This window comes from Oculina patagonica, chromosome 9 (genome assembly GCF_052425735.1).
Source record: "Oculina patagonica isolate OP01 chromosome 9, crgOcupat, whole genome shotgun sequence".
NCBI lineage: Eukaryota > Metazoa > Cnidaria > Anthozoa > Scleractinia > Oculinidae > Oculina > Oculina patagonica.
Window position 1 is genome coordinate 16,656,457 of NC_135766.1, and position 60,948 is coordinate 16,717,404.

The window sequence follows — 60,948 nt, forward strand, 5'->3', positions numbered from 1 at the left end:
CTTAAAAACCTAAATAAAAAAGATTAAAAACCCCAATACACATTTCGCCCCTGTCTATCTTAAATAAAAATCTATGTTAAAAACACTACGAACACAAATTATATGCTAAGCACAGTCGATTGCTTGATATACGAGGAGCTGTTCATAGAGGACACCAAGCCTTCTCTCAACACCCACCCACTGATTCGCGCCAAACTGTTTTCCTTGGCGCTTTCGTACCTTTAATTAGAATTCCTAATTTTTGTACTGTTTGTTTACCTTGGGAATTATACCGATAGAACAAGTATTTTTGCATTGTTTATTCTTGTTTTAAGTTTTACTTCTGGCCTAAAGTAGTGCTGAATTAAACGTCGTCGTCCGCTTTTTTTTGCATTGTATTCATATAAAAATTCAATTTAAACTATCTCTACTGGCATCAAAAAGATATCTATGATACGGATCAAGTTTGCGTTTTACTTACAGTTCTCTAAGTTCTGTAAAACGACCGAAAATCCCTGCTGGTAAGTACTGTAATTGTTTTTTCTCTATTTCCCTAAAATTGATATATTCGTTAAACAATATTTGTAATTCAAAGTCATAGCTATGCAGCAAGAAATAAACTTTTAATATAAAGTCTCTGTCATTAAGATTTACAACTTGAGTTATTAGTTCCTGGTCTCCTATGGATGCCTCTGGCCTACTTTGGAACCTTAAAGGGACCGTGTCACGGATTTTAGCCAAACTTAGGCATAGGAAATGACCATCAAATTTGTTTAAATATATAAGATAACCTCTTAAAACACTGAAGGAATATTTAAATCACACACCAAATGCAAAAAAAGGTACGGATGGCAAAAAGTGTCGAAGATTGAAACGGATTGCGATGTGGGCTTTTGACATATGGTCCGGCGGAACAGTTTTCAAACTTAATCTTGTCTGCTTGTAACTTTAATTTATGACGCCCGGGAGACACATTTAGCTGCAAGGAAGCTATGGTTTTGTCATTTAGTATCAAAGAATTAATTTCTCTGCAAACATTTAGTTTCACAGCGAATGTTTGGCAAAATTTAATAACATAAGATTAACTTAGTCGTGACATAGTCCCTTTAACTGTAAAACTCTAATTTAGGGTTTATTTTAAACAGTTCATCGTCAACTTGTCATAAGAATGGAGATCCTCTTTTACCATTCTTTTCACATCGAGATACTTACAATAATGTAATAGATGCCGGTAATGCTTGTAGAATCGATGTCAGATTTTTCTTTCTGCAAACGATCTTATCTGGATCAAACCAAGTGAAGATACAGCGACATTGATCTGGGCATGCTGATAAAAAGGCAAAAAGCAAACAATATGAACGATTCACGCTCAAAATAGAGCGCTTTTCAGTTGAGTGTCGAAAATAATTCGCGTTTGCATTGGTTTTGCATTACTACGCTCAGTGATTGGTTAAAAAATACCGCGCCACTTTCTCAACCAATCAAAAGTGAAACCAAAACCAATCGTGACTCGCTCGCGCACGTTTTCCCGCGCTTCGTGTCGGCTACATGTATTTGCTTCGAATTTTGATTGGTTTACTGGGTTGCTGTGTTCTTTGTGATTGGCCAGAGTGATTACTTTGGTTTTGGTTTTACGACACTCAATTGTATGCTAGTCCGAACGTGACAAAATATCATGTGGGATAATGTTTTATTTTAAGATATATTTTTATACATCATCCTTTTTATATTTATGTCAAGTTGTCATTTATTTATGTCAAAAAAACATTCTCTTATGTCATTGTGTTTTTTGCTATATCAAATGATGTTTTCATTAAAACAAATAATCACTGTTTCATTGATAACGTGGTTAATCTTGATGTCAAGTTGTCACACATTTTTACACATCGAGAACGGTTCTTACATGACATAAGTAAGGTTGTCGCACATTTTTATATATCAAGAAAGGAGAGATACTCTCTTGATCAGCAAATATCGCGGTCAGGCAGGAGTCTGGGTATGACCAGTTGAGCACAAACAAAATGGCGGCCAATAATCGGTTCGTATGTAGGTTGTTTAACCCTTTGACGATTTCCCCAACTGAAGTCCATTAGCCCCCAACTCGAAGTCGATTCAGGGCCGTAACCAGACCTTTCCATGGACGTGGCAAGATTTTGCGTAGTGGATTCTAAGAGCATGCCCTCCAAAAATTTAGAAATCTACAAGCTATGAATCTCTTTCAGAGAAAAATCAATCTTGTTCAACTGGGGATTATTTTAAATATATTTTGTTTTTAAGTTTGGGTTAAGATTTAGACGACGCGTGAGTGCCTCGTCTTGCCTCTTGCTAGTTACGGCCCTGTGATTAGCCCCCAGTTTGTCTTCAAAACTATGGAAATCACCCCTCGTTCACTTTTCGAGTATCTATCGAAATCGAACTTCATCGAATGTTAACAAGGCTTTGAGTATTCAATTCAAACAATAAATACCAAGAACGAACCTCATCGAATGATTACAAACAAGTAGCCTACTTTCTGTCGAGTTGAGTTGAGAGTGTGAATAGATAACAAATCTAGAAGCGAAACTCAATTTAACTGCTTTCACAAATATTGCGAGGTTTTGTGTATTCAATCAAATACCGAAACCGAACCTTATTGAATGTTTACAACCAAGTAGCCTACCCTTGGTGGAGTTGATGTGAGTGTAAATAGATAAGATAACTATAAGCGAAAACTAGAAGCGAATCTTTGAACAGGAAACCTAGAACGAAACTTTGAACAGAAAACTAGAAGCGAAACTTTAAAACGAAAGATAGAATCGATTTGCTAGTATTCGATAGTTTACTAAGTTTGTAGACAAATTTTATTCGGGGGCTAATCGACTTCGGGTTGGGGGCTAAAAAACTTCAGTTGGGGGGTAATCGACCCGGGGCTTAATGTCTTGGGGGCTTAATATAAACGACCTACATGTATATTTGAACCGATTACTGGCCGCCATTTTGTTTGTGCTCAACTGGTCATACCCAGACTCCTGCCTGACCGCGATATTTGCTGATCAAGAGACGATATCTCCTTTCTTGATATATAAAAATCTGCGACAACTTGACATGAAAAAATTACTTACGTCTTGTAAGAAACGTTGCGCAACTTGACATCAAGATTACTGGAGGATCACGTTATGTATGAAACAGTGATTATTTGTTTTAATGAAAACATCATTTGATATAGCAAAAAACACAATGATAAAGGAGAATGTTTTTTGACATAAATAAATGACAACTTGACATAAATATAAAAAGGATGATGTATAGAAATATATCTTAAAATAAAATATTATCCCACTTGATATTTTGTCACGTTCGGACTGGCATACAATTGAAAACTGCTATATATTTAATTTGCATGTCTTTAATGGCAAACACAATGAGAAGAAATAATAGACTAGGGGCTGTGAAAGCCGTCGAATGATGTATTATGCTGTCAATAACGATGATATATTCCCCAGTTTGACTGTTATCGATAAGAACGTGGCAGCCGTTCATCATCATAATTTTAGCTGAATTTTCACCTCCCTGTTTGAATTTTCTACCTTCATGTTATGAAAGTATTTTGAACTCCAGTTTCCCTCATAAAATGTTCCACTTGCCTTTCTCTAGAATGCAACTTTGGTGTAGTACTCAGTTAATCCCTACGTTCTACTCTTTTTTCGTTTTTATTCTATAGACATCTGTTGTTTTGCATTTTCATCGTCACTCACAGTTTCCATGTATATTTTAGTGTTGATTCCTTTATTTCTAGATTTTCTTAACGTTTTTAGATCTTAGCTTTTATGGCCGCGGCATATTTTAATGATTGTTGTCAAATTTCCCTATTTATGTTCATTATCAGGCAGGTAATCTCTTGATATGCCTATCTATATATTAACAAAATCAATGTCGGAAAAAATCCCAGTCCCAGATGCCTGGGAGCAGATGTTTGGTAATCGATGTTTCCTTTGTAGCAAAAATTCGACTCGCTATACTGTGGCTGCCTCGGTAGCTCAGTGGTTAGAGCACTTTCCATGAGATAGGGGTGTCGTGGGCTCGAATCCCGCTCGGAGCTTTTGATTTTTTCCGACATTTTGTTCTGTTTATATATAGATAGGCATATCAATGTTTACCTTTCTGACGATGAATATATGTTCGAAATATGGCGTGTCACGTACCTTTCCTAGTTATCATTTCCCACCTTTGTTATCACTTCGGTACTTGTACTTAAAAACTTAAGCGAGCTTTAAGAATTACTGGCATGTAAATGGCAATCAAATGAAAGCATAAAGAAAAATGATCTGTATTTGAATTTTGAAACTCACGGATATGTAACGTCAGATATGTAGGTACAGTTATCTTTGTCCCTTGAACCATTGCAGCTGTAAACAAACAAACAAACAAACGAATTGAGGTAAACATCGGTTGAAACTCAGCAGAAACCCATAAAGGTCGAAACGTGTAACTCCCTATGATTTGCATTGTACAAAGCGTTTGCACATTCGTTTACACTAAGTACCATATTTGGAAAATCACGAAATGCATTTAACCAATCAAAATTACTATATTTGGATTAAATTCAGAGCGCGTGCTAGCTCGCGCTCGATGGCCTAATCTTGTTTTTGAACAAGCTTGGTTGAATAAAGTTACATTTTGTCAAATTCCCTTGTTTCATCTTCTTGAAGTAGTCTGGAAAACTTCGCTTCGATACACTTAATGTATTTCTTTAGTTTCTGTAAGAAATTTACGGCGTTTAGGTAGAAATTCAAGCAACTTACCGCAAAACCAAAAATTATGTTGCTGGTCATTAAGTGTATAAAGCATTCGCGTACAAATTTGTCGTGTTTCCAAATATGGTACTTAGCAAAATGAATATTCAAACGCTGTGCGCGCGCGTTACACGTTTCAAACCTTATGGGTTTCTGAACTCAGTCAATATACCAAGTAAAAGTACGTACCTAGCAATAGGATGACAATGCGGGGAACTGCCCAGGATATCATTGATATATCTGTAGTCACTCTGTAATTGTTGAGAGATGTTACTTTGTTAATAAAATATACAAATACTTTTCCTCTTCATTATTGAAGTGTGGTCACGTTTCTTTAGGTTTTCACTTTGTTATTAAAATTACATTTCTAAAAGAATATTAAACATAGAGTTTAAAACTACAATTTCTAAATTGGGTAAAAAACGAATGTAAAGAAAATATCATTGTTACTGTAGAAACAAAATCCAAATCGTTATTGGCGTCTTCCAAGGATACTGGTTATGGTAGAATTAGCTCGAATCTTTCTTCTACTATCATTATGTGTAATACCTTCTAAGGTATTACCTTTTCCCGTTGCTCCTGAAATGATCGGAAATTTCTGTTCCATTTACTATAGCCAGAATGTTGGTTCACAGACGAAGGTCAACGAACGCTAAATTTACCCAATGAATCGATTCAAATTTATCCAAAATTGCTGCCGAGTGTAAATAGGGGACGTTTCTTCTTAAACATCGAGGGTTTTTCCCTTGAACTTTTTTCAAGGCTTTCTCTGTTTTTGGACGCAGGATCTCTGCGTTTTTGCCAAAATGGAATTATTAAAAGGAACAGCTTCTTCCCGTTCCGTTTACGTGACAAAAAACTACATTGTTTCATTTGTACTCTTTTCTTTGTGTTGAATTGCGGTATCTTTAAAAGCTCAAATAGTTTTAAGTCATTTTTTTGGCCTTCAGTTTTTTTCAAATGCTGACCTGAAATTACCGTGTACTACTGAAGTCGGTGTAAAAAATGATAACGATATTTTTTAAAATTTTCAGACTATTTTTACATAACCTCAAAAATGGCTTCCATATGCATCCAGTTAGCGTACGAAATAATTTTGGACAATTTTGGCTTTTGACGTTCATGCCTGGTTCTTGACGTTTTGATAAAGACAATCCACGTATATACGAATGAAAGCATAAAAAGTCTTAGAGAAAACATGAAAAAACAAAACCTTACCTAATACTATGTTACAACTTTGACCTGATATTATGTGGCAGTCTATGTTTTGTTAGATTGCTTAGAATTATATAAGCATAGTTGTTAAGCAGCTTGCAACAGCTGCCATAATATAATCTATTGATGTTTAAAGTCGTGTTGGTAGCGAGGCAATTTGGGGAAACTGGAACAATGTGCGCTGCGATCGCCAGCAGTGATCACATGGAAACCATCTTTCAAGTTTTTATCTTTAAATTTTATTATGGAAAAAAAAAAACTAAAAAAATATCTTTCCATCATAAAAAATTTCTGTCGTCTTACATGTTTTGCTGAAACACTAAAAATCGCAAATAGGAAATAGTTTAGTAATTCTCACTTCCTATCCCTCTTTTGGTTTAATTATCTTTTGTCCTAATTCTGCTATTCATGAATATTCAAATTAAAAAAAAAATCGTTGTCAAACGAAACCACAGGCTTTCAATGTTTAGCCGTATCAAACTCTGTAAAAACGTTCTAATCAAGCCTGAGCAAACACCCTTCCACGGTACAAAATTTATTATATACAAATGAAAGCCAGGGCATCCCAAATCTCCCTGGGAAAATACCTTGTGAGCTTTACTGCGAAATCGATGGTGGCGATTACATGGTCGAGCTTGGCGCGACCCTATCTCAAAGAACTGTGGTTAAACAAAAAACAGACAGAAAGAGCGAAAAATGAAATGCAAAATACGCGGATTCATTCTCAGTACACGTGGTTATTAACCGTTGACACCTTAAAACAAAGCATCCTTGAGAGATTGACCAACACATTGGAGAAAAAAAATCCGTAACATTTCACTGCAAGTTTTTTTTAATATAGTTCAAGTTTTCGCAAGTGAAAAAGGAACACAAGACGCCTCGGGTCTCACGCACACGCTCTCACTTGTAAAAATTACGGTCTTTTTTCCTTCCGTGGCTAGCTCTTGAGGCAGAATAAGCCGTTTTCTGTTTTATAAGAAAACAAATCCTGTTGTGTGTGATTCTAGACCGTGACACCATTTTTCACAGTGAAATCATCTCCACTGAGCAAAGTCTAGCAAAAGCGAGACGTTTGAAAAGCGTAATTCCACCTTAAGTAAACATTGACTTTCTCTATTTATTTTAAAAGAATGACTAAAGCTTAGTTACCTTCTCCTTGCTTGTCTAGATCTTTTGATGTCGAGTCGTATCTGCCACAAAAAACTATGTTTCACAAACAACGATAAACACCTCGCTGCTAGCTCCTGAAGTTAATTGCACTGGTCTTTTGTGTATATTCTTGTTTGAATATGAAAGCAATGTTTTCTACGTTTATGTGTTGTTAATAAAGTAGCAACACGCGATGTCGCATATCGGGTTATCGCATTTATGAAATAAAACAAAAAGAGGAGAAACAATAACAGTAATATAGCAAAGATGGTTTTTTGGAAAACGTTAACCTGTCTGGTGCAACTGTTGAATATATTTCAACTGCTTAGCCATTTAAGTTTTGTTTTACAACTATGTGTTTTGGGTATATTCGTTCAACAGCTTGCAGCAGCCGCCGTTTGACGCTTCCGTGGTTTAATAGAAAAACTAAACTACCTGGCGTGCTGTATGATTTATTGGAAGAGTTAAACGACGTTGACAGCTAAACAGTTTTACTTAAAACATTTTGGTTTTACAAGATGCCAAAAGATAGTTTAACAATCGCCAGTAGTAATAAATTAGTTTGAACATTTTGCTGATGCACTAAAATCGAAAAATTGAAAATTGGTTACGGTTAAGTTATAATGGATTTCCGTTTATTGAGGTTTTCATGTGAGCTAAATTGAAGTACTTAAGATTTAGTCTAGGACAGAGTCTGAAAGCAAAGTTTGCGAACTTCAGAGAATATAGTAAAGATTGAAGGCTAGTAGAAATCATCGAATTCATAATTTTTTTAAATTTAAACTAGCAATAGCCCAATTTCGATATATTAAAATTCAGCCTAAAACAATAGACCTCAGGACGAGGCTCCGGGGACCAAACTATAGAGTTTGTGGGGTTTATTCCCCGGAGCCTCGTAGTGATGTCTATTGTTTTAGGCTGAATTTAAAAATATCGAAATTGGGCTATTGGCTTTCCTTCTGGTAAATCTTGTACTCTCGTTTATCTCAAGATACACACGGAATCCTTTTCCTTTCAAAAATGTTCTGTTTCCAAGAAGTACCATTTTTAATTTGTAGCTGATACCATAATAAGTCTTGAGAAAATTTTAATTATTTTCCTTGGCAAGCGCCCTCAAGAAACTGTTGGTATTTATCGTATTTGTATTTTGTATTTGTCAGTCAATACTGAAAAACAGTATGGAAACGAAACTTAACCTATTAAGCTTTATATGTCACCACCCTCTGTCTCTGTTTCAAAACGAGTCTACGTGCGAAACCATTCATATGAAAATGAGTTTCACCTACAGGTCCAATTTTTGATGCAAATCAAACTCATTTTCATTTGAATGGTTTCGCACGTAGACTCGTTTTGAAACAGAGGCAAAGAGTAACTCGGAAATGACCTATTCAACACAAAGAGAAAAAAAGTTGTCAATTTTCTCTTAAATCATTTCCTCGCCTTCAGTTTCTTTCAAATTTTTACTCGGAATGACCGTGAACTACTGAAGTCTAAGTGAAACAATAACAATGTTGTTTTTTAAAGTTTTCAAACGGTATCTAAATAAGCTGCAAAATAGCTTCCTTATGCATCGGTTTGCGTATAAATTAATTTTGGACAACTTTTGCTTTTGACGTTCATGTCTGGTACTGAAGTCTCGATAAAAACACACAACTTTCTCGCATCAACATTTTATGTTAACGACTTTTAAAAGCAAAAAAGAGAGAACATAAAAATACCTTATCAAATGCTATCCTTAGGACGTTGAGCTGAAAATATTTTAGTACCCTTTTACTTGAAATGCTTAGAATCATGAACCAAGTTGATAAACACCTTGCAACAGCTGGTGTATTTATATTTAACGTTGATCTATAAGCTGAGTTTAAGTTCGCTCGTGTGTTTTTTTTTAATTTATTTATTTATTTTTTATTGCTCACACAAAGGTTACATGACTTCACACTACATTTACAAAAGTTACAATTCAAAAAGAGAACAAAACTAAATTAAACAGTTAACTTAAAAAACGGTAGCAAAGCGGACGTTACAAAAGAAGAAATAGTAGGTATTACCAAATTACAAGATTTACAGTACTAGAGTGAACAAAACTTACAGTGAACTGAAAAATAAAAAACGGTTGCAACGCAGACGTTATAAAGGAAAAAATAGGTATTACAGAATTAAAAAGACTTGCAAATACAAAAGAGAACTAAACTTACAGTAAACTAAGCAAAAAAAAAAAACAGTAGCAAAGCGGACGTTGTAAAGGAAAAAAATTACGCTTTAAATATAGTTCATTTCATAGGTAATTTTAAATAGATAACTAAAATTGCTTTTGTTTTTTACTTTCGATCTAGATTTGATTCAAATTAGTTTTCCCCATATTTTCAAAAACAAGTGCAACTTTTTTTGGGCGATATGACTTTGTTTTAAAATGTCAGTCGAGTTTGTCTTGGAGGCAGAGAAGAAAGCTTTCAAAACATAAGTTTGCCGACACATGAACTCGTCGCAAAAATGTGGTATTAAGTAAATATAAGACAAATAAGAGGAAATAAGAGGAAAATGGAACAATGGGCACACATTCAATGTTGATAAAAATCATGTGTAAAATGACTTTATAAGGAGAAAACAAACTGTGGCATATAATACTTACTCGATCGCCAGCAGTGATCACATAAAAAAAATATGTTTCTATCTTAAACACTACATGAAAAAAAAAAAACTTAAGCGATTATCTTTCTACTGTTAAAAATTTCTGTCTTCAATGCCTATTTTGCTGATTTACTAAAAATCGCAAAAAGAAAAATTTATAGTAATGCTTTCTTCCGTCGGCTTACCCATTGTTCTAACCGACAGATATTCACGAGTTAATAAAAAAAACTAGGTCTTAACCTGTTATCTGATTTTTTTTTTTTTGGATTTTCCATTTTTCCAATGGGACGCTTCCGAAGAAAGTCTGAAAATACGGGTCTTTATTACGCCATAACTTTAAAAATAATGCGAATTTCATAAAAAAAAAAACATACGAAGCATTTATCATGTGGACGTTTTTTTATCTGTTGGCACTAATTTTAATTTTAAGATCTATATGCCCTTTCAGTTTTAGGGTTTTTTTTCTATTCCGGTCACGTGACTTGTCATATATGGCCGTGATTTGAAACTCTCGAAGGACTCTTCAATAGAACAAAGTTGTGCAAAACTCCTATTCGTGGGAGGTTTGGTTTCCAAAAGGTGATGGTCAGAAATCTTTCTTAGCAACAAATTGGTAGTTAAGAAGGACCCCCTTAAATTCCGATGAAATTCCGACTAAAGTTACAGTCGAGAGGGCGATTGATTTTACCGGTATTTCTTTCATTGCGCATGCGAGCATACGCATTCTTGATTGCCATACGTCTTTTGTGACTTGGGGCGGGGAGCTCGAGGAGTGGTAGAACATGAATGCAATCCCCTAGCTGATGATTTCTTTTATTGGTGTAATCACGTGTCTACTTGACAATTACCATAAAGTCTATGTTACATGTTATTACTTTTGATAAATAAAGGGCTAAGGCCCGGCCCAAACGTCGAACTTCACATGAGTCGAACCTAATGCAAATGAGCAAGCCTATTGTTCTGGTCATCTGCATTAGGTTCGACTCATGTGAAGTTCGACGTTTTGCCCGGGTTAAGATGCCAGACGTAGCGATAGTCCACTCAATACCACAGGCACACCAGGGTAAAGATTGGCATTGTAAAAAAACATCAAATTTATTTTGCTTGGATCGCTACCAAAGTCTACCAAAGACAATCTTGCGCAAAATGCCTTACATATAGACTCTCTTTTAAATCAAAAGAGTCGTAAATCTTACAAAAGTTAACAATGATAAAGATTTCAAGAAAAAAAAGAAATCAAGTTACTGAGAACAACAGAACCCTTATCTTGGCATTCTTTTACGGGTTTTCCTTATAAAAAATTCTAATTTTGTACACCACTTTCAACCTTTTTAATTCATACATTACTACACAACTAATTTGTTAACCGTTTGTTTACGTTTCGTTACACTTCCCTTTAAAAAACGTTTTACTGGTTAGTCGAATGCGGTTCTTAAAATGCATTACACCGATATTCTTATGGTATACGCTACACTTAATGGAATATTTCCACAAAACCTTGCTTTGTTGAGATAAAAAAATCTTCTCTTATGAAATATGGCAAAATATGAATTTTTCTGTACAAGCAAGTCTCTTGACTACTGCTCCTTAGACGATTTCAACAACTATTATAGCACCTATATTAGTATCTAATTTCGTATTTACTTTATGAAGCCTCAAACATTCCAGCATTGTTCTGACTTCTCCAAGCACGTGATTTGTTCGAGATATACTCTACAGGCCTTAACTAATATTTACAAAGAGCCCCTACATCCTGGCCTTATTTAACAAAGTAAAAAAGTTCACTTCTTAAATAATTCAAGCAAGCTACCGAATATTACTAATTTACTATAACAGAATGTGAATGGTCGCAGGAACCAAGTTTCGTTGAATTACTTCAAACAATTACATGGCGCACCAAATTGCTAGTGCAGTTGTTCTGGAGATTTCAGTGTCGTGCTTCATTCCGCTACAATTTTGTACATGAATTTTCACCGCCGCCATCATCATCGTGCTCGTCGACGTCCTCGTCGTCAATATTATTCATCACTAGACAAGAACACACCTGAAAAAAAGATTTGCGCATCAATACGTAATATACATGACAATCATGAAAGTAAGCATAGAGAGGAAAAGTTCGATGCCATTACAGGGTTGCCACTCTTAGAACCCCTGACTTTTCACTGACCTCAAATCAATTTTCACTGACCTTGAATTAGGTGAACTAACAATAAGCTCAACCTTTTTGTTACATTTGCTTCAGCTACTTTTGCAGAACATCGATTGCTTTTCTTCATTTTCGATCTCTTTAAGTTTTTCACGGGATTAGAAACACATGGTATTTGACTTCACCAACAAATCCATTTTGTTTTCTTGTTTCAGCCAAAATTCCTTGACTTTTCAGCTGACTTTGACAAGAACTAAAGGCCCATTTACACGGCAGAAAAATCTTGGTACGGCCCGGATAAAATTGGTACGCGTACCAAAAACATAGCACTGATACCCTCTTTACACTTCCTTTTTTCTACCGTGCTAAACTGCGTTAAATGATGTTTTGGTGCGGGTAAAAGGCTCAACACCTTGGCCAGCGTACGCGATTCTGCCTTAGTGCACATGCTGCTATTTCATTTAAACGTGACAGAACGTGACATACGATTCGCGCATCTTTTTAGAAAGGGGTTAAGTTATATGGTTCTTATTCTAATGGCAGCAGTGATGGCTTGTAACTCCCCTATTAACGACGACGATTTATATTTTTAAAATTATTTTATTCTTCTGCATTTTTTGGATCAACTTCTGACATCAAGCTCTTCCAAGGCAGAATTTCAGCTTTCTGCTCTGGTCACTAACGAACACGAACTCAGGAGAATGCGACCAAAGAAGACTATTGCAAGTCACGCTCGTTCTTCCATGAATGTTCATAAGATTTTCTTGGCAACTATTTTTCTTAAATACGCATTTCACACACCGCCATGTCGATCGAGTGGAATTTATGCAAATGTTTTCAACGAAGTTTCATCAGAAAGGAGTTGGTTCTGCACGGCTAATCGTTTACACTACACATTTTATTCGAGCCGGGTTAGATTTTCAGGAACGCGTACCAATTTTATCCGTGCTCGGACTACCTCGCGACTAGGTCCGAGCACGGGTAAAATTTGAGTTCGGCACGGGTCAGGCAAAGTCGTTTACACGACAAAATTTATCCGTGCCGAACCATTTATTTCGGTACGCGTACCATTTTTATCTGAGCCGTGCCAGAAATTTTCTGTCCTGCAAATGGATTTTCCCTGACTTTTTGCAAACTTTCCTGACTTTTCCCTGACCTTTAAATTTTTTTACTGACTTTTCCCTGACCGTGGCAACCCTACGTTAACAAAATCTAGTTTCACTCAGTTTCCAGAACTTGAAAAAAACTTCAACGACAGCTTGCGCTTCAGACAGGCAACGAAGAAATAGTCGATTTATGACTCTTTTAGTTTCTGCTGATGGCCAGTAAGAATTCCTCCTTTACATGATGGTTAGAATATCCAAAGAACAAAATCTCAATCAATTTCAAATTAAAACCTCGCAGTCAGTTTCTTTCCTGATATCAGGCATGTTAGATGGTGGAATCTAAGTAAATAAATGAAATAAATTTCGAGACTTTGACTACTGTCCGCTTTATACAGGTTCGACTGTATATTTTTCATCGAAGTTGTCCTCGGCACTGCCGTCGTTTTAGCTCAAACTGCCTTGCCGGTTACCACTCTTCGAGTGACAGTCGCTTGTTGTCAATATCATGCCTATTTGTGCGCGTAAACAAACCTTAATTATAAAATCACCGCCAACACTGATTTGCAAGCTGCGAGATCATGGTCTCTTAGTCCTTAGGCTTTGCAGCTTCCATCCGCCCTCGTCCCGCACTATATCCTTTGCCGTTATCATCATTGATCACAAAATTTTGTTTGGCAATGACTAACCTCTCGTTTTCCTACTTGTACTTTCTTGTGTTGTCCGGTGTTGGGAACCCTGGCAAGACAAAAAAAGCTGTTGAAGAAATTTAAGCTGTTGGCGTACTTCATACTATGAATATTACTTAACTTGACTCAAAAACAGAATTGGCAACAGGGTGGACCAAAATCCCCACATTCAGTGCTAATTTAAAACAGCTAAACTACGGGACCGAGTTTCTAAGGTGTTTTCTATTTTCAAGGTGCAACCAGTCGGACCAACAGGAACTGACCGTTATAAAATGAGACGACATTTTCTGCTAAATCCGGGCCAACCGAGCGGAAAGGATTTGCATTCCTTTCCCGAGTTCCTTGCATCTTTTAGAAGCTTCTGAACTAAAGTAAGACAACTGTTTTATTTTAATGTTAAAATAGCTAATAAATGATGATGATGATGATGATGATGATGATGATCGAATAACTAACGTGCCAGTTCTAAAACTTGGTGTGAACATTCACATTTACCCTTAGAAAAAAACCTTTTCTCCTGAATAACATGTTTGCGTCTTGTAAATTAAAACCTATAATATTTTTACTTTGCTCCTTAATAGCTCACGTTTTGCTTTTCCTTTTGTCTTTATCTTGTGGTAACTGCACATGGATAAGTTCGAATCCTTGTTTAGAGTCACTTTTGTCAATGGCGAAGAGACGCTTACGAGGACAGGCTGCTAAACATTTCACTCTTCTTTCCAGATCGATTAAACTCAACAAATCACCAGACTTGACGTTAAACAACCGAAGACAATAACCTCTTGAGACAGCCTGGTAACTGATAACACATTCCTCGTCACTGACGAATTTACAATCAAGGAACCAACTGACTTTGCATAAAATATGTAGCTTTTTCCCTGAAACTGCATCAAGGACGTACACATGCACTCCGGCGTACACTTCTGCGCAAATTACGACAAACCGCTCGTCAGGAGAAAACAACCCAGGTCGAGTGGGAAGACAGAGATTAGTTTTCCAGAGTGTAGTATTGCCGTCTGACAACTCAACTGAGGAAGAGTTGACGGTTAACAGCTGACATTTCCTGTTACATGCAACCAAATATCCACCACCAACTGAAACTGTCCGCGTGATCGTTCCGCTGGTGGTATCCAGGATGACCACTTTCTTCTCATTTGTCCATTCTGCGGCGCATGCCACTTGTTCTTCCGATATGGGGAACATCTCCCGGATTCCGTTTAGGTTTGTCCAACTTCTGACGCACTTGGACAATTGAAAATTCCACAGCTCAAGAGTACTTGGTGTTGTTGTTGTCAATAAAACACCTTCTTTTACAGCTAGAAGATATTCCTCGCTCGCTGTAACCTGCCCCATGAGTTTTCCACTCAAAATGTCCCAAGCACTAACTGTTGGTGCGGCCTCATCACTGACAACATAAACGGCCTCGCCATTCAAGGAAAATACAATTTCTTGGATGCTTGTACGTGTTGCTTTTCTGTCAGTTTTCCGTAGTTCATTAGTATTCAACATGTCTATGAAACTACAGTTTGTACGAAATGGATAACTTCTCAAGACAGTTTCCTTATTCAACACAAAAACAAATGCCCGCTCCACAGACGAAAGAGGATCTCCTAACAAAAAACCAGACTCACTACGTGATTCATATTCCCAGGGCTGTGATTTCCAACACTTATCTAACGTATAGCTGGAATGTTCAGCCCTATTGATATTCAACCGAACAAAGTTTTCAGTAAATGAATATCGCCCACTGAAACAAAAAAGAGATCGACAGTCAGGTGAGAATCTTATCACTCCGCAACCTTTTAAAATAGCCGATTCTGCTACTGTTCTAAAACCATTCGTCATATCAACCAAACAAATGGAACCCGTGGAATGGGAAATTGCAAGTTGACGTCCATCTCGTGACCACGCAAAAGATAAAACATCGTCATTTCTGGTAGTACGAGTAATCTCTGCACCATTCTTCAGACTCCACAAAATAATGCATCTAGCATCGTCAAGGCAATTAGTAAGCATCGACTTCTTGTCTCCTGAAATTGAGCAAACTGTGAAACAGCAGTTGCTTTCGGGAAAAAGTGGTTTCAGGTCTCCGTCAAAATCGTAGGCATGGCTTAGCACTCCTGGTAAGACAACGTCCTCAGTAGGATGAAAAACGACTGAACGGTAACATGAAAAGACATCTTGGGATGGCGATCTTCTACATACTTTATCCAAGTAGAAATGTTTCATAACCATAGCAGGACGTACCCACACTAGCTTGCCAGTATGGAGTGACCACAGCTGAATGGTTCCGTTTCGACATTCACACACCATGAAGTCCAACTGGGGTGAAACATCAAAACAAACAACTGTAGCTGAGCATTGAAAACTGGCTAGAACAGCTCCCTGCTGCATCTGCTTGTGCACGAATTCCATATATGGTATTTCAGGATATTTGCTCTGCAACAGGTTTGATGCCATTGGAGAAAGTACTGATCCTCCCTCATTCAGCAGGATTTGGAAAAGAACGTGAGGAAGATCTGTAATTGTGTTGAAGTACTTTCTTAGCAGGAAAGTTAAGGTAGTTAACAAATCTTTAATATTATCAGACAACACTTGCGAGATTTCCTGCTTTTGAATCCATGATATGTCTTCAAACGCTGTTGAACTGGAAACACACAGCTTTGCATATACAAGCTCTATGTCTACCACATACTTCTTTAAAACCACTTCGCATGCTTCCACATCCTCTTTCAAATGTAGCATGTGCTTCACGCCATGTTTCAGGGCATAGTTTGCAGTGTCACTGAACTGCGCACTATCAACACTTTTTCGCTTAACATCATCAAGCTCATCAGCGCAAAGTTCGGAAAGCATACGATGACCTTCTTTCTCATCCACTGTGAAGTCGTGCTGGCCATAACAAGACATGTCAGTCAGCCAGTCTCTTACTGACTTGTGAAAGAAGTGAATACATTCATCTCGTACAGGCAGCAGTGCTGAAATACAAGCGACCGTCTTCTTCACTTTCCGCCGATCAGCTAAAGAACTTGTACCTGAAAGCATCATTTTAGTAACGAAATCAAGCGGCAAAGGTTCTCTTACAGCTGTGAGGGCGCTCAGGAAAATCAAAAACTGTTCTTCTTTGATCTTCAGCTCTTTACAAAGTTCTGTCTCCAGACGTTGAAAGTATGTTAGGTAAATAGATGAAATACCTGAGGGCAGAGTGTTGTCTAGCTGCTCAAGGGTGAGAACTGAAACATTCTCTTTGATGAAATTTACAAGCAAAAAAGCATATAAAATAAATCCTTCAGACTTTTTAACTAGTTCACCTATGATGACTTCTTGGTGATCTTGCTGAATCACATCGCTTAACCGCTCTTCAAATAACAGCCTCAAGTCCATTTGGTTCTCTTCATCGTTTGGCTCCAGCTGCAAAGGGTTGAAACTTTTTAGACTGTCTGCAATGTTTATTTCTGGTCGGGTTGTCACGAGAAATCGAATCCAACATGGAAGCCTTGTGAAATGATTGGCAATGATATCTAGCAACTCATTGCGTCCTTGATATTCGCTTTCATCTAACCCATCTATTACCATGAGAATGTTCCTTCCAGGGTCTTTCAACTTCCTAAGAGGTTCCTCAAACAGTACTTCAAAGAGATCCTTAACTTCCATATTGTTGAGGTCTACACCCAGATTCCTGGAGAGCGTTTTCACAAGGGCCTTCTTGAATTCTGGCAGGGAATCTGACAGCTGACAAGCTAAAGACTGAAGCATGACCTTGGCATTTCTGTAGCGCGCTTTGTCATGTTGACAGAAGTGGCTTCCTGACAATCTGCCAGCTTCTTGCATTCTTTTGCAAACAATAGCTGAGATCACAGATTTGCCCATCCCTGCATAACCACTGATCACCATTACACGATTTAAGGAGCTTCTGTCATCTAACCATTTTTCAACTCTTTCAAAGAATGACACACGCGTTCCCTCTTGATATCTTTCTGCGTGGTATTCAATGACCTTTTGGATGTTAATCTTTGTCAGATTTTGAAGAATTTCATCTTCTTTTTCCTCGTTACTTCTTCCTTTCAGGTCTTCAACTGTCTTTTTGACTTGCTGTAGTGTTTTCACTACTTCCTGAATTGCTCCATGGGCTTCGTGTTGGGTCTGGCGTGCTTCGTGTTGGGTTTTCAGAACTTCCTTAACATCCTTTTGTGTGTCTTGAAGAGTTTTATGCTCTTCTTGTTGGGTTTCACGCATTTCTCTCAGCTGTGACTTGATCTCTTCGTCACTTTTAACCCACTCGATCACAGCGCTGATATAATCTTCCCCGCAAGGCGCTGACTTTAATCTGACCACTTCTGCCGGATTCAACCCAAGAGCAACAAGAACAGCACTTATTTCATGCCATTTGACATTAAACACAGCTGTTTGAACGCCGGTTGAAGTCACGTGACCATACAGCTCATTACGATACAACTTAACGCGAGCAAGGTTAGCCTCAAGAGAGGTGTCACTTGAAGGTGGTGGTTTATGCCATCCTGAGAGGGGAGGGGAAAGACCACAAGTGTTGGTCAAAAGAAGAAACAGAAGGGTGATATCAAATGTTTTGGAATCTGGTGTGGTTCCACCAGGTGGGAACAGTAGATCCCACTGAGGTTTATGCAAAACCCTTCTCTTAAAAAGATTGTTAAGGGTCGGATAGTTTGCCTTAAGATCAGCAGCCAAGTTTGCAGGAGGATGATACCTATCAAAGACATTCCTTAGAACCGTTGTTCCACCGTCAATAAGAAGTCTGCTGAGCTTGGCTCCATTTGTTTTCTCTACAGAGCTGGCCAGGGGTGAAGGTGCAGCAGCAGCCATCTTAGTCCATAGTAAACATGAAGGAGGTTTACATGAAGTTCTTTAACAATACCTGTGTAGTAAAAGAAGATTTCATTTTTCGTTTTGTTTCTTTGTCTAACACACCCGATACAGTGATTTGTTAAATCCGTTAAGTCCATTGGGTTGAAATGCCTTCAGTTTGATATTCGTGGTTTGGCAGAGGTCGTGCGAGTGACATTTTAAATCGAAAATCACAGATTGAAACACTTGTGAACTCATTAAAAGTTATCCCGTCAGGTTTTGGCTTTATTTTAAGACAGCAGGTTTTCCTGGAAAATTAATTTTATCTTAAACTGATCGTTTGAAAGGTAATTTATCTTTCAGATTCACTGTCACAGGTAATGACTTAAAATCACAAGCAGAAATTGAGTCTTGGTCAAATTTCTATCACTGAGTACATGCAATGTACATGTACATCTATACGAATAATTTATAATTGCTGCCGATAGGCAGCTTTCATATTCTTGAAACCATTTGAGAAGTTTCGTACGTTCGTTCGTTCGTTCGTTCTATCGGATCGTGAATCAGCCAATCAGCAATCCCCTTTAAATACGAGCCAGCCAATCAGCAGTCCCCTTATAATCGATGAAATTCACATGTGCTCCGTTTTGAAGGAAAGTTTATTTAATGGCGTCTCGGACGGTGAATTCAGGACGAAGTTTATCTCTCCTTGTAAATAAGAAACACATTTTTGGAGTTCAAAATGGAAAGAACTAACCCTAGAGAACACTCGACCGCCTAAAAACAAGATACCAATGTCTTCCAAGACCTAAACAGCGATGAAGCAGAACAAAGTCAAGTTCAAATGGATGGTAAATGTCTTCAAATGTTGATTTGCTTTATAATCGTTTAGCTGATTTCTTGAAACTGGATTCAATAATTTGGAAATTTATGCTTTGTTGCTTTCCGTGAGCATCTGGGGAAAAAACATGCGTGTATTCCCGCACGCAACATTGATGCAAGGAAGTCGAAAGTCGCTTGCTTCTAAAGGCAAATGTACCGTGCTTTAATATTTAAATAAAATGTGGCCGACCTTTTAGTTTTATTTTTTATTTGTAATTCGCTTTCCGTGAGCATCTGGGGAAAAACATACGTGTATTCCCGCACGCAACATTGATGCAAGGAAGTCGAAAGTCGCTTGCTTCTAAAGGCAAATGTACCGTGCTTATTTAAATAAAATGTGGCCGACCTTTTAGTTTTATTTTGTATTTGTAATTCGTAGTTTACATTAGGAAAGTGGCGTTCTGTGAAACCTAGAAAAATTTGCATAATCGGATTGAAATTTGATACAAACTTAATACAAGTTGTTTTCATTGAGACGCGTGGGAATTTTGATTTTCAAGATACTTCATCTGCAACCTCTTGTTATCTTTCTATCAAAATATTTATGAAGTTATTTTTCTGTACATTCAAATATTCTTGAAGTGTTACTAACTATGGTTACGGCAGCACTTTACTTCTCATTGAGAACTGCTAGTTTCTACATGTATGTGTTGCGGTTTAAATTTACAGTACCGCTCAAATGTAAGTTACCACCGTCTCGCGAGAAACGAGACGCGTCTCGAGAGACGCGTCTCGTTTCTCGCAAGACGCGTCTCGTTTCTCTCGAGACGAGTCTCGTTTCTCGCGAGTGCACTGCAAGTACCAAAGTTTCGCCTACTGTTGCATTTGTTTAACTGTCAAGTGAGACTTCACCGACATTACCTTTTTGTGTGGATAAAGCAGGATAAAATTTCGCGCGTGAATCGGTGGCGGCACGCTTGTCTTTACATGTTTATAGTTTTTACTTCTTTAGTGGTTAGATAAAATTTCAAACCAGTTTGATTTTTTATTCCCCTTTTTTCAAATTATGATAATGAATATGAGGCATTGGAAAATAAAAATTAAACAGATTTGAAAAATTTTAACCAAAGATAAATCCACAGCATAATATATAGAAAGATAAGTTCTTATAGACAACTTACCTCTTTCCCCAAGAAAGTCAGTTACTGTTAGTATCATGCTCTGCATCCCCACAACTTCTGAAATCAAAGATGTCTTTAGTTATTAATTTTACACAAACGGCATCCAGTACATACTGGTTTAATTTGCCCCACTCAGCTCCAAAATAATGCTACTAAATCCTCAAAGTCCAATACCACTAAAATTTCTATCTTATCATGGGAGTAGGAGGGTGTGGGCAATTTCCCTCATTCGTAAGAAAAGACTGATAGGGCAGAAGGTGTCTCTGGCAAAATATAAATTGAAAAAACAAACAAATAGAAGATTAAACTACATGTAATATTAGTGGAAGGCATATGCACAACCCAAAAGGAACAGATTTTCCCAGAAAAAATGAGGTAAACCTACAACTTACTACTATTTTTCAAAGTTTTGTAATGCCATCATCCTTTAACTCGACCTCTTCTATTGCCACATACTGAATATGCAGGACAATTTATAACAGCAGTTTCTCGTCATTGGTCTCCAAGCAAAAGATGAGGCCATAGTAACATCAATGACAATGACAACTATCAATTTTAACAAGGCTGCTAAAATGCTGAAAATCTCTTCAAACTTACCAACATGGTGCCTTTGAGAAGAAACACTAACTTGAAGGTTATCTTCTGACTGCACAACATGTACATGTATTTGCTTTCAAATGCCGCATCTCCAGGTTAAAAAAAAGAAAGTGTTTTTATTAAGCCTCCAGCAGTGAGTAAAAATGTGTTATTCCAGAAAATATCTACACTTCCCTACGAAGGTTTTTTGTTTTAAAGGCCCCCACCCGTCCAGAAATTCCAGTAAAGCTTTATACATTCCTTCAAAACGTTTTGCCTATGAGACCCCCACAAAATCCCTCAGTAAAATACTACCAATTAATTTTGTGGCCACGGGTCATCTCCAACAAAGATCTCCTTACCCAATTATACCAGAAGAGCATGAGAACAATCATAACACGGAGGCATGGGAGCTGGATGGGTCATGTGCTAAAGATGGAATGAAAATCTATTCGAAAAAGGGCACTCAATTGGACACTTGAAGGTAGCAGACAGTGTGGACGACCAAAGAAAACTTGGAGGAGGATGGTGGAAACTGAGCTTAACACCCTTAATTACACCTGGAGAGACATCAAGAGAAATTAAAGGCATGTGACAGACAGAAGTGGAGGAGCTTTGTTCCTGTCCTTAGCACCGATGGGCGTATAGGGCAGTATTAATTCCCCACCCTGGGGGTGGTGACCTTTCATGAGGTGGAATATACTGTAGATATTTTGTGTAGCCACGCTATCCTAAACCAAAGGTTTGCAGTAAAACTAAGCCTTATGCCAAAATATTTATTAAAATATTTAGTAAAACTAAGCCTTATGCCAAAATATTTATAGAAACTAACCTGAGTTCTTGAGGACTTCGATTCTTGAAATCTGTGAACTCAAAGCAGTTTGACACACAAGAGATTCTAAAAAGACAAAATGTACATCTTAGTGTATGTCTCTTACCCAACCAAGTTACAGTGTAATAAACTCTGCACCCTTGTTGCAAGCATTAAATGATCCACACTAACATTATGTGTACCCCAGAGAATACAACGCCCTAGTGTGTATAAACCCCAAAGTAAATCTGACCCAAAGTTAATACACACTCACTGAGAACATTTCTAGACCAAATTTGCTCACACAAAGTACACAAAATCACGTTAAAATTAACCTTGTACGTTCTAAGAAACTCAATTTATTAAAATCTGAGAAGGCAGTCTGAATCATTGAAGATCCTAAAAATAATATGGAAATACATCTTGTTTTATGGGAGATGCGGTGGCCAAATGCAACCCTCCAAGTTTATATTTTTCCTTTCCTCAAGTTTGGTCGCCAGTGAAAGATTTACATCTTGCACCATATTCATGACTCATGGTGCTTTCCAAATGGTATTATTATCAATACACGTGGCCAAATTGAAAACCGCCCTATTGAAAACACGTGCTTTGCGGGCCGCAAATGACTCCTAGCGGGCCGTTAACGAGGAACGAAACATCGTTCACTTGAATTGTGTATCTCCCGTAGAGCTAATTTAGCTAAAGCAGTTGCAGGAATTTTACGCCGAAGTTCAATCGGAAAATGTAAGTTTGTAAAGTATTTTTTATCCATGAATCGTTCCCATTGCTCATTATTTTCAGAGACACTGCAGCTAGCTCCTTTAGACTACAATTACACATTAAGACATATAAAGCCTCAGTAGCATCGTGTATAATTTTCATTGCGACGAAGTACTTGTGTTATTTGAATTGAAAATCATGATGCTAACTTCATTAAACTGAAAGTGTTACCTATCTGGATGTTATTTGGCCTTGTTTATTGATAATTATAATGACAATAAAATGACTTTTTTTCGGGAATATTGTTTATTTGCTCCCTTGTAGTGTCATTTGTGGCCCTTGCACTTCGCACTTGGGCCACAAATGACACTACGCTGGCGCAAATAAACAATATTCCCTCAAAAAGTCATTTTATTCCCTTATTAAAATGGAAATTACATTTAAAAAAATTTGCTCCCTTGTAGTGTCATTTGTGGCCCTTGCGCTTCGCACTTGGGCCACAAATGACACTACGCGGGCGCAAATAAACAATATTCCCTCAAAAAGTCATTTTAATCCCTTATTAAAATGGAAATTACATTTAAAAAAATTAATTTACATCAGTGATAAAAAATTTACATTAATGATAAAAAATAAAATCTAATCTAATCTAATTCAATCTAATCTTATCTGATCTAATCTAATCTAATCTAATCTTGAGCTTAAAAACTGGATTACTGTCAAAACAGCTCAAGCATCCCTATCAAGGGTGAATTAACGAAACCATTAAATTAATAATTGAAATTTGATTTCATTCTTTGCATCAATATTCCATTCTTGAAGTGAATAAATTATTGAAACATTGACTCGATACAAAACTTAAATGTTTATTTCATGACATGTGACAGACAAGTGAGCTTTTGAAAAAGTTCCCTAATTTGCATAAAATGGACAACAAGTCATTTTCCCACTTTTTCTTCCATCAGTTAAGTATTTTTGTGCCTTTTCAGTGCACCAAAATGTCTTGCATCTCTTTTGGTAATATCATAGGGTTGAATAAATCAAAGAGGTCTATGACCTACTCGTGAATTCATGCGTTAGATATATTTGAATCGTTCCTTTGAACAGTATAGTATCGATGGAAAATATTAATTATAGTGATTAATAATATAAATCAACTTTATTTAAAGAGGGTGAACATATAACAGGTCGCTTAGGTATAAGAATTACTTTTTTCATCCCTTCAATTGCTCAGTAAACCGATGGCTCAGTGGTACTGCTCTGCGTCCTGAAGCGTGTGACCCGGGATCAATTCTCATACCCTGTGGCTAAAATTATTTTTTTCTTCTCATTTTTTTTCACGGATATTATATACATATCTGTCTTGTATAGAGTTTCGTTACTCTTTTACTGATTATCCTTTAATAAATCGTGCCGTGATTTAACCTTCCCAGTCTTTTAATAACACATACATAAAGTCACTGGTCATCGTTTCCGAATGTTCGCGATTATTATATACAAAAAGGCAAATATATTTCATCGTTTGGGAAACGATTGTTTCTCATTTACAGGGTGAAGTATTTTCTACACTTATTTCTTTGAAATAATACCTTTGTAAAGCTGTATTTTTATCCACAGCCGAGGGAAACGAAATTTAGAAAGCGCCCGTGAGCATACCTAATTTGCATAATGTTAACAACGATGGAAGGAAGGACGGATGGACGGATGGCTCAACTTCCCCACTATACTCGTTCATTATGCATTCACGAGTAAAAAGGAAGTGAAGAACAAAATGATGAGAAAACACCATGTATGTCATTTGACAGTTGACTAGTTTATGCAAATTCAGGCCAAAATTATTCCCACGTGCCTGTCACATGAAGCCAGACAACAATCCAATTAACATTATTTAGAGTTTTGAATTGAGTCGCCGTTTGAACACTGAAATATTCAATTCAAGATGAATTCATATAAATTTCTTAATTACCATTCAATCAATATTGTAACAATTAAGGTTGGTTTTAATACTTTAGACATTTCAGGCAATGTCTTATCTGTATAACAACCCTGTTATTTTGTCTGTTGCCTAATGATGTAACATCCGTGACGAAATTTTGTAACATCCGTGACGCATTTTTCTTCCTAAATAAAAGCTAAAGGGGCTATGGAAATTTTACCCATTTTCTTGTTCCCTTCAACTTATAAACAGAACACAACAAAGGGCATTATACACTGATTAAATGTCAAGTTGTAACGTAAAAATATCCATGTTTTGGCAATGTGGTCATGTAACGTCCGTGACAATATGTGCACCACCCTAATAATCTGTTTTAACTTGATCAGCTTCATAATGATCTATATCATTTGAAAGTACCTCATTATAGCAATGATTACAATGTGTTACCCAATATGCTAATGGAATGACTTTCCTTATTTCTTTTGCTGAAGGCTTAGTTGATTGGGTTCAAATTTAGTGGTAGAATATTAAGCCTATTTTGTACCCCCGTGGGTACCCCCCAGGGGAGCCATTGGATTTGTTTTTCGTCAGATTTTAAAGAAATGATCTTCTGAGAATTAATCAATGGCTTTTTTGTTTGCAAATTCTAAATTTAAAACTTTTCATAAATTTCTACTTTTGCTTGGAATTGCCCATATGTATGTGTGCGCATCCAAAAAAGGGTTTACATCATCTACGTGCAAATGCTGATGTAGTACATAGTTTATCAACCAATTGGAATGGTGCTCTGAGCAGACTTGGCTAGATGTTTCCTAGGAGGTGAGTACTAGGTAAACATCTGAGGCCCAGTTAGGGGTAAATTCCGACGGGTGACACGGCTTTCAGACGGCGGCATAAAGGAGCTGGAATGGCGACGAATGACAAGATGCTTCCGTGAAATTACGACAACGACAAAGGAATAAGCAAAAATCGACAGCGACATTGGTGCTTTTTAACCGGCTTGTACACAAACATAGCCTTTGCAGGTTTACCCTTTTATTTTCCCATCTTGCACTTTGTAAAGACCATTCTCATACATTGAACGAGTGCAATCTTATGCTCTAACCGTTCATTTTGAGGTAGAAAATTGCTTAATACATAATGTCAGATCCATCATTCAGCTCATCCTCGGTGTAAAAACCTGTGAAAACCCACTACTTTGGTGTCACAACAAACTGCTATGCTCTTCAAACTCAAAGTCAAAAACCCACTCTGTGCACCAATTTCAACTTGAGTGATCAAGGAATAGGGAATATTTTGGTGACAGAATTACGAGAATGCATTATTTTATATTTTGCACTGTGGACTCAAATAATTATTTCCGATAATATCAGTGGCTATGGACGAATTCAAAATTTCGACAGTGACATGGCGTACATATGCGAACCTTGTGAAATTGTGGTATGAGATAAAGCAATGTCCCCCCTCCCCCTTCCCCCACTCCAAATTCAACCAGATGAAGCTACATTCTCTGAGGCAAATAATGTACGGGCGATGGGAATCACGATGGTGAACAACGGCAGACTATTAAGAGGTTGGATTACCCTTGGTCAAGTAACTTTTTAGAATAAACAGATCATTTTATAGCAAAGTGATTGGGGGATGCTGTTTCGCAAAACAGGTTTCACTCAATCTTAATTAATATTTAATACAATTCATAATACCTGAAATAGGAATTTGTCGGTGAAAATCACATCTTGAATTTGAATTTCACAGCTTGTGACCTGAATAGATGGCAAAAACGCTCAGAAATGACAAAAGTTTGGTTCAAAATAAGCTTATGAAATGCACAACTGATGAATTCGAAAGCGGAAGTGATAAGTATTAACATACCAATGCTGCAATGAGTCATCAAAATCCAAAGGAAATGTAGAACGAGTACAACCTATTTTTTTTTTTCTGAACTAAAATTGCTGCAAAGTCACTTCTTTATGAGTTTTATCGAAGAGAAATATTAAACTTTTACAAAGAAACATTCGCACCTTCAGATCAAAAGATCATCCTTGGCGGAGAAGAGTGCAGGAATGTCCCAGAATACCCAGCGCGTACAATTTGGATGGCAGCCACTCGCGCGTCCTCGCGCGTGTATGACATAAATATGTGTATGTAAGCACGCGCGCACGCTGTCGAGTTTTGCTCGTCGGGTGTCACTGCCCGATAATTCTACTAAAGAGTAAAGTAAAAGGTGCAAGTCTGCTTAGGAGCCGAGTGGTCCATCAGGTCGGAGCTTATCCCTGTATCCGTAGCATGCCGAGAGCGACTAGAAGTATTTCCACTCCCCCTGGATGGGATGCTAGTCCATGGGTTACCCCCCCCCCCCCCAATTTGCCGGTACCCATTTGCACACCTCGGTGGAGAGAGGCACTATGAGAGTAAAGTGTCTTGCCAAAGAACACAATGTAGTTCCCTGACCAGGGTTTGAACCTGGACAACTCCACCCGGAGTCCAGCACACTAACCATAAGGCAATCGCGCCTCCCCACTAAAAAGTTAGCAGGGAGAATAATAAATAAAGCAGCTGAAGCAGTACTAGACAAACAAAGATGTAATAGTCTAATATGTTTAACATATTACAAGTTTGTTATCATACAGTACTGTTCAATATAAAGAGGGGCCTGAAGGGGTAAAATGGGAACTGGGATTTGGGCAAATTTTCACTGGGAAAATGAGATTTGGGTCGGCTGGGACTGCCAACAACAAAATGGGTCTGTGACTGGGATTTGGGCAAAATAAAGGCTGGAAAATAGGCCTTATTCGTGATACCCGATACACGTTAGTTCAATCATGTATTAAATGAATATCTTATTAACCAACCTTGCTTGGGCCTGAACTGCTATTAAAATGTGTAGAACAGTGACGTACAAACACACTTCGCACTTCTTTTTTTCAATATTTATTTGTTCATACACACGACACTTTTTGTCTGAACATATTAAATTAATAAATAATAAATAAATAGCATTTCTGTCTTACTATATACACATTTTAAATTTAATTTTCGTCTTCACTTGCAGCACTGTTTCCTGGACTAATTCTCGGTAATGATCGCTATTTAATTGAAATGACTGCCCAAAATAGCGTGCTGCACAAACTTAAAGGACCTGCAACATTACAAAGTGCACTTACAGCTTGCATTTTTTTAGGTTTACAGAAAAGTCAAAATCAAACTTGAAAGGAAAAAGAAACAACAAACACTTTAAAATTACTAAGCCTTATAGAAATAAATGATATGGATTGCAAGAAATTCAGTTTTTTACAAAATTAATGTAAGGTTATATGAAAATAAACCACTAAATTCCAATCATGAGACGATTTTCCAATCCATTTAAGTATAATAGCTAGTTTTTCCATTCTCGTCCCCATACCCCTTTTGGTTTCTCTTAGCCGGCAGGGCCTTGGCACGAGAAACGATGGGCTCTGGAGACACAGGATTTTCAAGTCCTATATTCTTGGACTGCCGGTCCTCATGTATGCAGTCATGATGTTTCAAAAGAATGTGTGAGAGATTCATTGCGTTTTTTACTTCCCTTCAAGAACTCTTTGTTTCAAACAGCCAATCAAAAAAATTCTAACTAATTCGAAAATCCCATGTCCACAGATCCCTTCGTTTCTCACGCCAAGGCTTCGCCGGCTAAGAGAAACGACAAAGGCCATGGGGACGAGAATGCTAATTTTCCTGACATGTTTTTACCTCAACTGCCTTGACCATTATCGTGCTGCTATAAACAATAAACCTGAACATGTTAATAGTTTTGTTTTGCCTTGACTCCATACATTACAATGCCTATTCAACTATTCAGTGCCATTAGCTGACATAATTCAAATATCAGATGAGTACAAGATGAGTACCTACTGATTTTCTTTAAAAAAACTTTTTCAATACACATGACTTACTGACAGAAAAAAAGAAAGTTCCTGATCGATCTTCCTTTTAGTTACAGGTTACATCAAAGCTAGTAAATAGACATGTTGACTACTATTATTCGAGAAAGGCGTTTTTGTAGTGTTTTTGAAGGCATGCAATAATTTGAGAACAACAACTTTGGAAAACACTACTCAATTTTTTTTCTTAAAAAAGTGTTTTGTTTTGAAGGCATGCAATAGTTTGAGGACAATAACCTTGGTAAACACTACTCAAAAAAAAATAATTAAAAGATTTTGAACAACGCATGCATCACAATATTGTGACGATTAATATTATTGGAACATTTTAATTAGGTATATATATTACTTACTTTTTAGCTAGCAACAACGCTTGTTGAGATCAGCTTGCAACAACTGCTTGTAACAGTTGGAACATTATTATGCACTTGTACTTTCAACCCAGAATTTCTTAAACCTAGAACTTTTCAAATGTTAATTCCTTAACACAAGACATCAAGTGTATAGCATTTCAAAATAAGAGTTGTCTATTCATATAATAGTTATTTCATTATTTTTAGGGCCTGATTAGGTGAGCTGGGCTGTTCGGTTTGCTGAGATGGCTTCCAGCCTGGTATACATTAATTTTTATTGAGCCACATCAGCCTGGGATGGATTAGATTTGGCTCGAACGTACATGTAGAGTTAAATTAAGCACAAATGATTTTGGTATAAAGAATTAGTTGGATCTGATGTTGATGACCTTTTCCCAGCAATTTCTTGGTGTTTTATTTTCTACATTTATGCAGCTACACGAGCTGTCTGTCTCTACATCCTATTTAAAAAGAAGAATATTGATTTTGGTGGTTGGCTTTGTCCTCGGAAAAGAAATTTTAAACTGGCCTGGTGAATGGAATTATATGGAAATTTTTCAATCCAGCAAGCTGGGATCCTGCCATCACGATACCAGGATCTCAGCTTACCAGACTAGCCTGGTTGTCATGTAATCACAAAGTTGTCTTTGGAAGTGTTTAACAGACGTGCCAAGATCTTATAGCAAAACTGAGCCAGTCTGTCTAACCAAGCCAGCCTGGCTCATGTAATCAGGCCCTGAGGTGACCAATATTGCAAAAAGTGTCACTGAGCACTTAACCTCAACCCCACCCTCACCCCCACCTTTCCCGCAAGACGCGGATACTATAACAGCAACATGACAAACTACCTTTGTGGCACTCATGCTTTAACACTTACACACATACTGGCCCACATGGAGAGGGCCATGGCCCTTTAAAACATACAAACACTGAAATTGTATAAGTTGAACCCTTTTAGTAATGAAACTGAATACACAACAAAGCTCTGTAATAAAAATGAAAATAGTATCCTGTAAGCGTTATGTCTTTCTTTGAAAGGATAACTTGTCATTCATTGTCAGTACCCTTGTTCAGCACCTGAGAAAAGGGAACGAGAAAGATAATTAATATTTAGGAAAAATACATTGCCCTGTGTGGAACATAATGCAAACTCAAGCTTTCCATATAACAACTTAGCCTTCAAGCCTGGTGGCCCACCAGACCAAAGATTATCTGGGTTTCCACTGCAAAAAGTGACCAGAAGAATTTCTACTCTTTCCTGGTTGGGATGCTAGTCCATCACAGGTTTATCCCCTAGATTAAATTTGCTGGTACCCATTTATACACATGTGTAGAGGGTGGATAAAGGAACCATAATGGTCGGTACCTTGCCCAAGAATACCATGCAGTTGGCCCAGCTAGGGCGTGAAACTGGACTCCTTAATCCAGAGTCCAGCACACTACCCATTAGGCCACCACACCTCCTACAATATGTAGAGATCCACATTATGTCTATAGGGAGGCAGTGTGCATAGGCAGTGTGCAGGGGGGGGTGAAATCTGCTGGTGTTATTTTCGGTAGCCCCGAATTCAACTCCTTGGCTACGCTTGTAAATAGCCAACTGGTCTGCCTCCTGCCAGTTGGGATTCTCAATCATGTTACGTTCATTTAAAATATTTGTTTCAGAGTTAGTTTACATTGGCCCTGAAAAGCCCCATTCGGGGAGTGGTCAATTACATATTTATATTATTTATATAATATTATTTATAAATCAATGCTGGTTAGTTTTGAATTTTTCATGTCCAAGTTAATTGCAACCAACTCTGAAAGAATACACAAGTTCTCTGAAGAGCTGCATCATCACATTCAGTAATGAATTTTTAAAGTCAATTCCCAGACGTCTCTCATGGGGTGAACAAACTGATTGTATGTGCCTAAATGTTCCATATGTCCCAGGTTCAAAGGTCAGCAAAATAATTCAGTCTTGAGAACATACAGCATTTTAATTTTCGAAGAGAAAAACACACATGTACACTTTTTAAACATGACCAACATCGAGCAACCTCATGGTCTCAAACAACACAGGTCTTACTGAGCATGCATGCAAAACTCCTGCTCACAGGGGGGCCCTAAGGGATTGCTTGTTTACAACAAAATTTCTGCAGAACACTAAAGAAACAATCTAACTGCAGACTTACTGTGATATTTTGAGCTTGGCTGGTGGATCACCCTTGCAGCCTGACACTTTCCACTTGTGATATTCATCAAGTCTCTTGTTAGACACATTTTTGTTCTCACTTCCTGGCATTTGTTTGTTATTGTTGCAGACATCCTTTGTGGTTACAGGTTCACTGGCTGTTTTCTGATGTCCACCTACATTAACTTCAACATTCTCTTTCTCAGCTGGCATAGACTCTCTCCTCTGAACAGGCATCACTCCACTGTTCACTTGCTGACCTGTAGTGCTGCCCTCAAGTCTGATATTTTCATGTAACATACTGCAATCCTTTGAAAGCCGCCGAATGTTGTTCAGCTCTTCATCAGGTAAACTAGATAAGTCTTCCCCTAAAACAATGCAAAATGTATGATAAGAAACGATTTGGAAATACATGATACAAGCCTTATTGACTCTGTCGTCAACAGGTTTATCACCTTGAGAGTCGCAGTGGACCAGCCTAGACAGCAAGCTGATAACATCATTCGGATAGTTATCCCATATAAAAATCAGGATGCTGCAGTGTCTGTCAGTCAAGCGGCAACCTAGAGATTTACGCAGCAAGGTGCGAAAGACCATCCAACCCATGTTAACCAGCCGCAAGCTTAAACAAGATCTAAGCCTGTGTGAGCCGAAGCCTAACATCGTAACCCAACAATGTGTTGTTTATTTATTTAAGTGTGACCTGTGCGACACAGGTTAGGTTGGTTACACAAAGGGCACATTCACACGCACGTTGAGGGACACCGTCAAAAGGCCTCATCCATATACAAGCATTATTCGAAAGAACATAACACTGCTATTCCGAACAATTTCATAGCACGCTTCAATGTAATTAAGAAATGCACACAAATGCAAACAAATTTGACTGCCTTGTTAATGAAATGTTGTGTATTCAAGATCTCAAACCAACACTGAATGAACAGTCCGATTCTTTTCGTGCTAAAGTATTCATGTACCTTTTTATCACTAATTATTATGTAACCTTGAAAATGGTGCAAGATGCACCGAAACGTTGGTTCTTATCATTTAATATATTTCTTGTAAAATGTATGATATTTAACATTTCCATTTGTCACAACCATGGGCCAATGAAAAAATCTGACTCAGGATTTGAACCATGACCCTAACCTCCCAGACACCAGTTGGTGGGGGGAGGGGGGGGGGGGGGGTCTAGCCACTTAGCTACAAGGATACTCTTTATGAGCTAGGCCATTTACTTTTCCTAGAGAAGGAAGTAAGAATAAAAATATTTGTTTCTTCATAGTGTCTCAATTACTAGTGTCCAGTAGCAGGCCCTTTAATTAATATACATGTAATATTTTATGATTTTAGTTTTCATAATTTTCAGTAAGATTTGATCATTTTAAGGTATCAGTGTACCCCAAATGACTATCATGCGTTGGAGCTGCTTTACTGTCTGGTAATTAATGCAAACCCCAGCAAAGTATATATTTTCTGAAAGCTTAGGAATTGTAGATTACACAGATATATTTATTTGAATTTAAAATATTAATGATTTCCAAATAGAGCGTGTTATTTACAAAAGTACCAAGGCTCATAAATCAGGTTCGTTTCCGGACAGATTTGAGCGGGAAAAAGCGATTAGCATCGCTATGTGTTCTTCACACATTTCTCTAAGAAACTGTGTCGGGGAATATTGATTACTTGTCTGGTTTGTTTTTGACATGCAGTTAAACTTTAAGAGTATAAGGAACAACTATTCTCTGCGTTAACTATTCTCTGCGTTAACTATTCTCTGCGTTAACTATTCTCTGCGAAGAAAAAAATAAAAATTCGCCGACACAGTTTTGTTGCTCAATTATCAGGCAACATTCTTGCCAAATTTCAGCGAAAATTGTTGAAACTCCATTGAAAACGAACTTAAAATGTGCACCTCTTTCTTCGAAACTTTGTTATAATACGAGATACAAAAGAAAATGTATTTTTGGAGCTTTTTTCCGGTTAATGAGATTATTTACACAAGACGTGTGAAAATGATCACGCATTGAGTGAGACAACGAATGCTCATTTTACTTTAACAGCAGTACTTGTTCAAAGTGGTGTAAAATGTTGCTCCTGGCCAAAAACAGTCTGTTGCATGATTTCATTTCTACCGCTCGCTTTATAACTTTTATAACAATTTTCGTCTCGGTGCAACAGTTTTAGAAATGTTAAATCTAATACAACGAAAATGTGGAGTTGCAAGCATCCTAAAGTAAGCTGAGGAACTGCTCGTGGTGTTGCCGCTTCAAGCGGGGAAAAATAACTCGCTATCGCTATCTACTTGGGCATCTGCCAATTATTTTGTCTTTTCCCATTTTTTGTAGCATTCTGCGTACTTGAGAAAGGAATGGAAAAATGTTTCTTAGTTCACTTCTGGAAAACTGCATTTTGCGAGCGAAAGCGACTCGTCGAACAGCGAAGAACTGCGATATAAATAACGCAACGGTAGTATCGCCGCCTTTCTTAAGACAACCTGTTGACAGCAGTAGTAATGTACTACACTCTGAGGCAAAAAATTTTTTGCCTTAGAGATTTAGTACATAACTACTATCAGCACTGGATTCCAAAAACTGAAGCCAAATCTGAAACCAAAACTGAAGCCAAATCTGAAAAACTAAATCTGAAAAACTAAATCTGAAGCCAAAGTGAAAAACCTAAACTGAAATCAAATCTCAGAATCAACCCTAGGTCAACCCAAGGTCAAAAAATGGAAACCAAACCTTGAAGCCAAATCTATAAACTAAACCTTGATTAAATGATAAAAATAATCTTTGATTATTTTTGACAATATTTAAAAAAATCTTCTTATACTCTTTTTCAAAATTTTGGATACAGTGCTTTTAAACAAGCCGAGTTTTTATGCTGTTGTTATTATCATGGTAAATCTCTTGTACTGAATATCTGTTGTGAATTATCTTCTAAAACGATTATGATTTTTGTTATTTTTGAATTCATTTTTTCTTTTTCAAGGTTGGATAATACACTGTTTAAATCATTGTAAATGTTACATATGTATTTACTTGTTTCATTTTCTTCATTTAATAATTTTGTTAATGGCTTGCAATGTCCATCTTGTTTTAGTTTTTTTTCTAAATATACTAAAGTGTCTAGATTTTCATATACCCAATCTCCGAGTTTTGATAATTCTTTTAATGTTACGATATACTTCAGTGTGTTTATTGCGTCATCAGACATATTTTTGAATGTATCTGCTTTGAAACATATTTTCTTTAAATTTTCCATGTTTATTTTCATGTTGGTCATTTATCTATATATATAGTGTATGTTTTTATTTTTATGCGTTTTTTCATGAATCTCTTATACTCTTTTTTTAAAAATCTTGCATCTTAGTGCGTTTAAAACAAACCTCGTTGACATAATGAAAATCAAAACCTAAGATTATAACCTAGGATAAACAGATGAGTTTGTCTTTAATATCCATAAGGATATGTTTCTATATAGTCGTCTGATATGTGCTTAATGGCTCGTTTGTCATATCCAAATTTATATACTTTTTCTTCATATCTGTTGACAATTTGTTTATTTTGCCTTGTAATTTTACTTTCATTTACTAATGTGAGCTCTTTTATTTCATCCTTTACAATTTTAATCATATTTGCGTGATTTAGTATCTGAGAATTTTCATGGTTTAGCCTGAAACCCTTAATAACACATTTTTGCTTATTATTACCATATATGAAACTATAATTCTTTGGTCCACCTGAAATGAATGTATTATTTATAGATTCACCGTCTAACTCATCTGTTAAATCACCTAACATGTCGCCTGTTTCTATTACCTTACTATTTTGAGATTCAATATATATGATGCTGTCAGTGTCAAAATATAACACCTGTTTATCTAAATAGTCTAGTTTTTCATATAACATTAGTCGAGCTGAGCTAGTTGTAAAGCATGCAATGTATATATTCGTATTATAGCTGTTATCAACGAACTGATTTTTGTAAGTGTAGCTCATTTGAACCATTTCTTCATTTATGAAATTCATGTTTAAATTATCTATTGTGTCGTCGAGAAGTACTTGATAAAATTCATTTATGTCAGTCACGTATTTACATTGATTCATGTTATTTCGTTGGCCAAATTTTCCCCAAAGTGAGTTTAAACACATTTTTGCAATTGCTCGTAAACCTGAATTTTCATGTAATTCACCTAATTCAATGTCTAAATTCTTTTTAACTTTATTTCTAAAAATCATCTCGTCATTGTTATTTTTAAAATTATATTTTGTTGATTCAAGTTTTAGCTTCATGAATTTTTTTATATAACCTTTGAATAGATCATCGGATGAGTTCTCAAAATGCCAAACCTCATATATTTTTATAATTTTATAGCCTTTTTCAATGGCCTTATTGACCTCATCTGTTGTCCATGTACCAATAAATGCTCGTTCATTTTCACTATGTTGGCATCTTTCTTGTTGTTTTGATTTAGCACATGATATACACAGAGGGAACATTAGCTTTTCAGCCTTTTCACATTTGATTCTCTGAGGTAGAACAGCATGGTATAATTCTCTTGGAGCTAAAATTTTACATTTTATGAATCCATACCATTTTGTATCGTATTTTTCTGGTGATATTATTTTTTTAGGATGACCAATGGGATATTTTTTGTAGAACTGAACCGTAGGATATAAGGAGCAAAAGTCAACGTATTTACCACATTCGCCTTCTTTGAATTTGTACAATAATTTGGTAGCATTTGTACGCCCCCCGTAGAAAGCATCTCTAGGGTTTAGTTGCCCAACCACTTCTCTATACCAATCATTTTTATAATATTTCTGAAAACTTTTATCCTTTTTTAATTTACATTCCCACATTTCAATAAGATTGTAACTAGCAGTTGTTATTTTGTTGTTTTTATCTTGTGTTTTATTATACAAAGTACCCATATCACTTTGATTCTTATTATTGATAACATCATGTTTGTAACAATCTGGACAACCATGCCAGAAACAACCTTGAAATTCATAAACAGTATTTGTTTCCTTACAAAAACCATCAACTTTTAATTTGTTATTGATGAGTTTTTCACCTCCTGCCAAAGCATGCTGGATCTTAATATTATTTTTCTTGCTTATGTAATCAAGCCATGCAATACTGACTGCACTATGGTTTTCTGTTTGAACAACATTATCAACCACAGCTATAGTATCTTTTGGCATGTAATTACCTCTGTAAATAGCCATGCACACCCCAGCAATTGTGATGTATTTTAATGGATCGATATTTTCTTGATTCATGAAATCGTGCCTGAATTTTAACATACATCTTCTTAATATATCAACATCTGACCTACAGTATTCAATTATTTCTTTTTTGAAATCGAAAACATAATTTTCATTAACACGCTCATTATACCATTGTAAAAATTTCTCTCTATCTTGTGTTTTCATTTGATTAAACCCATAATGTTTTTTTGCAGGCATATTACCAATATAGTTTTGATTACACAGTTTGTTAAAAAAATGTGGAAAGTAACCTTTTTTAAGCTGGCTTAAACCAAAAGTTTTAGGAAACGATGATAAGGGTTGCTGAATAAAATTTAAGCTGTCAATTATTTTGATTCTTAATTGTGGAATTTCCATCATCATAATTTTTGCACCATTGTAAATACAGTAAGGTTTAAAACCATTATCAATACACCATTTAAGAATAAAATGAGAATCGTACCCTTTGGAATTGTGAGCCAGAAGTGTGTATCCTTTATATTTTTCATTAAGAATACAATTACAAAAACTATTAATATCATTGAAGATTGATTCATTACCATTGAAATCATGACAGATAGCTAAATTGACTTCGTGTATTTCAGTGTTTTGTGTACATTCGAAATCAAAAAATAAATATTTTTCATTATACGTTTTACATGAGTAGCAATAATCTTTTTTGGGAATGTTTTTATTTAATTGGCATGGTTTTTTGCTATTTTTGATGCAATTTCCACCCATAACTTTTATCTTTTTCATGAAACATTCATGTTTGCTTTCACAATATTTATTACAATTATTACACATTTTGAAACCGCATTTATGTATTTTAATATATGGTTTTAGTATGATTTGATTGCATTTTAAACATTTTGCTACACTGCTACATACTGAATCATCACTATCTTTTTTCGATCGGTTACTAGTATGGTTTTTGAAGCAAGTATTACCATGAAAAACACGATTGCATTGATTACATGTAACGTCTTTACCATTACATTTATTTCCATCTGGAAAATATTTAAAACAAGATAGACATTTTTGGGGGCATTTGTGTTTATCACGTCTCGTATAAGCTTTTTTACAAGAATGGCAGTAATATGCTACATCTAAAAAGGCTGTCATTGATTTTATGACATCAAAATGATTCCGTGTTTTGTATAAATAAATTTTATCCGTTTTACCATTATTGGATGTATATATGATTTCATTGAACTGCTCAGAATCGATAATGTTAATCTCAATATCTAAATATGATGCAAAGCTATTTACATCTTCTAAAGAATTTCCATAATCATTAATTTCAACATTAGCATTATTATGAAGTTCTTTGGCTTGAATTTGTTGTAGTTTCCTACTTTTATTGAATCCATCTTTCAACTGAGTTGTGGTGTAATTCTCAGGGTGTAAATTAGCATAAGCTGTTACAATGGCTCTTGCTAAACATATTGTGTCATTATTTTTTATCGAGATAATACACTGTTTCCTATTCACAGTTTGTTTAGATAAATATAACCGACCTTTGCCTGCCGGTATTTTGACAGATTGAATGATTATTTTGCAATTTTCTAAATCTATTTCTTTATACTCCAACGTATTGATTACATCTGAAAGTTGATTTAACTTGAAATCAGAAACTTTTAACAATTTTGTTGAGATAGGATGATCTAATTCATCATTTGAAATTACCAATCTGAATCTATCATTACCTTTTAACTGCCTTTTCTTTATTGCCATTTCAACCATTTTTTCAAAGACACTGAAAACATCATTTTTATTATTTATGAAATTTTTACGTACATTTATTTTGAATTCATTGGTATAAGCATTGAATTTTTTATTCGCTGTATTTCCGATTTCAGTTATTTTGAATAGAGGTTGGTCATTCGATGTTGAATCAAAAATGCTGTCATCGAAATTAAATTCATTTGAGACCTTAGTTCTAGGCAATGGAACAGGCTTTTTACTTCTTGGCAATGGCACAGGGTTGTAATCGTCTCTAAATTCAAGAGGTGGTAATATTATATTGTCTTCGTAATCATCAATCATCTGTTTAACACTCTTACGAGTACGAGGAGTTGGGATTGGTTGCCTTGATTCGTATTTCCTAGGCTGGTTGGCTTTTAGTGATAAAATGAGTTTTATAAGGTCGGTTTTAGATAGCTTGTTGAGATCAGATTCGTTCATTTTACTATTAGTTGAGATATTTTTTTGTGTCATTTTTGTGTACTATATAAAATCACCAAACCTTTAAGTCCTTTATAGTAAAAATTATTTTTGAGATTTTTGGTGCGTTTAAAGATAACCAGAAATAATATATTTTTGGTCACCTCAGGCAACAGAAAACAGCAATTTATATATACTGTGCTATACAATATATAATTATATAATTTTTCTTTATATGTTATTCATCAGGTATAATATTGAACCGATTATCTTCTTGAATACCTTTAATGACAGCATTTTTAATGTGTTTTTTAGTTCTCATGTGACTCCATTTTCCTGCAAGGCAAGTGTGATATTCACAAATATCACAATACCAAGGCTTATTAAGCATGTATTTCGTTTTTGATCTAGTAATAGCTTCTAATCGGTCTTTTTCGGTTGTATAAATTTTGTTCCTTCCCATTTATTATATACTATATATATATAATTCTTTATATGTTTTTTATAATGCGTTTAAGTGATAGATATAAACAGATAATTATTTTCTTTATTAATATATATAGAATGACTGATATAACATTAAATATCAAACACCTACTAGAAGCTGATCAAAGCTCGAATGATATAGCCTTCATTAATAAAATGTATTGTATTCAGAGCATCCTTAAAACAAATATTTGTATTATTAAAATGCTATCTTCAGACCTGAATAGCAGATCTGAAATATCAAATGAAGACAAAAATCATGTACGTTTAAAGTGTATACCTGAAGACCAGAAAAGACGACGTGGAAGACCTCGTAAAAATCAACATTAAATAAATAATTATTCAGTTTACGGTTAGTTATAAATGATTAATGACTAAACCATTGACCGAAAAAACCTGCTGACGCGTCAGCAGGTATTTTAATCTGGTGTGATTTCTATTGACCAATCATATTTCAACAAATTTTACTCAAAAAGTTTACACAAAAGTTTACACAAAAGTTTACACAAAAGTTTACTCAAAAGTTTACTCAAAAAGTTTATTCTGAAATTTACTGCCAAACACAGCTGTGCCGTGAAGTTATGTGTGTTATATATATAATGGTTTGTAATTCTGAAATCCACGATGAATTAAAAAATTTAAAAGAACCTATATGCCCTTTCTGTGATCAACTATTGATAAAAGGTATCAAGGATGCTGAGCAATGCTGTAGTAAGCAGGATATAGAAAATATAAATGGTATGGATGTCTGTCTAAATTGCGGTTTGGTTAATAGTTATGATTATGTCAGTGAGTACATTGATTTTTATGAAAATATGCATAGAATACGGCGAGAATCGGTATATCATCGGAAGTATCACGTTGAGAATGTTTTAAACGATTTATGTATTAAAAATAGGGTACAATTGACTAGTGATCAAAGGAATCGAATTTATAAAGTGTTTGATATTATCGAATCCGGCGCTATTCCTGTTGTAAACAAAGGTAGAAAAAGACTTATATCAACCAAATTCATAATTAAACAGCTTTTTTTGATGATGAATCTACCTTGTGAATTTATCAAAATTAGCAAAAGCAAGAAAACGTTAGCCTATTATCGATTGTATTGGAATGAGATTTTGTCATTAAATTTTGGCGAAATAAATCGGATCATCCAATAAATTTCTTATCATATTTTCGTAGGTACTTGTCGATTATCGGACAGGTATCCGTCACATAATCGTCAATGTTCTTCATTGAAATTATGACGCTAGACGGATTGTAATCACCGCATCTCATCGTGTTTTTAATTGAGTTGAGTAAATGCTGGTAGCTCTGATATGCATATGTACTATTTTGAATTTTTAAATCGAGATTTTGATGATGCATCCAGCCTTGTATTAAAAGCGCTATTGTACTAATTGCAACCAAACTAACACCTCCTGTAGCAATACTTGATGAAATGGAGCCGGATGCAAAGAGAATAGACAATGAATTCCCTAATAATTTCCATTTTTTGAAACGTTTAACAGCCTGCTTATAAGCCCAACATTTTCGATGATATGTTTGATAATAAGCTTTCAATTCTATAATTTGTTCTTCAGTCAGTTCGCTTGATATATGGTTCCATGTAAATATGCATTTTCGATGTTTAGTCATATATATTAGTTATATATGATTTTTTTGCTTTATCATTTTGTTATTTTACCATTGCGCTTGTTCTTTATTGTGTAATACAGCTTCCTTATGTTTTGAATTAATCTATCAATAGAATCAATAATATTGCTAACCAATTTCACTGTTTTCATATAAGTGAATTAGATAAAATCGTTGGAGTTAGATAATTTATTCAAAGAATACATCGTATGTTTTATCTAAAAATTGAATTTTATGATAGATGGGCCCATTTATCGGGTATGTATTTTTACTAAAACCGATTCTTTGTATATAGTAACCTGAAGAAATTTGAAGGCTAGATGCATTCAGCGTATACCCCGAGAAAATTTTATCGAGACTAATGCCGTTATTACAAATACCTATTCTAAATTGATTACCTATTTTAGTATACCAGAGATTCAAATATTTACCTATATAACCATCTCTAATTTGCTCATAAGATACATCTAAATCATAATCGAGTGATAACTTATTAGACTCTACTTTCACCCATGGATAGGAAAAACTACTAACATTGTCGAAGTTAATTTTAATTCTTTCAGCGGATTTATAGTCATATTTAAATACCATATATATAGTCCAGTCATCGGATTCAGTGACATTTTCATTTAAATTAATTTCGAAACCACTCATAAAGCCCTTTTTTGGATCAAAATCTGATAACAATTTTGTGGGATTAAAGACAAGATTGCCATTTAATCCAGACACTACAGCACCGTTACTATCTGACATGATGAATTCAGATGGATCTGTTAGATCATAAAAATACTCGAAAATTTTATGGTAATAGCTGATGTTTCTTTTTTTATCCATTTTTAATTCAAGATCAGACTTCAAATTGTCCCGAAAATTTTTTAACTGTTCAAAATTAACAGCTTGGTCATTAGTAGTAGCTGGTTTAATACCATAAATAGCCTTTGTTTTCATATCAATCGATGCATTGAAAGCTATTCTATCATTTTCAACATAATATAGCTGATCGTATATCCTAGGATCAACGTTACTCTGATAACCTTTTATTCCATAAATCACGATATATGTTTGTAATTTTGGGACATATGCGTTCCCTGATTTCATCTTTAAAACGATATCAACATAGAGATAATTATTAGGATGTTGCTGATATTTATTAATTTGTGCTATTGTTCGACTATATCCATCATAAACTCGCGTAGTTGATTTGTCGATGTTGTCGATTGATGATACAATATCGATATCTAGACTATCATGATCTATTTCAGCTGGAAAAAATAGCTCGAAAACCATTGTGTATCGATTGATTGGTAAACTATATACATTGATACCTAATCTGCTTGAGTAGTATCCTTTATTGCTGTCAAGTACCAGCTTACTGTCTACAACTTTCGTATTGATCTTATGGTATGAATTCGGATGATGGATTAAACTGCCTAACTTTATATCATCTTCCTCGCTTAATTGATTGATACTATCGGCCATTATATGGGCAAACGTGTTTTCTTGGCCAACGGAAGTTATATGACTGCTATCAACATGATCAAGCATATATTTTTTGTTTACAGCGTCTGTATCATTGGTTGGGTTTTTTAGATGGGTTATATTATACCCACCCATATGGAGATTTGCCTGCATCATGTTACTACCGTGAATATCAAGCTTGCTTTGAATTTTTTGAGTCAAAACGCGTCCTACGACCTTCTTTAAAAAACTGTTATCAACGTACGATTTGTCTGCTTTGTTTTGAAGGCTTTGAGCTAAGACACCTCCTGATTTCTTCGTTAAATATGTATTATCAGCGTACGATTTGTCAGCCTTAGTAGCAAGTTTGGTATCAATTTCAGTCCTTACTTTGTTATCCTCAACACTAACATAGCCTACGTTTGGTACAGATCGATCGTTATATAAACTTGGATAATACACTTCGGTATTTTGCAATGAAAGGCCGGCACAATCAAACACTGTTTCATTTCTGTTCTTTTTAAGGAAGAATTGGTTAAGATATCGTTTATTTACGGCCGTCTCGAGATCCCTTGAATAATTTTTAATTGAATCATCAATCGCAACGTCATCAGGCGTTTTTAGCCCTATTACTCTCTTTTTATTCAAATTGAAATTACCTTCAGGCGTAACATCAAAGCCGACTCCTGGGTCACCCTTTTCACCTCGAGGGCCTTTAATTGGTGTAATATTAGTGTTATTTGATTGTAATAAACCGTTTGAGTAACTCATATTATATCAATCAGTTATATTATATTATATTTTTTCATTGAAATTCTTAGTTACGAATTTTCGTGGCTTATCAATATATAAAAAGCTAAATGGGTCTGCAGTTGCTTTGAGATAGTCGTTTTTACTGATTCCAAGTTCTCTGCAAATCATTCCTTGTTCATTATTAGATGGGAATTCGAAAATACAGTGATGAGTACAATTTAATCTGATTGTTTTATCGGTATTATAATAGCTTTGAGATAAATAAATGCAACTGCAATTTTTATTTCTTGAATTTGTAAAATAGTTGCGTATTTCGCTATCATTTTTTGATCCCGTATTGAGATAATCGTCAAAGATGACTAGTTTTTGGCCTTCATCTGATATTTTATCAAGCGGTATTATTTTATCATTACTTGCTTCAATAACAGAATAACCAGCCTCTTGTCTAATGGGTTCAAAGGTATTGAAAAGATGTTGATATTTCGATTGCTGAAGATTTTTCCCATAAAGATATATTTTATCATAAAACAAAAGCCGGTATATCATATCAAGTAAAAGGTTGGTTTTACCCCCACCCGAGGGAGAAGAAATCAACATCCGGAAACATTGATTTGGCATGAAATCGTATAGTTGTCTAAAGTTTGAGGCCATATCGTCTTCAGTGTCATAATTCGGTATTCTCATTATATTATATGGGTATATTATTTTCAGTTCAACAAGGTGTTAAACACGGTGTTCAACAAGGTGTTAAACGCTATGTTAAATGTTGATTTTTATATTCAATTTTCATTTTTTATGTAACGTAATAATATAAAATAAAATGAGTTTACTTAGATGGAAAGAGCTTGCAAAGAGTAAATCTGATTTGGGCGATAAAATCAATTATGTTAAAAATGCAATCACACAAAATAATATCGGTCAGCAGACAAGCCAAGAGTCATTTTCGAAGGTATTCAAACCAGTGACAAGTAAATTAGATGATGTAATTAAAAGTAATTTGCAGATAGCAAAAGTACCCAAAAATCGTGTCAAAAAGGGGATGAGAGGTGAAATGGAAGCTCCAGATTACTATCCTGAAGTTGATCCTTTTGAGGATATGGACGTAGATAATTTATTTGATGAGCCTGTAATGCCACAAAATGAAAAACAGATTGTACCGAAACCACCAACATATGAAGAATCTTTAAAAGATCTTTTAGAAGGAAATAAGGAGATTTATGTTGATCCCCAATATTTTCCTGAATATGAAGATGAATTACCTCCTGAATACGATGAGGATGAAATTGATTATGCTTTAGATGCTGATGATGAAGTAAGTGAAATACTAGAAGACGTTGGTATCGACGATTATGATGTAGTGCAAATGAAATTAGATCAGCCTGAAATGACACCAAAGAAAACCAAGAACTATCTTAATAAGATTTTAGAGAAAGCCAAATATAAACGGAGACAATTGAAAGGTTTCAAGGCGAATGTTACTAAAGAATATAATAGGGGAACTATATCTGAAGCGGAAAGACAGATTAAAAATAAGAGAATAAGCAATGCAAGAGTTGCATTAAATGACTACATCAATCATTACGAAAGTAAAGCCAAAACGATAAAAGGTTCTGGTATTCGAAAAAATCAGAAAGGTGGAAATGTTATATTTTTTAACGATGTAAAACAGCTTCTCAAAAAATTGGAATTGATCATCAGTTCAATAAACGCAGGAAACACATCAGTTAAAATGCGAAATATGGGAGTCGCTATATTAGACACACTTTTAAAAAGGTCTACTATAAATAAACAACAATATAAACAGATATATAATCTGTACTTTAAAGTCTAATTTATGTAACTGTATTATATATATGGATCGTGAGTTAGTATTATCATCATATAGTGTTAAAAATCAAGGGAATAACACTCCTCAAAATTTTACAACTAAATTCAACAGGCCTATAACATTGGATAGCAATTACCAATATATGATAGGTCTCAATCGTATTATTAACATGTCATTTACATGGTTTAATGTAAATCCCTCATATGGTAATCAGCTGATTAAATATAGTTCAGATAATGGGAATAAATTTGAAGACATAACTTTCCCTGCAGGTGTTTGGAATTATTCTGAATTTGATGAATATATTAAAGAGATTACTAAGACGGGGGATGATGATAACCCTATATATCCCATCTCTATTGATTTTGATTCAACAACATTCCGAGTCACAATCACTTTATCTCAAAATTATCAACTTGATTTGACGCATAGCAATTTCAACGACCTTATAGGGTTTGATAAAAAGGTATTAAAGGATGCGGTTAATATTGGTCCAAGAGTCCCAAATCTAAGCCAAGATACCGATATATTAAATGTACATTGCGATCTAGTCAATACTTCTTTAGTCGATGGCGAAGAGTCGGATATCATTTATACTTTTTCGACCAGCGTACTACAGCCGAGTTATTCGTTTACAATCGAGCCTCGTAGGGTCACATATAACCCGGTTAATAAGCAACAGATAAGTAGCATTCGAATATACATCACAGATGGGAAGAGACGGTTAATTAACCTGAATGGAGCGGATACGTCTTTTTCATTAATTTTGAAAAGGATAGAATAATATAACATAATAGTATATAATGAAACCATATGAATTCAAGAGGTTTTACCATCCAAAATTTGGTAAATTTGTATATAAGCACAAAGGGTCAGGGATTATCGTTGATAACATTTTCAAACCGATGATGAGTGTTATGTCGTCTGTTGTTAAAAAAATTGTCAAGCCCTTAGGTAAGAAGGCAATAAAATCAGGTATTTCTCATGCAGGTGATAAACTGGGTAAAAGGGCATCAGAAAAAGCCGGAGACCTTATAATGGAAAGGCTAAGGAATATGAGGAAGGGAAATGCTGGGCAAAAGTCACTATCCCCAATCTTACAGAAAGTAAATGCCTCACCTGTCAGACACCAACAGAAAAATGAAAGTACTGATATGATCATTAATAGATTAATATCAGGATCAGGTGTAAAAAGAAGGCGTTGAGTAAAATGAATAAAATGATTAAAAAAATTGGTACATAATTGCAAAATTATGTAACATAATAATATATGTCTTTTAGAACAAGCGAATACTTACAGAGATATGAGTTGGTTCGATTTCAACTCGATGATGTAATTCGAGTCCCAGCTAACGGTCAGCACCAACTTAAAAACGGCTATAAGTTCACGATTAACGATAGAAGTTCATTCTACGATTGGTATAATGCGTATTTCGAGGTGCAATTTCAGGTGCAAATGTTAGCTGATGGAGCAACCACGGGGGCGAATCGTATCACAGTTATTAATGGAGCACATTCATTGATTGCCCACATGATGATTAAATCAGCAGGAAAAATCGTTTATGATACCGATAATCTCCATAAAGTTACTTTCGTTAAGAATCTCCTCGAATATAGTGACGATTTTAGTCGTTCAGTAGCAAAAAATAGTCTTTGGTATCTAGATACCGACCATAGGATAGCAAATGCTAATCAGAATGCAGGGTTTGAGGCTAGGCGACTTTTGACGACAGGTCTCAATGATGTCAATGTTGTTATACCTCTAAATCGTTACAGTTTCTTTGAAGAGCTGGAAGGTCGAATGTTACTCCCAATGCAACTCCAATTCAATATACAGTTACAGAATGACGCCGAATTACTTAAAAAGGCCGATGATGTAGCTGATGGACGAGTGGTCCTTAATAGATTCCTTCTATGGGTCCCAAAATTGACTCCAAAGGACAGCCTATATGATAAGTTTGTTAGTTCCTTCTTGGTAAAGAACACTTGGACGTATATGCGCGAAATGTATGAGGTTTCCGCACCAACGAATAGCAGTGGATTCTTCCAGATCTCATCCAGTATTGATAATGTTAAGGCTATCTTTGTATATCTACAACGAGCTAAATCAAACAATGCAGATGAAAATCCCTATGAATTTGATACCTTCAATATCAATCTTGACCGTGGGAATGGTAGTTATTTGACAACATGCCGATTGGAATACGGCAACGGAGTGTTTTATCCTGAGACCGAATATGATAGTGAGTCCAAAGTTAGGATCTTCAATGATTTGATGTCTTATGGTATGAGAAAGAATGATTACAACAGCGGTACACAACTCAACTTGTCAAATTACAACTCTCTCTATTCTATTATCTTTTTTGATTTATCATATCAAGCAGAGCGAGTAACTAGAGACCCAAAGCAGTTGATCTTCAGATATAAACTAAACGCTAATAGTGCGGGAGATAGTCCTTTCAACGTCCATGCCATCGTTCTTTATGATGAGACAATCGTCATTGACAAGGTGGGGAATGAGCTGGTTATTGTATAAATCAATCAATTGAATATTATGTATAAACCATTCTATTTTGTATACGTTTTATAAACAAGAAATTATATAACATATAATATATATACAAGTAATGACAACTTATCACTCTCATAAAGTGAATCTGTCAGAAGGACAGCGAAGGAAGCTTTTGACTGCTTATAGAAATAAAAGTGAGATCACTATTCGCTTAAGCAATTCAGATATGACTGGCAATGACAGTTTAATGCTAACTCAACGACAAATCAAAAAATTGAATAAGGCTAAGAAGTTAGGTGTTGGATCTGATTTAAACATCTCGAAGACACAAATTCGAAAGGTCATTAGGGTCGGTCATGGGGCACCGCGAATTGGTTTTCCAATGATTGGAATTAGTGCTCCAAAAACGAAAACAAGATCAAGAAGGTCAACAACTAACAAATCAACAACTGATAACACAACAAAGAAGGATGGGGGAAATATCAGACTACCAAGTAAGAAAGATGTATTAGCTTACACACCGACACCATTCATTGGTTCTTGGGATGAATATGATAAATTTCTCAGAACAGGTGGATTGTTGCTTCCAAAAAAAAAGATCTTAAAACCGAAAAGAAAGTAAGAAAGCCAACATTCCATAAGAATATACCAATGAGTAATTTTGATTTAATAAACTGGTGTTTATATTTGAATATACCGATAAAAGATGTACTAATGAGAGACGAGACTGTGCCACATAATCACAAATTAGGAATATTCATTTACAATCTCCAACCGTCATATCTGAGTGGTAGTCATTGGGTTGCTACGTATGTCAAAGATAAGGCAATCAATTATTTTGATAGTTTTGGTATGCCCCCATTTCAAGCCATAGTAGATCACGCAAAAAAGAAGAATTTAACATTGTTACATCAAAACAATCAGATCCAGAGCATAAAGACTACCACCTGCGGATACTTTTGTCTATACTTTCTCAACGAAATGAATAAGGGGAATTCGTATTATAATTTATTGGAAGTGTTTGACATATATGACACAATGAAGAATGAGAAATTCATTCAACATTATTTCAGAAATATATAACTCATATATATACAATGACTAAATCTTATTGTTTACGTGAAAAAATACAAACTAATTCAGTTCCTAGTTCTGAAAAATATGTGAGAACAAAAAACAATCGTTTAATGCTCAAATCGAAATGCGCTTCTTGTGGTATCACTAAAACTCGTTTTGTGAGTGAGAAAAAGGGGCGAGGAGTTGGTGAAACGATTAACAAAAAGGTCGGTCAAAAGGTTCCCGGTTTCCAACAGGCTCAAGACTTAGCATCGGCTATCATGGCAGTTACCGGAGGTGATAAAGATCTATTTAAAAAATATTGGCGCGGTGACTTTGCTAAAGGTATATTTAATAAAAAAAGCGGGATTCAGACATCTAATTTTTGGAAGCCCGCTGGAGCATATACAAATGAAAAATTTAATCCATCATGTAATTACACAGAATATAAAAATGGCAAATGGGTTAATCATTATTGTGATTAATATCTAACATATAATATATATGTGCCTGTCATACTGCGTTTCATGTAATAAAAAAACAAATTCAATCAATACTAAAAAAGTAAAAGCAAAGAATGGCCGACTTATGGAAAAATCAATTTGCTCAATCTGTAAAAACAAAAAGAGTAAATTCATCAAAGGTGAAGGTATCGATATCCATAAAGCTATTTTAAAAGTAGCACCAAAAAAGGGTTTTGTAATGCCTGGTCATCGGTATACAGGACCTGGTAATCCTTTAGAGAAACAGGTAAAGTGGGATCAAAAAACAGGTAAAATACTGGAGATATATGAAAAACCAACAGGAAAAACAGATGCCGTCAGCATGCAACATGATGTAGATTACAGCGTATGTGCAAATAAATCCTCAAAAGATCAAGTAAAGTGCAAAAATGAAGCAGACAAGAAAATGGTTAAATCCTTAGACGCAATACCATGGAAAGACAGGCAATGGGGACATGCTTTGGCTCGAAATATAATAGCTGGTAAATCGAAAGTAGGTATGGGTATAAAAAAAAAGAAGTCAAAAAACGTAAAAAGCCGTCGGGTGAAGAAAACTGGCAAGAAAAATTATCTGATGAATTACACACGCAAATAAAGAGGAACTTTACTCGACGGCGTGTTATTGTGAATCATATTGACGAAATATGGTGTTCGGATTTGGTCGAAATGCAACAGTTTAGTAAATGGAACAAGGGATATAGATATCTTCTCATGGTACTGGATGTTTTCAGTAAATATGGTTGGATAGTGCCTCTAAAAGACAAAAAAGGTGAAACTGTAACTCAAGCATTCAAAACCATATTCAAAGAGGGACGTAAACCTCAATATCTTTGGACTGATAAAGGGAAAGAGTATTACAATAAAAATATGAAGGAGCTTTTGGAAAAGAATGGTATAACACTATACTCAACCGAAAATGAAGAGAAAAGTAGCGTATGCGAACGATGGAATAGAACAATTAAAACCCGAATGTGGAAACAATTCACTGCTCAAGGTAATACGACGTACCTCGATATGCTACCCAAGCTGTTAAAACAGTATAATAATACCAAACACTCAAGCATTAAAATGACACCTGTAGAAGCCTCGAGGAAAAAGAATGAAGGCTTAGTATATTTCAATTTATACGGTGATATGGAAACATCAAAACCGAAACCGAAATTCAAAATAGGTGATAAGGTTCGAATATCGAAATATAAAAGAAATATTTTCGATAAAGGGTACACCCCAAACTGGACCGAAGAAATTTTTACAATCGATAAGATACAATACACTAATCCTATTACTTTCAAATTGAAAGATCTCAATAATGAAGACATACAAGGAAGTTTTTATGAGCCTGAAATGTTGAAAGCAAAACAAGAAGTATTTCGTATTGATAAAGTGATCCGTAGAGATTATAAAAAGAAACAAGCTTTAGTTAAGTGGAAAGGATACAGTGATGACTTCAACAGTTGGATTCCAATCAAGGATTTGAAAGATATATAAACAATTTTTAATTTTATTTATGGAGTATATGTTAAGAGTGCCTTAAAATCAATTATCAAGTATTACACATGCAAATAAAAATATTAAGTATAATATTTTTATAAATCAGTATTTGATTACAAAAAATATTTTAGGACATACATTCATTTTAAAAAAACATTGAATTTATCAACAACTAATTTTTCATCCAATTGGTCTTCATTATAAAAAAAGGTATCAATATTTATAATACTACAGCCGTTATCAAAAAGCATTTCGACAATATCTAAATTAAACAAATTTGATATTACGTAATTAGTATCTTTATAATTATCAAAATATGCTTCAATATAATCAGCCCATGGGTTAGCACCACCATCCATAACAACTACACTCTTTGGCTGATTAAATACCATGTGCTTGAAATTAAATTCATCTTCTAAGATTTTAGCAATTATTTTAATATCATTCGATCTATCATTTTTATCCGAGGTTAAACCAATTATAAATCTTTTATCATTCATATATATATATATTACAAAGAGATTTTATTTTTATATGGTTTTATGCGTTTTTTCCTTAAGGGCGATATCAAAGAACACATATAATGATTTTAAATTATATTTTAAATTAGTATGAATATTACTGATATAACTTTTAGTAAAAAACGCATAAAACCATATAAAAATTTCTAAAGTATATATATATATATAAATGGTTGAAGTCCGGAGATATTTTACTGAAAAGGACAAAATGGATGCAAAAAGAAGATCGAAAAGAGTATATGCTTCTAAAAAGGAATGGTTTTGTGTCATTTGTAATAATTATAACTATAAACTAGCCGGTAAATGGAGACATCTTTTAACACAAAAGCATATTAATAACAGCATCATTTACAACAAAAAATCAGATTAAATGCACTTTATAAATGATATAAAAAATAATGTATAATAAATATTATAATGACATCAAATTACATCAAAAAAAAATTTGTTGATATGATGAATATTATAGAAAAACATTGCATTAAGGACAATATACATTTCTTACAATTAAGTGAAAAGGAACAATCAGAAAGATTAGCTAACATTTGTACTGATCTCGGTATTATATCAAATATGATCCTACATAAAAACATGTTCAAAAATCTGATAAAAATACAAAAATATTATATTGAAAATATAATATAAGACGTTCAGTTTAAAAGCACTGTATATAAAATTTTGAAAAAGAGTATAAGAGATTTTGAAATAAATTTCAAAAACATCATAAAACTCGGCTTCGCTTGGTTTTCCAGATTGATATTTCAGTTATGATTTCAAGGCTTGTTTAAAAGCACTGTATCCAAAATTTTGAAAAAGAGTATAAGAAGATTTTTTTAAATATTGTCAAAAATAATCAAAGATTATTTTTATCATTTAATCAAGGTTTAGTTTATAGATTTGGCTTCAAGGTTTGGTTTCCATTTTTTGACCTTGGGTTGACCTAGGGTTGATTCTGAGATTTGATTTCAGTTTAGGTTTTTCACTTTGGCTTCAGATTTAGTTTTTCAGATTTAGTTTTTCAGATTTGGCTTCAGTTTTGGTTTCAGATTTGGCTTCAGTTTTTGGAATCCAGTGCTGATAGTAGTTATGTACTAAATCTCTAAGGCAAAAAATTTTTTGCCTCAGAGTGTAGTACATTACTACTGACAGCTATCAATATCAAATAATTAATGGCAAGAAAATTAAAATATTGAAACCAAACGTTTTCAGCTGTTTGCCATCATCAGGGTTGTTTGCCATTGTCAGGGTTGATGATGGCAAACAGCAGAAAACGTTTGGTTTCAATATTTTAATTTTATAATAAATTATTTTTAACCTTCTTTTGCTTTGTAAATTGCATAATATATATTAATCTTGTAATGTTAACGTTAAATCACAGATTAGCAATAATTATCATCAATGAACAACAAGGCTCATGTGACAGGGCTCGAGACTAACTCTTTTGCTAACTAGCCAAGTGGCTAGTGACAGCTTTGATTTCACTAGCCAAAACTGATTTTCTACAAGCCACAATTTTTAAGCATAGTTCTTCTTTAAAAGGGGGGGGGGGGGGAGGGTGAGAACAATGTGCTATATTGTTTGAACCTTGAGCCGTAAAATGTTCCTTAACCCCTGCCTCGTAAATATGGAGGATGGGTGCCTGGGATACCCGGGGAGGGCCTCCACTGAGGTCAGCCGGCCCTCCCCAGATAGAATAAAGCTGCCAAGGCTGGCAATCCCAACAAAACAGCCATGAGCCCCCACACACAGACACCCGTCACACTGATTAAATCAGTGGAAAAATGAATAACTAATAACAAGAAGCAGGGAAGGGAGGGAGGGAGGGGAAAAAAACTCGCAAAACATCCCTGAAAACCCTCCATGGAACGAAGACCTGACACAAGCTGTAATGTCCGAGAATGCAAAGCACTGGGCCTGACAAGAGCTAGTAACCGCTGACCACCGGGACAGCTGACTACCCACTCGTTGTGGTTAACTTGGTTAAATTGCTTAATATTTAACTTTGTAAAATCGCATTTAACCTCATTTAAATCTTCATGTTTTTTTTCTTACAAAATTGGGCTTTGTTTTTCACTATAAAAATTGTACATGTACATGAGTTTTTGTCAACTAGATTGTTTAAAGCTTCACATTCTATAATGTCAACAGTTTACTTAGTTATATTCTCTGAGAGACGATTTTAATAAATGTGGTTTCTTGCCAATGCCTGATTTTTTCACTAACCATTTTGGCTAGTGAAAGGCCAAAACCTACTAGCCAAAACTGCATTTTTACTAGCCTTTGGCTAGTTGGCTACCGTTAGTCTCGAGCCCTGTGTGACAACTCTACATTTGAAGTACTGTGGAAAGTGACAGCTGCACTTACCAGTAGATACATTGATGATACTGTCTGGGGTAAAGGTCCACAAGTCGTCCTTATCACCCTTTGCTTCACTGACTTTGTCTTCTTTTGTGTTGCTAGCATCAGCAAACCTGTCCCACTTGTTTTTGTTCAATGCAGGAGAAAGCCCTCCATCTGTGTCATCAAAGCTTTCCCATCCTTGCAGCGTTGGTGAATGTGGTTTTCTTTTATCAAATTTCTCACATTCATCTAGATTATTAATATTGCTGAAGTTAGTTGCTCGTTTCAGATTTCCAAGTCCACGAGACTCTTTTTCGGCTAATGTTGGAACATCATAGTCCGACAGGCTTGCATGCCCTGCCAAGATTGCACCAAAATCATCAAAATAAGAGGTTCCACGCGTCGTCAAGTCACTGAGGTGTCTACGAGGCTGCTTCCTGACACGCCTCACAGGCATGTCGTCCACATATCCCGACTCAACTAAGCCATAATCAGAATGCTCTAAAGGATCATTGTAGCCTGAGATGTCTCCAACAGCTCCGAGCACATGCAGATCTGACTCCTGCTCTCTGGCTAAAGCACAGTCTAGCTCTAGAGCGAGACGGTCCCTCTCTGCGTGCACTGATGTAATCGTTGCCTCAGAATCAACCAACTGCCACTCTAAGCTTGATATGTATTTATTCTTCTCCAGTAATGTTAACTGAAGGGCATCCACCTGTCAACAAGAGAAAAAAAATCATTATGTACTTTTTTTATAATTTATTTATATAATAATAATTATTTTCTATGTCACCTACATGTACATCACACTGTAATTTTTATTGTAGCCAATTTGTTTTTGACTAAGCTTACAGTTTTTATGTCTGTATTTGTCTTGCCTCCATAGAAGTCTTTGAGAATTGGTTAATTTTAAGTAATAATGTAGTTTGTATCACCATCTACCTCAAATCTATGTGTTAACCCTGGTAAAATTTCATTTTTTTAAATTATAAAATGTTACCATAATTCGGACTTTTTTGTATCTCCTGAAGAGTAGAAAATGATAAAATAAGTAGAAAATACCTAATTTTTGTACATAATTTTCTTGGTTTATGTTGAATAGATTTGTGGGCAAATTATAGATGATAATTGTTATGCTCTGATACAATTTAGATTGGACCTTAAAAATTCTACTCCTTATAGCCAAAGCAAGTTAGCTGTTGGTATAAATGTACATGTAGGAAGAATACACTGACAGGCAGATGGAGGAAAGCCTATGGCTGCACATTTGCAGTGGAGTTGTTTTTTAACAGTTCTGGGTACTCTTACCCTTGATTCAGCTTCTAATTTTTTATGATAGACTTCTTCAGAATCAAAGATCTCCTTCAATAAGCCTGTTGAAGTACTCAAATCGGAGGCACCTAAAATTAAAAGTTAACATGATTAGCGACATCAGCACATGTTGTGCACAACATGCTACTAAACATAGACACATTCACCAAACAAGCTTAGTTTAGTTTGCATCAATTAACATTAATTTAAATCCTTATTAAAAAGTACATTTAAGGGGCCAAAAGAAAACAATTGAAACCAAAAAAAATTTACAAAATTAATGATTCTCCATCAATTTTGAAGAAAAACAATTAAACTGAACATGAGATATCAGATGGGCAATTGCCAAGAAAAAAGAAACTGGTTAAGAAAAAGATTTAAAAAGTTCACAACAGGCCAAAGTGTTGCATACTGTGGGAGCTTATCACAGATTCTGTTTTAGGTAACTAGGAATATTTTTACTCCTCCCATCTCACAGGGTTACACCCTACTAGTTTCCAGTACCCATTGATACAACTAAGTAGCAAGAGGCATTTAAGTGACAGTAAAGTGTCTTGCCCAAGAACACAAAATGATCACCCCGGCAAGGGCTTGAACCCAGACTGGTTGACTCAGAGTCCAGTGCAAACGATTAGGCCATTTTGATTCCCCCCTACCCAAAAGGGCAGTGCTTGTATGAGCTGGGCACTCGAGATTACTTACATAATAGCATTTGGCAGTTATTCTTAGAGCATAGCTCTCCCCCCCCCCCCCCCTTACACACACACACATACAAGAATAATACCATCTGAATAATACGAGAAAAATACCAAGTACAGTCAACTCTCACTATTAATAATGGACACCTGTGGGACCACAATTTAGTGTCCGCAATAGAGAAAGTCCATAGAAGCGAGGTGTCTGCAAGGTGTCTGCAAGGTGGGAGTTGACTGTAATGGTGGTTTAAAGTTAAGTTTTGAATAGCCACCAAAATGTGTACAGACTAGGCAAAACTGTCAAGCCTTCATTGTACAATGACCTGTAGCACAATCAGGGACAAGACATTTTACACAAGACATGTCAGGAGAAAGGAAATAACTTGTAGACATCACGCGATTTGCTATTTAGGAAAAAACAGGTCAAATACCTCTCAGAGCAAAACATGCCCAGTGATTCTTAAAACAATAACTTACAGGTCACAACCATTGGGGGAGCAGGGGTGGCGCAGTGGTGAGAGCGCTCGCTTCCCACCAATGTGGCCCGGGTTCGATTCCCGGACCCGGCGTCATATGTGGATTGAGTTTGTTGTTGGTTCTCGTCTTTGCTCCGAGGGTTTTTCTCCGGGTTCTCCGGTTTTCCTCCCTCCACAAAAACCAACACTTCTAAATTCCAATTCGATCAGGGATTCAGGGCCACAATGAAAACTACTGGGACACCAGTAATTGTGTTACCCTTCAAAAGTCGGTTTTTTTTTTTTTATACCCCTAGCCCTAGAAAACAATAGAGGGGGTGTTTACAATTGGTTATTGATAATAGAGATCCCAGAGAGCTACTGGCTTACTGAAAAAACATGACATTTTACACATCAATTTTTGTAATACTGTACCTTTGTGAGATGTGTTCTGAGAAGAAAGCAATTGTAAATTTAATTTCCTAAGATTATTAATGTCATCTTGGAGTTGCCCTTTCATGGCATGACATTCCTTTTCTTTATCAATTAACATCTGATCCACTTTAGCCTTTTCTGTGGATAGCTTTTCACAATGTATTTGCAGCTGGTCAATTTGTGCTCGCAGACCTTCAATTGATTCAAGTATTTCTTCCAGAGCTTCTTCTCCAAATAAGTCAAGCTCCCGAGGGGTAGCAGCTGAAATCTCTTGAGTAGATGACTCCATGATGCTTTATTCTGCACTGAGCTCATTACATTGTCAAGTTTGAATTTCTAAAGGATTTCCTGTGAGATGCAAGAATTAACAAACTTTATTTTCATCAATCATAATATATGTTTTTGTATGTGATAAATAAAAACTGCAAAAACCTAAGATAAACAATTGTTTTTATCATTTAAACATACACAACAACATGCTTATAAAATACTATCAACGGAATGGCGACGCTAACTGGGAGCAGACCAGAGTGGAAGCTAACCACAAGCAAACTGGAGTGAAAGATAACCCCAAGCAAACTGGGGTGAGGCTCACCGCACGCAAACTAGTGACATTCTGTCATTTCGCCATTTTTTCGACGTTTTTGCTTGTTTACAAGCAAAAATGGTAGAATAGGGGTTAGTAGACAAAATTTGGATCCACATATTTGTAAACTCTCAAGGGACTTTTTTAATTTCTCAAGGGACTGTTTTAATTTCTCAAGGGATTACTTTCCGCTGTGGGTGATCACTTGCGAGTGACATGTCAGCTTTCTTATCTCAACGCACGTGTGTCTGAAAGGCGATCTATAAAAAGCGTCGCACAAACAATGGATTGCGTAACTAAAACACGAATAAATAATCACTAGCACTTACATCGCGTTGAGAGCAATGTTGCATGAATCGGCTTTACAACATGCGATAGTATCTACGCAGTTCGAGTGGAATTTCAGTCAAAGACAGCAAAATTCTTTCGTATTTCATCTTCAAATATAATTCGAAAGCATTCACTGTATATGTGGCTTTTGTTTAATCCTGGGTCTTGATATCCGACCCTCGCCGAGCCTAGACAAAACGCAGCTTGAGTGTAACGATTTGTTTACGCAATGTTTTCTCCGACAGTAGTCGGAAATATCCGTATTTTTTTTTCGTGCTTTTTCATGGAGCAATCGTAACGATACGGCCTTGAACACATTGAACGGCGGTCTACCTATAACAATTCAAATATAGCGTCGCAAAAACAAAGCGTCGAACGCATATTTTGCTGTTTCATTTGCTAATTTCGCTGCCGTAATCGACTGCCTCGAAAGGTCCTTGCAGTTTTAAAGTATAGAATTGTCAGATCTCGCTGAAATTTGCACTGTTTATTTGTGTAATGTTAAGGAATATGTGTATAAATACCCGGCGCGAACGAGCCATTTTTGACAAAATTATATGGCTACATTTCCTCCGCGAAGATAGGAAATTGTTAAATTAAACTACAAAGAAACTGTAATGATAAGTTCGAAGAACAATGCACAGGATAAACCTTCGACTCATACTTCATGCAAAAACGTCGATATCTCGAAGAGACTTTGATTCCAAATAGGGTCACTCTATTAAAGGGGTTACATTGTTTCATATCCATGATTTTAGAAAGGCTTAAGATTTGAGATTAAGACACCGTCCTCTCCCCTCTTGTCTTTACCAGATTGGACTCTCTGGTAACAAGTCTGATTTGAAACGTTCTGGTAAAGTTTCGATTAAGACCAAACCATGACCCAAACTGCTAAGATACAGCAAAAAATGAACTTAGAATGGAGAAGGAAGACAATCCATTCCATTACTGTAGAGGATGTAGAAGCATGCGAGGAAAACTTGAAGCAACTGCAGTATTTACCCACACTATGAAAAATAACAGTCACTGTGACATTTCCTCGAAAACAATATGCAGCATTAAAACATGACTACTCCCCCCCCCCCCCCCCCCCCCCCCCCCCCCAATTGAAAGGCCTCACAGGTGTATATGGGCATAAAAAAGATTACAGACTAAATTAACAGTCCTATTACCATTTGAAATCCAATTGTCTCCGTCCTCCTTCCATAGCTTATAATTATAAGCTTAAGTAGAGGACTAACACCCCTATACTGGCATAGTATTCATTAATTAACTTGTCTTGATGTTGGTTTCTGATTTTATTAATCAGATTTTAACAAGATAAGAGGTTCACATTTCAACTGGAAAAATAAATCGAGAAATAAGATTAAACCTGAAGACGGAGCATGAATTGTGCTTAAACGCGTTTTGGATGTCATATCCGGAATTATTGACAAATTTTATAATAAGTTGCAGACGAAAGTATTTTAAATTTCAAGTCATGCAACATATCGTAGTCATAGAAAAGATTTTTAATCGATGCATTCTTCATTAAACTGTAGGACCACATTTTTTCACTATTTAATAAATGGCAGCGATTCTAAAAGTGTTTATCAGCGGCGTGCAATAACCATGTACTGTAATTCGATAAAATTTTAAAAGCTTGAAACCACTACTTAGGATAATGGCGAGGCTTGCTTTCAGCCGTTTGACATTTAGTTTGATGAACGCAGGGCATTTGACTATATTACAGTTGTAAAGTGAACGAAATACGACGAATACAGGCTACATTTAGCGCTTGTAACGAAATTTATCGACGGCGTAATTGCTTGAAACTCGTTTCTTATTTTTTGTCAACACCGACGAGAGAAAATAAATAAGTTCTTAGTCTTTATCTTCCAATTGCACGAGCCCCTGTGCTATAAAATCAAAAATAAACATCGAAGCGCCGTGGGGCCGCCATTTTCTAATATTGCGTAGTATCTCAGTGTTACTTCAGGGGTAACTTGTAAGCCTTTTCCAAGTTCTTACAGTCAGGTTGGAAAGGCGAAGCGTATTAGCTTACAAAAGAGAAAAGAAAACGAGGTTTATATGTCACAAGGTAAATTACATCGTTCGATTTCTGACACAGACTTGAATAATGTTTACTTTCGCTTCGCTTGAGTAAAGAATATCTTACCTTGGCGAAACAAGAATAACCGAAAAAACGCCATTAGATATCGTCTCCTGTTACCACAATAAAGGAAATTTAATGCTTTTTAGCTTCCTTCCGTGCAGCCGTTCCAGAAAAGCGTTCTTATGATGTCGAAAGTCACATGTCGAGCCCAGTTTATATTGAGCTCTGCGCGCGCGTGCGTAACACCCTAGAGTGTTTGTTGTTCTTCGCAGCCTGTGGTATTGTGATAAATTGTGCGTTTATTGTTCTTAACTACAAAGATTGACAATGAATCAGTCGCTAATGAAACCGATAGCTGCACCTGGAAAGGTCTGTGTTTGTAAATTTTAAAATTATCCAGCTCGCCTGAAGAACTGACTGTTAATGTAATTTTTAACAGGGTGGGGCGCTCGTCCCAAATGCGACATCGGGAAAATTAAGAATATTGTCTTTTTTTAAGAAGGTCAAGAAGGTTTATTGAAACATTATCATCTAAGCGAGAAATTTGACTTGAATTACAAGTAAATTGCAGAATACCCCGGCACCACTTTAACTGTTGAAAGGCATTTCTAACAAAAGTCTGAAGCTAATACATGGCGACATTTATTACTAATTAAAAAGGTTTTCTTTTAGTTTACTTTGATTTAACTTGATGTGGATTAACTTCCTTGAGTATACTGTGAATACAAGAATACGCACAAGTTTTATGATAATAAATATTCATACATGATACAAGTCTGACTTGCGCTACAGGGGGGCATTCCGTGGCGGTCACTCTCAACCAACCCAAGGCTATTTTTGCGACATGTCGACATCCATTCTCCGCCTCTGGAAACGAGAATGGTCGCCATCGATCGTCTCTTTTTGGCACGACTCTTTGTGCGGCGGGAAACGTTGCCAGCTTATTAGTGATGCCGTCTAGATAATTACATAGTTTTAAAGCCTTAATTTTCTCGTGGTTTCACCCTGGCCTCTTTAAATAAAGTTTGTTTTGATTTATACGAGACAGAAACTGTCTACTGAACGGAATATAGGCAAGCAATGCGTGCAAAAATTAAGTTTTGTGGTGATAAAATTAGTGTACTAAATCAAAGTCTCTTCGAGATATGGACGTTTTTGCATGAAATATGAGTCGAAGGTTTATCCTGTGCATTGTTCTTCGAACTTATCATTACAGTTTCTTTGTAGTTTAGTTGAACAATTTCCTATCTTCGCGGGGGAAATGCAGCCATATAATTTTGTCAAAAATGGCTCGTCCGCGCCGGGTATTTATACACATATTCCTTAACATTACACAAATAAACAGTGCAAATTTCACCGAGATCTGACAATTCTATACTTGCAAGGACCTTTCGAGGCAGTCGATTACGGCAGCGAAATTAGCAAATGAAACAGCAAAATATGCGTTCCACGCTTTGTTTTTGCGACGCCATATTTGAATTGTTATAGCCGGGTAGATACGATCGCATGTTGTAAAGCCGATTCATGCAACATTGCTGTCAACGCGAAATCTCGTCCCTAACGACCTAGGCTGATGACGAATTTTTAACCGCACCTAAGCTAAAAGAAGCCCCCATCTCTTGCATTTGTTTTAACTTCAATAATATCTTTGAAAAGAGCGAGTTTTTTGGTATGGTTTATTTTTGACGTTTGTAATTTTTAAACGATGTAAGTGCCAGTGATTATTTATTCGTGTTTTAGTTACGAAATCCATTGTTTGTGCGACGCTTTTTATAGATCGCCTTTCAGACATATGTGCGTTGAGATAAGAAAGCTTACATGTCACTTTTAAAATTGTTATATAACGTTTGTAAATGTGACAAGTCACGTTTTTCCCACGAGATCGCAAGTGATCACCCACAGCGGAAATTAATCCCTTGAGAAATTAAAACAGTCCCTTGAGAAATAAAAAAAGTCCCTTGAGAGTTTACAAATATGTGGTTCCAAATTTTGTTCACATAACCCCTATTCTACGTTTTTAGCTTGTAAACAAGCAAA

General features: G+C 35.7%; 2 protein-coding genes across 6 annotated transcripts; both read right to left on the bottom strand.

The window, feature by feature from the left end:
* Positions 1-11,588: 11,588 nt before the first annotated feature.
* Positions 11,589-26,594, bottom strand: LOC144666948 (uncharacterized). Of its 4 annotated transcripts, none has more exons than XM_078528390.1 (8): positions 26,570-26,594; positions 26,252-26,311; positions 21,914-21,979; positions 21,103-21,191; positions 20,506-20,559; positions 14,268-18,572; positions 13,682-13,730; positions 11,589-11,787 (listed from the first exon to the last, which is right to left on the bottom strand). In XM_078528390.1, the coding sequence occupies exons 6-8, from the start codon at positions 18,518-18,520 to the stop codon at positions 11,692-11,694; spliced, it is 4,398 nt and encodes a 1,465-aa protein (XP_078384516.1). In that variant the 5' UTR covers positions 18,521-18,572; positions 20,506-20,559; positions 21,103-21,191; positions 21,914-21,979; positions 26,252-26,311; positions 26,570-26,594; the 3' UTR covers positions 11,589-11,691. The 4 variants fall into 4 exon arrangements, with proteins under 4 accessions (XP_078384516.1, XP_078384515.1, XP_078384518.1 ...); XM_078528389.1 differs by having other exon boundaries at positions 20,506-20,562; XM_078528392.1 differs by lacking the exon at positions 20,506-20,559.
* An 869-nt stretch (positions 26,595-27,463) lies between these two features.
* Positions 27,464-59,910, bottom strand: LOC144666958 (uncharacterized). Of its 2 annotated transcripts, XM_078528408.1 has the most exons (6): positions 58,975-59,908; positions 55,901-56,248; positions 54,313-54,404; positions 53,029-53,719; positions 30,999-31,365; positions 27,464-29,898 (listed from the first exon to the last, which is right to left on the bottom strand). In XM_078528408.1, exons 2-6 carry the CDS (start codon positions 56,187-56,189, stop codon positions 29,892-29,894), a joined length of 1,446 nt encoding a protein of 481 aa, XP_078384534.1. In that variant the 5' UTR covers positions 56,190-56,248; positions 58,975-59,908; the 3' UTR covers positions 27,464-29,891. The 2 variants fall into 2 exon arrangements, with proteins under 2 accessions (XP_078384534.1, XP_078384535.1); XM_078528409.1 differs by lacking the exon at positions 27,464-29,898 and having other exon boundaries at positions 30,995-31,365; positions 58,975-59,910.
* Between the last annotated feature and the right edge of the window lie 1,038 nt (positions 59,911-60,948).

Coding starts and splice junctions, on each gene's coding strand:
- LOC144666948 (XM_078528392.1), bottom strand. CDS start 18,520: ATGGCTGCTGCTGCACCTTCACCCCTGGCCAGCTCTGTAGAGAAAACA. Junction 13,731..14,267: donor GACAAAAGGAAAAGCAAAAC/GTGAGCTATTAA, acceptor TTGTCTTGCCAG/GGTTCCCAACACCGGACAAC. Junction 11,788..13,681: donor TACAAGTAGGAAAACGAGAG/GTTAGTCATTGC, acceptor TCTTTTTTTCAG/GTGTGTTCTTGTCTAGTGAT.
- LOC144666958 (XM_078528408.1), bottom strand. CDS start 56,189: ATGGAGTCATCTACTCAAGAGATTTCAGCTGCTACCCCTCGGGAGCTT. Junction 53,720..54,312: donor AATTAGAAGCTGAATCAAGG/GTAAGAGTACCC, acceptor TCTTGTTGACAG/GTGGATGCCCTTCAGTTAAC. Junction 31,366..53,028: donor TATCATCAATGTATCTACTG/GTAAGTGCAGCT, acceptor GCATTGTTTTAG/GGGAAGACTTATCTAGTTTA.